The sequence below is a fragment of the Primulina eburnea genome, unplaced genomic scaffold (genome assembly GCF_022965805.1).
Source record: "Primulina eburnea isolate SZY01 unplaced genomic scaffold, ASM2296580v1 ctg328_ERROPOS900000+, whole genome shotgun sequence".
In the NCBI taxonomy this organism is placed as follows: Eukaryota; Viridiplantae; Streptophyta; class Magnoliopsida; order Lamiales; family Gesneriaceae; genus Primulina; species Primulina eburnea.
The window spans coordinates 304,784-376,872 of NW_027331150.1; the positions used below are offsets into that span (position 1 = coordinate 304,784).

The 72,089-nt window shown below is 36.7% G+C and overlaps 3 protein-coding genes and 1 pseudogene across 3 annotated transcripts; 2 read left to right on the plus strand and 2 right to left on the minus strand.

The window, feature by feature from the left end:
* Positions 1-7,120: 7,120 nt before the first annotated feature.
* LOC140820954 (uncharacterized) lies at positions 7,121-10,056 on the plus strand. The gene is made up of 4 exons (XM_073181341.1): positions 7,121-7,974; positions 8,035-8,165; positions 8,886-9,397; positions 9,916-10,056. Exons 1-4 carry the CDS (start codon positions 7,121-7,123, stop codon positions 10,054-10,056), a joined length of 1,638 nt encoding a protein of 545 aa, XP_073037442.1.
* Positions 10,057-21,336: 11,280 nt separating this feature from the next.
* Positions 21,337-37,756, minus strand: LOC140820956 (uncharacterized; annotated as a pseudogene).
* Positions 37,757-57,087: 19,331 nt separating this feature from the next.
* On the minus strand, positions 57,088-57,498 carry LOC140820957 (uncharacterized). Its single transcript, XM_073181342.1, has one exon. It carries the CDS (start codon positions 57,496-57,498, stop codon positions 57,088-57,090), a length of 411 nt encoding a protein of 136 aa, XP_073037443.1.
* A 9,431-nt stretch (positions 57,499-66,929) lies between these two features.
* On the plus strand, positions 66,930-68,511 carry LOC140820963 (geranylgeranyl pyrophosphate synthase, chloroplastic-like). The gene is made up of 2 exons (XM_073181347.1): positions 66,930-67,670; positions 67,887-68,511. Exons 1-2 carry the CDS (start codon positions 67,121-67,123, stop codon positions 68,435-68,437), a joined length of 1,101 nt encoding a protein of 366 aa, XP_073037448.1. The 5' UTR covers positions 66,930-67,120; the 3' UTR covers positions 68,438-68,511.
* Positions 68,512-72,089: the final 3,578 nt, after the last annotated feature.

The following is a 72,089-nucleotide window of genomic DNA, read 5'->3' on the forward strand; positions in this document are numbered from 1 at the left end:
TATGTTTGGATCGTTGATGAGACCTCAGTTCCTTTGCTTTTTCAATGACACAGGTGTTGTCGCAATGCACCGAGACTGGATCAACTTCTTGAGGAATGACACCCAACTCTTGAACGAAATTCATCATCCAAACAGCCTCCTTGGCTGCAGCTGATGCAGCTATGTATTTGGCCTCAGTAACATTCTTGTATACACATGGTTTCTCAAGGTTTTTAACTAAATCAAACTCTTTGATAGTGTTGTCAAATATGAGGTTTTAGCTCTCAGATGTCTATTTGAGTACATAGATGGATCTCTAAATTTTGCATATTTTATGCACACTTTTCTACTAATGTGAACCTTTCAGGTTGAGATATGTAAATCTCTTCATTAATGTCATACTCTATGCACACTTTTCTACTAATGTGAACTCTTCAGATTGAGGCATATGAATCTATTCATTAATGTCACCATTAAAGAACATTGTATCCACATCCATCTTCCATATTTCAAAGTCATACCATGCTGCTATGGTTATAAATATCTTAATGGACTTAAACATTGTGAATTGAGAATATTTCCTCATAGTAAATACCTTTCCTTTGAGTGTGTCTTTTTGCTACCATTCTTGTTTCGGATGTCATTATCTTCCCATCCACCCCAAGGTTTTTTTTTGTAAATCCATTTGTTTCCTATGAGAAAAATTCTCTCAGGTAGATCTACTAAGGACAATACTTGATTCGAATACATGTAGTGCATCTCGAACTGCGTGAATTCAAGTCATTTAGATGAATCGACATCGAACAATGCTTCTTTGAAGTTTCAATAACATACACGAATGGGCTCATCTTAGCCCTCTTCAGGAAGTAGGCTCGTCATTTTAGGTGGCCTTGAAACCATTTCAAATATTATAGGAGCTTGTGTTTCCTCAACTAGTTGTTGATGTGTGAGTTTTACTATTTAAGGAGTAGGTGTTTCTTGAATCTTCTCGAGTTCTATCATCCCACTTTTTCTATCTAATAAAATTCCTTCTCCAAGAAGTTAAAATTCCTTAAAACAAATACTTTTGTTTCATTGGGATCATAGAAATAATATCAAATAGAATTCTTTGGTTATCCCAAAGTAGCACAAATTGGTTCTACTATCTAATTTGTCTCTCACTGTTTGCTTCACATAAGTAGGACATACCCATATTCTTAAGAAAGAATATTTGGGAGACTTTTACATCCATATCTAATATTAAGTTTTATCCACTGTCTTTATATGAACTTGGTTTAACAACATTGCCGTAGTTTAAAGCACAAATCTCCAAAGGGATGGCGGCAACTCAGTGAATCCCATTATAAATCGAACCATGTCAATCAATGTTTAATTAAGTCGTTTTGACACACCATTCAACTAGGGTGTGGTATGTGGGGTCCAATATGAGAGAATCTGATTCACTTTAATATATTCTTGAAATTCAGTACTTAAGTATTCTCCACATCGATCAGATTGAAGAGTATTAACACTCTTTTCTAATGTTTCTCTACTGCAGCTACAACAATGAATTATTTGAAATTTTCAAAGGTTTCAAACTTGTATTTCATTAAATACACATACTTATATCTCCAGAAGTCCTCCGTAAAAGTACTGAAGTAGAACGAAACATATCTCGTGCTAATACTTAGATAGCCACACACATCTGTATGTATCAAATTCAATAGATCATTTGCATGTTCTATTTTTCGTAGGAAATGGGCTTTGGTCATCTTTTCTTTCAGATATGACTCACAATTTTTAAGAGAATTTATGTATGACGAGTCAAACATGCCCTAGCTCACTACTTGTGCATGTTTCGGGCTATCTTTTTTCCTTTTGTTTGTTATTGAAATCATTTGGACATTCACTTATCGTTGCCAAAATATTTCTAGCCCAGATATATTCTTATGTCCATAATTCTTGTAGAAACAAATAATTTCTACCTTATCGGGCTTGGTGGGATTTTTACGTATTCTTTGGAGCTTGCCTCTTATTGGGTTAGTTTTTCTCGTAAGGGAAAAAAATTTCCCCTTACCTTGCAGGCTATTTTTCGTCCCTGGCCAGAAGCTCACTAAAAAAACAAAACTTTCTTTTTTTATGGTGGCTTTATAAGTTGTAAATGTACTGACTAGCTCTTCAAGGCTAGCCTCTATCTTATTCATGTTGATGTTCACCATAAACCTGTCAAATGAGTAATAGATTGACAACGTGATGATGTCATCACGTAACTCGTTGGGAATCATCAATTCCAGGCACACCACATTCTCAATAAGCTCTATCATATGCACATCATGCTCATGGGCCGGAGACAATCTTGAACACTTATAGTCATGAGTTCTTTGAAATTAGTGTTCATCACTATATGAGTTTCAGCATTATATGTTCTGGGTCGAGTGTGGTGGATCCTGACCCACAACATTACATAACCCAACCCACACGAGTAAAAATAAAAATTTCAAATCTATACTACTTTATTAAGTTTGAGGCATTTAGAGTAACTAACTTTGGTGTCATGGTCTGTTTTATTAATTATATATATAAATAAAATGTTAAAATTTTAATGTAAATTATATGTAGTTCAATGATAGAATCATTGTCACTTGGTGTTTAGGTTATGGGTTCAATTCCTACTGAGGTAATTTTTTTATTTTTTATTATTTTTCAATTTATTTTTTAATTTATATATCGAAATTACAGTGTAATCCCTCACTATTTCTTATAATTATATTTTGATCCTCATTTAAATATAAATAAAATGAATTATAAAAAATATTATACAAGCACGCAACGCGTGCGTCGGTACACTAGTGTTTAAGATTTTACAACATGATTGTCCCTCACTTTCTCCTCTTGTAAACCAATCTCCAAAAAATTTCGTCTCATTATATTGGTCGTGGTTTATATCGGGACGAACCACGTGACTAAGGAAATTTGTGTGAACGGGGTGGGGGGGGGGGGGGGGGGGGGGGTAGTGTTTATTGAAGAAGAAAGAAAATTATCAAAACTTGGAGGGAATGGGGGACGCAACGTACAACACGGAGAGGGGGAAAACTACGAGGGGAGCCAAGCCACGAAGAAGATGAATCCCTTTGAACTTGAGAAACGGTTGACTTTAAATCCTTTATTTATTTATATTAGATAGGTTAAATAGTGAAAATTAAGAATTATTAATATTAATGGTGGTTTTAGTCATATGGACAAAAGAATAAAATACACTTACTCTGTTTTTCTCAATTAAATTAGAAAGAATACCGATCAGGGATTGGGCCAATAAAAAATATATGGTCCATTTGAAATTCAATTAAATGAACGGGAAATTTTTTATTTGCTGAAAGGGAGTTGAATTATTAATACATTAATTAAGACAGTTAGTAAGATTAGGTAATTTCATTTATGATTTTTATAATTTGGTTCCCTCCTCCACTTTAAGATCTCGATATCCGTTCCCTGATTTGTTGAAGCAAAAATCATTTGAAAAGCGTAAGTATAACTTTACAATGTAAGTGTTATTTATACCCAACTTTTTATAATGATCTCTTTGTTTACGATGAAAATGAAAATGATAACTGTAATTTACACTGTTGGGCCGATTCAAGGGTTTGGGTCGAGTTTTTTGGGGCTTCGTTTCAACATTATTAGAGGTTTTGGTCGAGTTGCATCAATTGGATCGAGTATTGTTTCGGTTTATTGGGTTGAGTTGTTGGTCAAGTGTCATAATTTTGGGTCGTGATTCATCATGTGGGTTCGTGTTTCATCATGTTGGGTCATGTTTTGTCATGCTAGGTTAAGTGATAGCATGTTTGGTTGAGTCGTGTTTTGTCATGCTGGGTCGAGTTGTGGGTCGAATTGTGGGTCGAGTGACATATGAGGTTCATCATTTTGGTTCTTGTTGCATCATGTTGAGTCGCATCTCATCATGTTCGGTCGGGTTTCATCATGTTGTGTCGCATATCATAATGTTTGGTCAAATTTCATCACGTTGGGTCGGTTTTTTTTTATTAAAATACATATTTTGAATTAATAATTTTTCTATTACACTAGATTGATTGTAGCATGTAACATATGTTTTATAATTTTGTAGGATATTTCAACAGTCAGCTGTCTTTGAATATGATGATGAATGGGAAAGTAATGAAGATTGTATGGTCCAAAATTAAGACAACGTAGTTCAACTGCATGCGAATCTAGGGAAAATGAAAAATAGCTAATTAAATGATTTTAATTGCTAAATTGATTATGTTTGATATGTTTATTTGATTTTAAAGTAGTTTTCTACTTGAATGCTTGAAAATGTATTTTTAAAGGTTATTCGAGTCGCGATCGAAGAACGGAGAGCGATGACTGAAAAATGAAAAATATTTTTATTAAATAATTGTTTTTAATTATATAAAATAAGGTTAATGCTTTTTGTTTTGAGAAAAATGAGTTTTGAGGTGATTTTATACGCCGAGACGTAATTTTTTTTGGTATTCGATTTGCAACAAAAATACGAACTTTTTGATAACTCGGCTAATAATTTCACGAGCTTTCCTAAACGAATAAAATTTTTAAATACACTATTGGGCTTATTGTGCCTATTGTGCCATGATAATGGGCCTAGGCTTGCAGACTTATTAATCAAGCAAATAAAAAAGCCTAAACCCCACCCATTAAGCTAAAAACTCATGCCTCCCTCACCCCTAACCTCAAAAGACTCCTAGCACCATCAAAACACACGCAGACACGATTATTTTCAAGGGCAAGGCTTCGGTTTTGTGGAGGAAAATTCAGCCTAGGGTTCTCGTCGTCGTTCTTCGCATCGTCAACGTATTTTCGTGTGTTATATATGGAAAGGCACGCCATAATGGTTCTTTTCTCATCTATCACTCCCTAATATGTATTTTTTTTATGATTTGAATGATAAACAATAACCCCTTTTCATTATTTTCGTTTTATAAATAAAACATGTGTTTAAAGTTTGATTTTTGTCCAAAACCATGATATATGTTTACACGAAGGGGCTGTCTTAGGGGTCCTAGGATGCACGTTGATATGCTGCACATGAATTTAAAACCAGCTGAAACCGAAATAATGCGTTTTGAAGTCTTAAGGCTCGTTTGAGGGAACCACGGTGCATGACTCGGATTTGGCTCGACCAGAGCTGAGTTGGGACGTGGTTGGGTCAGTAGAGGATTCCTATCCACGCTAGGACTCGAGCACAGTGGATGGGAAGGAGTCCTATCAAGCTAGGACTCTTCCCGAGGCCTATCGTGCGTTGCAGCTGTGCGCTTGGGCTTGTGGCTCGACCAGGGTGGTTAGGGCTGGGCTGGGCTAGGCTAGGCTATGCCTCTAGGGTCCTGATAGGGTTCACAAGGGGCGGGGCCCGGGGTTGGCTCGAGGTCAAGGGTCCTAGTCGAGTTGCCAGAGTCCTAGTGCTACAAGGGTTCTCGGTCGCAGCTTACTTGTAGTGTAGGTGGCTTCGACTCGGGATAGGGTCAAGTCCTATGGTCTAGTGGGTACATTAGGGTCCATATAGGGTCTGGGAAGGGCTTGGCTCGGGTGGGCTCGAGAGAAAAGGGAGATGGTTCGAGGGTTTGATTTATGGTTCGAACTTAGGGTTTAAATGGCTAAGGTTTGAAACGTGGTTCAGTGGTAGCCGAATCATGGTTCACGAGGGTAAATTAAATATAAAAAGTTTATGTTTAAAGTTTGATAATTTTATATTAAAGTTCGAATTTAATTCGGGATTAAAAAACATTCCGAATTTATAATTAAAGAATAAATAAAAAGTCATGGATTAAGCTAAATGAAAATATGATAAATTTAATTTAAGCTTAAATAATTATTTGGGGTGGTCTAGAGTCAACGAAATAAGAAAAGTCAAAATCGTAAAATTTTACGTCTAGGGGTAAAAAGATCATTTTATACCTGAAAAATAGTAAACATCATGGAAGTTTTCTGTAAGCTGTAAAATATGTTAATACGGTTATTTTAAATGTTTATGGAATATTATAATGAAATGTTAATGCTAAAAGATATGTTGCATGTTTGGTTTAAAAGAAAAACGATTCATGCATATTTAATTCTTATAAAGTGATGAGAATATGAAATGTTGAAGGAAGTGAAGTAATTGTGACTAATACGATGATACAATAATACGTAAGGCCAAGGCTCAGTTGACGGATGAGAGTGTCGCTGATGTCCTCGCCGCCCAGTATTGTGGTTACATGTAGATGGATCCATCAACCCCTAATACGAAAGTTAAAATTGACGATCTGAATTCAACGAAAGGAATACATATATGTGTATGATGAAAATGAATATGTTATGATGATATGAAAAATGTTAATGTTTATGCATGATTATGAAAATGTTATTTTACGTAAAAGTATTTTCACTGCTGCGTGTGATTGTATATGTATTCTTTGTTATCAAGATTATGGTTTGCTGAGAGACTCACTAGGTGTGATTGATGTAGGTGAGCATGATGTTGATGTTAGTGGAGGTCTTGATAGTTGATCTTGCTGGACTGAAGGTGCACATAACGCGAGGACCGACACTAGTTTTCCACATTTATGATTCTAAGTTTACGTGAAAGGTTTTACGATTTTTATTATACTTTTGAGTGGTTTTGAGAGGTTGTTAGTTTTAGCTTTATTGCTAAGTTAGGATTTTAAAACGTTTGACGATTTTATGTTGGAACTATTTCCTTTGGATTTTCAAATAATGTTGGATGTTATTTTAAAATGGTGTCAAGATGTTTTATATATATGTATTGCATTCGGCCGAAATTAATAGGATATAAAAAAAAATTCTAATGTATTTTAAAGAAAACTAGTAGTGAACATTTCAGTTGGTATCAGAGTAATGTTCCTGTAAAGGGTTTTGCCACCATCAGTGCCGGAAAGCTCAGTCTTCAAGTCTCAATCTGTAAGTTTAATTGCTTTATATGATTTTTATGATGATTCCTGCATTATTACACGAATTATATGTTTACGTCACATGTTTTATAGCTTTTTGGAAAACATATGTTTTATATGCTTAAATTGCTCAAAATGGATTAGAATACGTTGCATGATTAGAAAACTTAGATTTAAATGCATGTTGGTTACGTTTAGAAATTTAGAAACGTTCGGATATAATGTCTCCTAGACGCGCACCTAGTACTGATAAGCAAGCTGATAATGTGGAGGATCGTCATGTTAATGCACCCTCGCCTCCTAATGGGGATGTTGCTATGCGTGAACTGGAGGGTATGGCTCGTTTCTTTGAGCAGCAGTTTCAGCAGGCTCCTAGAACACAACACGATATCTATGATCAGTTCCAGAGGCTAGGGCCAAAGGAATTTTCTGGCACCACTGACTCATTTGCTGATGAGGCTTGGATTCGTGCATTTGAGGCGCACTTTCGCTATTTGAATATGTGGGATGATGATCACGTGAGGTGTGCCACTTATATGTTTAGGAATGATGCATCTCTATGGTGGGAAGAAGCTGAGCATGATATTAATCTCGCTACTCTTACTTGGGATCGATTCAAGGAAATGTTCTATGAGAAGTACTTTATTGCTAACGTCCGAGGACGATTGAAAAGGGAATTTATGACTCTCCGTCGAGGAGAAACTTTTGTGGCTGAGTTTGTAAGAAAGTTTGATAGAGGTTGTCACTTTGTACCCCTTATTGCGAGGGATGTTGCTGAGAATCTTAGACACTTTTTGGATGGTCTACAAACTACTATACATCATGACGTGATGATGATGTGTCCCTTGGATTATGATACTGCCACTGCCTATTCATTTCAAGCCGAGCAAGCTTTGAAAGATATTGATTTTGAGGTGCAACGCAAAAGACAGCAACACCAGCAGCACTCTCAGCCGAATAAGAAGTCATATATGGGACCTCATAGACCTCAAGGGCAGCAAAAGCCCCAATGTCAAGTTAAGAATCCAGGATCACCAAAGCCACCACAACCTGGAGCGCCAAAACCTGCAGCGAGGTTGCCATGCAAGGAGTGCAATCGCTTACATTATGGCAAGTGCATGTGAGGATCTTTTAGATACTTCATATGCAAGGAGGAAGGAAATAAGGCTGCGGATTGCCCAAAGAAGAATGCACCCACTGTGGGCAGAGCTTATGTTATGCATGTCGAGGAGGCTGAAGAGGAGCCAGACACGGCTCTCATTACCGGTAACCTAGTTATTTAAAGTTTTTATATTGCCTTTATTGCAAGAAATGTTAAATTGTTTATTAGAATTGATTTGGGAGTAAGGATAACCTAGTGAAAAATAGGTTGCATGCTCTACCTTAGTTGTAATTAAGGAATGATGATGGAAACCATATAAATTGGACATGATTTTTGAGCCTTAATTTATGTAAATGATGTAATAATTCCAAATAAAAGTTTTATGGCCAAAAACTGAGAAAAATCATAATCAAGGGCATGATTAGGAAGTTTCGAAAATTTTAAGGGACTAATAACCAATTTCCGAACTTTTAGGGCTGAAATGTAAACTTCCATAAATATGAGGACCGATTTGTAATTTTCGAAAATTAAAGAGGACAAAATTACAATTAACCAAAACTTAAGGGGCTAAATTGTAATTTCCAAATATTTAAGGACCAAAAGTGCAATTTCCAAAATCTAAAGGACCGAAATTGGAATTTACGAAAGTTTTAAGGGTCAATTTGCAATTTTTGAAAAAATTGGGGACAAAAATGAAAATTTTGAAAAATTGAAGGCTTAAAATGTATTTTTTCAAGAAATGCTAAGGTTCAACGCGTAATCTTCATATAACTTTGGGGAAATAATGATAGAAGTTCCTTAAGTTTCAACATGAGAAGATTTCAAAGACGTTTTCGCCGCAGAGAGGATAATCATTCTAGGTGTAACTACTTATGTACTGCTAGATTCGGGAGCTACACATTCTTTCATATTCGAGACTTTCGTTAAGCGACTGAATATTATTCCTGAGGATATGGTATTGGGTCTCAAAGTTTCTATTCCTTCCGTTGACCAAATGATCACATCTAGTATTGTGAAGAATCTGGAGTTTCGTTTATATAAAGATGTGGTTCGAGTAGATCTTATCGTGCTCCCTATGCCTAAATTTGATTTCATACTTCCTATGGATTGGTTATCAACGAATGGAGCTTCGATAGATTTTGGTCAGAGATCAGTGTCTATTCGACCGCCTAGTGGGAAATTTTTTGTTTTTGAGGAGGCTTGGAACAAGCAAATGCCGCACGTTATCTCTTGTCTGTGTGCGAGGAAGCTTATGAGACGAGGATGCCAAGCTTTTCTAGCATGTGTCAATATCACACATGCTCCTATCAGTCAGAAGTTGGAGGATGTTGAGACTGTCAGAGACTTTCCTAGTGTCTTTCCTGATGATGTTTCTGACATACCACCTGACCATGAGGTGGAATTTTCTATTGAGTTTATGCCGGATACAATACCCATTTCTAAAGCAACTTATAGTCCTGCACCCGCTGAAATCAAAGAATTAAAAGATCAAATTCAAGAATTGCTAGACAAGGGTTTTATTCATCCTAGTTATTCTCCGTGGGGTGCACCGATATTGTTTGTGAAGAAGAAAGATGGTAGTATGCGACTCTGTAATGATTATTGAGAGCTGAATAAAGTCACTATCAATAATAAGTACCCTCTACAAAGAATTGAAGATTTATTTGATCAATTGCAAGGAGCATCGATATTTTCGAAGATTGACCTTCGTTCTGGATACCATAAGTTGAAAGTGAAACAGTCTGATGTTCAGAAGACAGTGTTCAGACTAGATATGGACATTACGTTATGGTCATGCCATTTGGCTCGACCAATATGCCAACGATCTTCATGGATCTCATGAATCGCATATTTCAGCCATATCTGGATCAATTCGTCATAGTCTTCGTTGATGTTATTTTGATCTAATCAAAGATTAAAGAAGAGCATAGTCGTCATCTGAAAACAACATTGCAAGTACTGCAAGATAGGATGTTGTTTGCAAAAATCAGCAAATGCGAGTTTTGGCCTGATAGAGTGGCATTTTTGGGCCACATCATTTCTAGTGATGGCTGATCCGAGCAAAGTACAGGCAGTGAGAGAATGACCAGTACCAAAGAGCGTAACCGAGATTCGTAGTTTCTTGGGACTAGTTGGCTATTATCAAAAGTTTATTTAGGGATTCTCATCTATTGCGGTACCCATGACCGCCTTGACAAAAAAGAATGCAAAGTTTGTCTGGGGATCCGAGTGCCAAGACAGTTTTGACAAGTTGAAGCAAGCTCTGATTTCAGCGCCAGTGTTATCTATGCCATTGGGGCAAGGAGAGTATGTTCTTTATCCGGATGCTTAAAAATTGGTTTAGGTGCAGTTCTGATGCAAAATGACCGAGTTATAACCTACGCGTCGAGACAGTGGAAAGTTCACGAGAAAAATTACCCCACTCATGATCTTGAGCTTGTAGCGGTAGTTTTTGCATTGAAGATTTTGAAAAATCACTTGTATTGGGAGAATTGCAAGATTTTCGCCGACCATAAAAGTTTGAAATACTTCTTCACCCAAAAGAGTTGAATATGAGACAACGAAGATGGCTTGAATTAGTGAAATACTACGACTGTGACATTATCTACCATCCGGGAAAAACTAATGTAGTGGCAGACGCTTTGAATCGAAAGGCGGCAGTTATTACTCATTTATCACTTCAAAGACCACTGCAGTCCGAGATGCAGCGGTTTGAGCCTATAGTGTATGCTAGGGGCAAGGCCCCTAATCTTGCCACCTTGACAGCAAATTTGACTTTGAGAGATAGAATCCATGGGAGACAATTTACTGATAAGCAATTGCAAAAGTGGAGATTGAGAGATAAAGCCAAGGGCCGGAAGTTGTATTCTGAGGTAGATGGTATAGCACGGTATCGAGATCGTTTATGGGTTCCTAGTGACAACTCTGTGAGGGAGCTCATTATGAAGGAAGATCATGACTCGCCATACTCTATTTATCCTGGAAGCACGAATATGTACAAAGATCTTCAATTGTTATATTGGTGGCCGGGCATAAAGCGTGATATCCTGCGTTTTGTGACAAAGTGTTTGACGTGTCAACAAGTTAAAGCAGAGCATCAGAGTCCAGTGAGGAAGCTTAAGTCACTTCCTATTCCTAAGTGTAAACGAGAAAATATTACTATGGACTTTGTTAGGGGATTGACGAAGACTATCAAGGGGTTTAATGCTATATGGGTGATAGTGGATCGTCTTACAAAAATCAGCGCATTTTCTATCTATCAAGACGACATTCACCATGACGCAGTATGATGATCTGTATATTCGAGAGATAGTTTGTCTGCATGGGATTCCTGTATCTATTGTTTCCAACAAAGATCCGAGATTTACGTCATATTTCTGGAAGAGTCTGTATGCAGCAATGGGGACCGAACTTATTATTCAGCACATCATTCTATCCTCAAACCGATGGTCAGTCCAAAAGAGTTATTCAAATCTTAGAGGATCTACTTCGAGCTTGTGTGATCGATTTCCAAGGAAGTTGGGAACCGAAGTTACCTCTAATGGAGTTCACCTACAATAATAGCTATCAATCATCCATAGGGATGGCTCCTTATGAGGAGCTTTATGGAAGGAAATGTAGATCACATATTCATTGGGACGAGATTGGCGAAAGAAGAGAAATTGGTCCTGACTTGGTCGAACAAACAGCCGAGCTAGTAGTCAAAATTCGAGAGAGAATGAAGACTGCACAAAGCCAATAGAAAAGTTATGCCGACAAGCGTCGAAGAGAGCTAGAGTTTGCAGTGGAAGACCACGTATTTGTGAAAATAACACCTATGAAGGGTGTTATGCGATTTGGAAAGAAAGGCAAACTTAGTCCAAGATTCATAGGGTCATTTGAGATTTTGGAGAGGATTGAAACACTAGCCTATAGAGTGGCACTGCCACCGATGCTATCTAGAGTACACAATGTTTTTATATCTCAATGATGGGAAAGTACATGTCGAACCCTGCACATGTACTAAATCATGAACCTCTCACCTCTGCAATTGACTCCAAATATGACTTATGAAGAAAGGCCTATACAAATTTTGGCTAGACAAGAAAGAAAACTCCGAAACAAAAGTCATTCCAATGATCAAGGTCAAGTGGCTAAATCACCCAGAGGAAGAAGCTACTTGGGAAACCGAGAAGGACTTGGGGAGTCGCTACCCGGAGTTATTCGGTAAGTTCTAATTTCGAGGACGAAATTTTATTTAAGGGAGAGATGAATTGTAAGGTCCAAAATTAAGACGACGTAATCCAACTGCATGCGAATTTAGGGAAAATGAAAAATAGCTAATTAAATGTTTTAATAGCTAAATTGATAATGTTTTATATGTTTATATGATTTTAAAAAAGTTTTCTACTTGAATGCTTGAAAATGTATTTTTAAAGGTTATTCGAGTTGCGATCGAGGAACGGAGACCGATGGCTGAAAAATGGAAAATATTTTTATTAAATAATTTTTTTAAAAAAATATAAAATAAAGTTAATGCCTTTTGTTTTTGTTTTTTTTAAATAATGAGTTTTGAATTGATTTTATAAGCCGAGACGTAATTTTTATCAGTATTCAATTTTCAACAAAAAATATGAACTATTTGACAACTCGGGTAATAATTTCATGAACTTTCCTAAACAAAATAGTTTTTAAATGCATTATTGAGCTTATTGGGCCTATTGTACCATGTTAATGGGCCTAGGCTTGCATGCTTATTAATTAATCAAATAAATAAGCCTAAATCCCACCCATTAAGTTAAAAACTCACGCCTCCCTCACCCCTAACCTCACAAGACTCCTAGCACCATCAAAACACACGCATCGATTATTTTCCAGGGCAAGGCTTTAGTTTTGTGGAGAAAAATTCAGCCTAGGGTTCTCGTCGTCGTTCTTCACATCGTCAACGTACTTTCTTGCGTTATATACGCAAAGGCACGCCATAATTCTTATTTTCTCATCTATCACACCCTAATATGTGTTTGTTTATGATTTGCATGAAAAACAATAACCCTTTTTCATTATTTTCGTTTTATGCATAAAACATGTGTTTAAAATTTGATTTTTGTCCAAAAACATGATATATGTTTACACGAAGGGGCTGCCATGATTAAGCATCAATAGCGAACGTTTTTACACTAGTTAGGGGTCCTCGGATGCACGTGGATAGGCTGCACATGAATTTAAAACCAGCTGGAACCAAAATAATGTGTTTTGATGTCTTAAGGCTCGGTTGAGGGAACCACGATGCATGGCTCGGATTTGGGTCGAGCAGGGCTGAGTTGGGACGTGGTTGGGTAAGTAGAGTAGTCCTAGCGTTCACATTGGATGGGAATGAGTCCTAGCCCAAGGCCTATCGTGTGTTACAGTTGTGCGCTTAGGCTTGTGGCTCGGCCAGGGTGGTTAGGGCTAGGCTAGACTATGCCTCTAGGGTCTTGAGAGGGTTCACGAGGGGCGGGGCTCGGGGTTGGCTCGAGGTCAAGGGTCCTAGTAGAATTTCAAGAGTCCTAGTGCAACAAGGGTTCTCGGCCATAGCTTGCTTCTAGTGTAGGTGCCTTCAGCTCGGGCTAGGGTCGAGTACCTGGGGTGTAGCGTCCTTACCCGATCCACTACTAAACAGACTAATCAACATGCAACATTAAATTTAATAACAACAATTAAACAGCGTAAACATAATATTTAATCATCTTACAACCCAAACGAAAACAAAACAATAACAGCACTCTTAAACAATAATACAACCATAACGAAAACATAACTCTGAACGAGAAAACAATAAACCATATAAAACCTCCACTGGATCACCACCGAAAACCCAACTGCTCTAGCCACTGCCCTGGTCGTCCGAAGCGTCAAACCTAAGACCTACCCCATGGAATGGGGTGCCCAAGATGAAAACAAGGACGTAAGCGACAATCGCCCAATACGAGAATGTACGAGTATACAAACTAATATGATGCATGCGAAATACAATATGCTCGGATATCAAGGATCAAGTCAAGAATCTCATGCTCAGTCTAGAGGCGCCTGAGTGTGTAGTCTCTGATCTGCCCTAGGCATGTTTTGGCTCCTACACTCATAATCAAGACGTGGACATACAATGTCCAGGTCATCAGAGCCCGCGGGTCCTGTCGAACACTGTAGCTCTCGATGCTCCATTGTCCACAATACAGAATAGGGCTGAGCGGCCCCAAAAAATGAGGTATATCTCAAAAGATATCAGGCTCAAAATGATGTCATGCATAATATGCCAAAGTAGTAAAACATGTATCATGCAACAGATACATATGCAGCATATAAGTGTGTATACACTACGCTTGGATATCTCAGTCAGTACATCACGTAGCTCACTAAAACAATCTGACAGTAAGCCCTGAACCTAGACAATACTAACATAATGAAATGACTATCAAACCAGATCAAACAAGCTACAAGGTTCTCCCTAATGATCCTTAAATCACTATTTAAGGCTTTAGGATTATGCCTGCGTCCGTCTTCAGCCTACTGATGATGTCTCGATATCAGTTCACCAACCTTCCTTGAGTCGACACTAGCTCCGAAACTTCCCGAGACCAAAGTGCCCTAGAATCTGGCTCGAAAACATAAGATATAACTAGAACTCTCTCTGAAGAATGCGGTGTAGGAAACAAAAGAATCAGCTTCCATTTATAGACTGCATCCGAATATTTCTATTAATCCGAATCAATCTTATCTGCCACGTGTCATAATCTCATTTGTTTAATTGGATTTCTCGGGATAACGTAATTGAAGTAGATCGAGTTATCCCTTTTTAAATTCGGTGGATCCCAACAGCTTGATTCCGAATTATCAATTTTTTAATAATGCTTAATTAACAACTCATTAATTATCTCTTAATTAATAATTCTTTAAAAATAAAGATTCGGGTCATTACATTCTCCCTTCCTTACAAAGATTTCGTCCTCAAAATCTTTATCAGAACCGAAACACAGGACTAAAAGCGGCTGCTCCACATAATGATGCGACTTTGATTGTTGCACTCCCAAGAGGAGGTTGTCCACAAGTAGTATAATTCAGTGAGTCCGAATATCGTATCCACAGGGAAGCTAAGGTAAATTACAAGTCCACTACAATGTCTTTTTTTTCCGTTTAATTGTTTGAATATTTAATTGGTAATTTTTAATTGTTCAAAACTTTCACTTATAAGTAGGGTATAATAATGTTTAAACAAATAAATATAACATAAACAATAAATAATGATTAAATAATATAAAACATATATTCTTACCTTTTAATAACCTTATTATCATGCCAAAAGTTTCACTTTTTCATCTCAACTTTGGGAAGTTAGCTACTCATTATTCAAAGTGTAAAACTTTAAATATGAAATTAACATGCTAATTATATTTAAATGAAAAAATAAAAGAAAAACAAAGAGAGAAATATTATGAACTCAAAGGTTTGTTCATAAATGAGGGATATCTCAATTCATTACAATGATCCCCTATTTATAGCCAAATTTTGGGAGACAAACACAAATAAAATATTATTTTTTTACACATAAGTCTTCATTGGTATTCCAAGAAATAATATTTTCACTTTTGAAAATCTTCCCATCCGAATTTTTTTCACATAAAACAAAACATATAGATAATTGAATTGTTTGAATTGTTTTATTTTTTTTAACCATTTGACTAATTAATTTGAGAGATATGGTCAAAATGCTAGAGCTTGGTAAAACTATCACTTCTTTGGTAACTTTATTTGTTGCTTAATTTGATCCCACTTGTGAGACGATTTTTGATAAGTGCAAGATTTGCACTTAATTTACATTAGAATCCATTCTGAATCATGCTTGTTTCGAACGAAATTATGCGTTTTTGGTTTGTTTCTGTTGTCATTTCAGGAATGGAGAAAATAGTGGACACGAAACCAAGTGGACTAGGAAAACAGAGTAGTGCGCAGCCGAGAGCACACCCACGGATAGAGGTGCGCGCGCGGCCGCCACTTCACGCGCGACCGCACACGCACAGCAGAACATGAAATCCCGAGAAGCGCGCGCGGCAGCGCTACTTCTCACACGACCACGCGCACGCAGCAGCAAGCCACAGGGACAGAATGTCACGCGCAGCCGCGCGAGATCATGCGCCACCACGCGCGCCGTGCGTCCAGAATTGTATATATGCGCGACTTTTAGGTCAGAAAAAGGAAGCATCCGTCATTGGAGAAAAGCACGAGAAATCGGAGCGCATACACAAGACGAAGATTCAAAGTGCGAAGAACAGTCACAAATACGAAGAACAACGGATCCGGGGACGGAGAAGACACTTCGAATTTGTTATCTTTTCCTTCGCTTTCTATATTCTACTTTGTAGCGATGTCTAGAACTACGAATATGTCTTGTTTTCGCTTGGATTTCATGACGAACTAAATTTCCATTCTAGAGAATGATGTAGCTTTGTGGATACAATAATTTGACGTGGTTATTTTATATGATTGAATTCCATTTTATATTTAATTGTGTTTCTCTGTGTTTATTTCTCTGCAATTTACTGGCCATAAATTGTTTGTTATTTGATTAATTCTATAACTCGGGAGATGGACTAGGATTATAGATCATTAGAGACACATCGTTGAATATTTATATCGTTCGGAAGGCGTATAGAAGCTTAGGTAAGAACAAGCATATGCATTTATCAACTAAACTTAGATTTTATTAGGAATAATTGAATCGAAGTTTGATTGATATAATTTATTCGTCACTTGGGAAAGGGGGAATAAATAATTAAGTGTTCTTGGCCATTAAATATTTGGAATTCAGGAATATAAATTTAACAGAGAATAATTGTCATGGAAACTTGGTGAAATGATTTCTCTAAATATCTTCTCTAATTTTTATTCTTCAATTCGGTGATTAGATTAATCCTTTGTTTTCAAATAATTCGTTCAAACAAACCATTCTGGTTATTGATAATTCTAGATAAAATCTTGACTATATTAATTACAAGCATTGATATATATTTTTATACACACTCCTCGTGGAATCGATACTTGCACTCAAAATTACATTTAATATAACTTGACATCGTGCACTTGCGAGCATTCAAGAAAACACGCAACAATTTTTATCTCATGCTTGCCACCAATATTGTAGATATTAACATCAATTTTCTACAGGTCCAAGAATCATCTTAATCCCATTTGCAACGCCAAGTTTATTCTTGTTTTATCGAACATGTAAAAATAGTAAAAACTTATAATTACACAACAACTTATATTTTATACAAGTTATTATAAAACATATAATATTTAAACATTTAATAAAACAAAAACTATAAATATATATTATAAAAAATTTAATTTATATACAATTTTTTTATCTTTATAACACTCCCCAACCAGCTTATTGCTAGTCCCTAGCAATTTAAGCGTTAATAGGAACACAAAACATATTGATTAATTTAAATAGAAATGTAATCAGAACTATCCAAGTGTTTAAATTAAATTTGAAAAACTGTCAAATTTATATCAAGATCATTATAATTATATTTTATTAAATAATCTGAATTGATCAATTCAAAGCTTATTTTCAGGTAGTTAAATGTGTACGGCCTTCAGAAATTCCTAGTAAGAGTCTCAACTCCATATCCTCACAAGTTAATAAATGTTTCAATTTATGTGAACGATTTCTCTCATGGAGTTGGAATACAGATAAATGCTCAGGAAAATGGTTTACAGAATGCAGATAGACAAACGAGCCTAATCAAAATATAGGAAATCCATTGATTCAAAATCTAGTTGTTCTTATTATCTTTTTTTTTAACATCATAGAATCAGACTAAGTGTATGCTTCTTGACCACATATTTATTTAATTTGTATAATATATTTCTCTCTTTTTTTCTTTCTTTTTTTTTTTAATTTTTAAGAGAGATAAATGGGTGGTAGTATATAATTTAAAAATTACATAGATCTTTAACATATTACTTTATTTTTTTCTCTTTTTTTTTTCAAGAAATATAATTTTTTTTTTCAAAATAAGAACTTAAGTTCTAAACAATAGATAGTCTCTCTGATGATCAATAAAGGCTCACAAGTTATTTTCTCAATCCTCTCCATTCACTCACAAAATATGTGTGAGTTTAAAAATTTTAGCCACTCTTATCAGGTATATTTGGGCCATATACTTTAATAACTAATTTTATCACAATGGTTAATCATTCAAAAATATTTCATAAATCATATTTTTATAGTGATCATAATATTAAAATTGTTTTTATTTTCAAATAAAAATTTAAACATACTTAGATAAATTAATACATTTTCTAATTTAAATCTTTCAAACATGTAATGTAATGATATTTTTGGAAAAATTACTAAGTTACAAACAATAAACATAGTTTTATTTTAAAATAATATTTAAAAAAATTTGAGGTTTTTTTTTCAAATAAATTTGTTCTCCCCCCAATCAGAATATAACATTGTCCCTAATGTCAAAATAACTATTAATAAAGAGTACATAATGAAAGAGATATCACCTGGAATTTTATTGAAGATAACAAACTGAAACAAACGCAAACTAATCCAGGACTTTTGAATCAACGATCCAACTTTCTTTTCTTACTGTTTGGTCGTGACCAATTGATATTTGTTATGATCGGATCAGGCTTATAAACAAAATCTCTCAAATCATCAATTAATTGGTCAGCAGTTGATCGAGCAAAACTTGCACAGTAAAATCCCTAATAAAATATGATTTTGTATGCTCAAAATTAATCGCAAGTGCACGATGTCAAGTAATAATATAGTGTACAAGAGTACGAGTATCGTTCCATTGAAGACTGTGTTTAACAATTATTATTTTCAATTATTTAACATTTAGCAATGAAAATTGAGTTGTGTGATTATTCCTACTATACTCAAATAAATATGCAATTAAAATGATTCAACAAGTAATGAATGAGAATTTAATCTAAAATGTTGAGCTAAAATTCAATGAGAAAAGGATTTGTTGGGAATCTCGGTTCACCTACCCCTCGTTTATTAATTAATTCGTTCGATCGTGATCTACGCTTCCGAAAAGATTTCATAATCTATTGAACATACTCTCTCGAGCTATGCCAAACTAATTCTACTCAATGAAGTAATTAAATATCTTTAATTATTTATCAAGAGCAAATCGCATTTCGATCTATGAAATCCCCTAGTTTTCAACCCTAAGGACTATGACTATCGGCACGTATCCAATTTCATATATCTATGTAAATTGTAGATCCGCGGATTATACTACTCGATCCTATCACTCGTTATTCTCTCGAACTCACACGTGATATGAAAACGTCGTTAAAGTTAGCTACGCTTTAATGACACAGTAAAACAGTAGTAAAATCAAGAATAACGCACAATCGAAATATAGATTAATTCAAATCAACGTTCGGGGTAGGATCCCCTTTAATCCCAACAAATATTAAAGTTTAGCTACTAAAATTCATAATCACAATAAACAAAACAAAGTTTAAAAGATGCAAACAAAGTTAGAAATACGAGAATTGACGAAAGACGCGAAGAACGGTGCCCGGAAAATGTCGAATCTTCAATCCAAGCGCCCCGTGCTCTCCAAAACTCTTGACGGCTGAAGAATGAAGTCTGAATAGGTCCTACCATATCTTCCCTCTTCAGAATTAAGGGAAGAAATCGTCCATTATTTTTTCCAAAAATACGAATGCGCCCGGGCGGATAACTCTCGCAGATCTTGCCTTTTTATTTTTCTTTGGCGCGCCCGGGCGGATGTAAGTTTCCGCCCGGGCGGAGGGTCTTCGCAAATTCATCTTTTTTCTTTTCTTTGACGCGCCCAGGCGGACATAAATATCCGCCCGGGCGGATGTCTCTCGCAAAAATTCTTTCTCCAAGCTTGAACGCGCCCGAGCGGATGCAAATGTGCGCCCGGGCGGAGGTCTCTCGACTTTCTTCCTCTTTTTTTCAGTTTCTTCGCAAATCTCCTGCATGTTCGCCACTAAACACATGAGCGACACAAAGACATAGATTATGCTAAAACAACACAAAATGCACGAAATCTAAGTGATAAATGCAACACAATGCAACAAAACACGATATGAAAAACAAGTAAAATCCACCTCTATCAGCAGTCGAAGCAGAGATGAGCATCCTTCGTGAATTTTTTGAAATGAAATTCTGTTCCACAGCTTTATTAGGAATGTCAACAAACTTTCATAATAATTATTGATATTCAACAAGCCCACAGGTTTAATATGGATATTAAGTTGTGCCCAAGAAATAGTGTGAAAAATTTCTTCTAATATACCAAAACCACTTGGTATTGCGATAAAACATCAGAATTTTCCATCATTTTGGTGATTCTTTCATACATAAAATAAACTTTTAATTCCTCCCCAATCGTAACACCTGTAAAATTTCCTTCATCTAAAGCTGTAGGAATAATACCCAAAACCTGACTACCTCCAAGATCTGCAGATGTGGAAACCGATCCCATTAACCCAATATTACCTCCCCCATATACCAAGTGAATTTTTCTCTCAGCCAATATCTTTCCAAGATTATTCGCTGCTTCTACAAACACTTCATTTTTTACAGGACTCGACCTACAAAATACACAAATATTTTTCAATGTTTGTGCAGAGGATCCAGACATGTTTTACTTTCTTTTTTTTCTGCGAAAATAGAGAGAAAGATGAGATATTTTATCGGGGTAATATGTTATCATGGCAAAACTATGGGTCACAGCTGTAAGCAGAATAAATAGTAAAAATAATAATGACACACATGCATATAAACAGTAGTGTGATTGTGGCTCAAAAGTTTCCTCTGGTTTTACGTCCAGAAACGGCTTCAACGCCTTCTATGAGTCGAGGATATGCTTCCCATCCAATTTTCTTATAAATTGGCGACAGGGTATTTTTAGTCGGATTCCCATGACTATGACGCTCATCTTGGAACTGTTTCCATAAACGGAGAAGTTCAATATGCAGGTGTCCAATAGAATGCGTCTCAAGAGTCAATAAGATGTTATCTAAAGACTCCTTCCTCAGCCCATTTTTAATGAAACCAATTTTATCTCCTCTGTTATTGGAAACATATCCCAAAGATCTGCATTGTTTGTCACAAGTCCATCTTGCACACTTATGACAAACCCCTAACTTTTTGGCCCTTCGTATTTTTGCATAAGTGTTTTTTCTAATCCAGGCAAATAACGAATGAGCAATGACTGTGGAACTTCTCCTCCTAATCGGACTTTAGCTTCTATTACAAGACGAATATCTTCTGGAATTCTTTTTTGCAGTAGAAATCTCAATCTTTCACACCTACCTGCATAAATTTTTCTTAGAACATTTTCAGAAACAGAGGGAAAATATTTACAAATTTTGAGATAATTTCATCCATTTTGAAAAGAAAAGAAATGTTTTTTCTTATTTTTGTATCAGCAATTGTGGAAAACTGATTTAACCGACTATGAGAGTCACAGAGTATTGTTATCCGTCATTTAGCCGGGAAAATAAAAAGATTAAGGAAACCTGAAATAAAAACAAACAAAATTAAATGCAACATAAAAATTTAAGGACCAGAAAGGGAAATAAACTCTTCTTGAAAGATTTCATTTTCTAAAAATGGTTTAAGCCTTTGTCCATTTAATTTAAAAACATCACCAGTTTTAGGATTTTTAAATCCGCAGCTCCATAAGGATACACATGCTTTACAACACATGGGCATGTCCATCTTGATCGTAATTTTCCTGGGAATATGTGAAGTCGAGAATTATAAAGCAAAATTTTTTTACCAATCCCAAAAGATGAATTGTTTTATCATGAAATGATTTGATTTTTGCTTTATAAATCATTGAATTCTCATACGCATCATTTTTGAGTTCATCAAGTTCATTAAGTTGTAATTTTCACAATTTGGTGCAATCACCATGCTTGAATTAAAAGTTTTGATCGCCCAATAAGCTTTATATTCCAATTTCACAAGAAAATGAAATTTTTTTATGTAAACCAACCTATAGAGAGACATATTCAATGATGTTTTAAAAGATGTTCGATATGTCCAAAGTGCATCATTAAGTCGAAGAGATCAATATTTTCTACTTGGGTTAACAGTTTTTTTTTTTCAAAATTTGCTTTATCTCCCTATTAGCTAATTCAACTTGTCCATTTGTTTGAGGATGATAAGGAGTAGTTACTTTGTGAGTAATATCATATTTTTTCATTAATGAAGCAAATGTTTTATTAACAAAGTGAGTTAGTTCCCTTATCAGTTATCATGGCTCGAGGATTTTCAGATCTACTAAAAATATTTTCTTTCAAAAATTTGACGACGATTTTATGATCATTTGTTCGACATGGAATTGTCTCTATCCATTTGGAAACATAATTAAGTGCAGCTAAAATATACAAATATCCAAACGACTGTGGAAAAGGTCCCATAAAATCAATTCCTCAACAGTCAAAGATTTCAATTTCAATGATAGGATTCAAAGGCATCATGTTTCTTTTTGAAATTGCACCCAATTTTTGACAAATTTCACAGATCTTGCAGATTTCGTGGGTGTATTTAAACAAAGTGGACCAATAAAATCCACATTACAAGATTTTTGTAGCTGTTTTCTTTGAAGAAAAATGTCCTGCGCATGCTATTTAATGACACAACTTACCTCATTGTCAAGTATGCAATGTCGAAAAATTTGATCTGGACAATACTTGAACAGATACGAATTATCCCAATAAAAGTTTTTTACCTCATTCAAAAATTTTCTTTTATCTTGGGAACTCCATTGCGGTGACATTTTTCATGTCACAAGAAAATTTATTATGTTAACAAACCAAGGTGTAGTAGTAACTGAAAATAGATGTTCATCAGGAAAATTATCGTTAATTGGTGTCATTTTACAAAATGATCATGTTACTAGTCTCGATAAATGATCGGCTACGACATTCTCGCTTCCTTTTTTATCCTTGATCACAATGTCAAATTCTTGGAGCAACAAAATCCATCGTATCAGTCGTGGCTTTGCATCCTGTTTGATCAATAAATATCTAATAGCAGAATGATCAGTAAACACAATAGTTGTTGATCCAATCAAATAAGAACGAAATTTATCTAATGTAAATATTACCGCAAGTAGTTCTTTTTCAGTTGTGGAGTAATTAATTTGAGCATTGTTTAAAGTTCTACTTGCATAATATATCACATAAGGCTTGCCGTTTCTTCTTTGACCCAGTATAGCACCGACTGCATAATCACTCACGTCGCACATGATTTCAAATGGTAAAGACCAATCAGGAGGTTGCAGATAGGAGCCGATGTTAAATGTCGAATGATTTTATCAAAAGAATTTTGACATTCTTGAGTCCACTCAAATGCACTGTATTTTGTTAAGAGGTTACAAATGGGTTTAGAGATTGAACTAAAGTCTTTTATAAACTCTTATAAATTCCAGCATGTCCCAAAAATGAGCGAATTTATTTAATAGTTTTTGGAGGGGGTAAAGTGGCAATGACATCAACTTTGGCTTTATCAACTTCAATTCCATGAGATGACACAACATGTCCCAAAACAATCCGAGAAGTAATCATGTAATGATATTTTTCCCAATTAAAAATAAGACCTTTTTGCTCACATATTTTTAAAACTTTTTCCAAATTTTCAAGACAATTATCAAATGTATTCCCAAAAACAGTTAAATATCCATGAAAATTTCCAAATATTGTCAACCATGTCGCTAAAAATGCTTAGCATACATCTTTGAAATGTTGCTGTGACATTCATAATCCAAATGTCATTCTTCTGAATACAAATATTCCAAAAGAACATGTGAATGTAGTTTTATCTTGATATTCGAGTGCAATGAGAATTTGATAATAGCCTGAATATCCATCAAGAAAACTGTAGTAGGGATGACCTGCTACTCTTTCTAAAATTTGATCCAAAAATGGTAATGGAAAATGATCTTTTCTAGTGGCATAATTTACTTTTCTATAATCAATACACATCCGCCAACTATATGGGACTCGACTTGTTAACAATTCACCTTTTTTCATTTTTTACCACTGTGATGCCAGATTTTTTTGGAACTACTTGTGTTGGGCTTACCTACTTACTATCATAAATATGGTAGATAATCCCAACATCAAGTAGTTTGAGAATTTCAGTTTTCACAACATCTTTCATGTGTGTATTTAATCTTCTTTGTGGTTGTTGAGATGTTTTAGCATTTTCTTCTAAATGAATTTTGTGAGTGCAAATTAGTGGATTAATGCCATTGAGATCTTTTAGTGTCCAACCAATTGCATTTTATGTCTTTTAAGCATATCAACTAATTTACCTTCTTGATCACTTGCTAGTTTGGAAGAAATTACCACCGGATATTTTTCATCTTCTCCAAGAAATACATACTTCAATTCTTCTGGCAAGGATTTTAACTCCAGTATGGGTGGTTTGTCTTTGTTATCATATTTTGCCTCAAATTCTTTCTCTGATCTTGGTAACGAGTGATACCAGATAAAATCATCAAGATCAATTTCAATATTTTCTTTAACAGTTTCAATTGAACAAATATTTAATTGGTCACGATTACTCCCTTCTTGATTTTCTTCCATAAGAGTTTCAATAAGATTTTCATCTTCACTTTCATCTTCCTTGTCATGTGTTTGCTTACAAAGATTAAAAACATTAAGCTCCAAGGTCATGTTACCAAATGAAAAATTCATTATTCCATTTCTGTAATTTATAGGAGCATTAGAAGTTGCTAAAAATGGATGACCCAAAATTACAGAAATTTCATTACAAGCTTCGATAGGTTGTGTATCTAGAACTATAAATCGGCATGATATACTGTAGTGACCCGTTCCAGAATCACCTACTAATTGAGAACTAAGCATGCAATTAACTTAATTAATAAAAATCAGAGTTAAATGCGGAAAAGGCCAAAGAATCAAACGTTATACAACCCAATCGAAATCTAGAATAACCCAGAATAAAAATATTCGGTACAACCATATCGAATAAAATGGAAAACACTGAAAACTAAACCAACCAGCTACTCAACGTCCTCCTCCTGCTCCTCCTGAGCCATCCAACCTGAGGCCTGCCCCGTGGGAATGGGGTGTCCAAGAATAAACAAAACCGAGGACGTGAGCGATAAGAACGCCCAGTACAAAAGTATGAGTATACAAACCTATATGAAATGCACATGCTATGATATGATACCAGAGTAGTCAAGAAACAGGAATCACAAAGGATCTCAAAATGCTCAGTCTAGAGGCGCCAAGTGGATAGTGCCGCGCGGTACACCTCTGGGTCACTGCATCCACTACAAGACAGACGTGGACCTAAAATGTCCCGGACCACCGAAGCCCTCCCGACCCGTCGGCCACTGTGTACTCTCGGTGTCCATGCGTCCACAAAACAGGGCTGAGCGGCCCCAAGATATAGCTTATCTCGAAAGAGATACAGCTCAACAGTAAAGGCTATCTCGAAGGAGATACGGCTCAACATGATATGCAATATGCATCATAACTCGTGACATAATAGCATGCATCATATGACATATAACAATGCAGCAAATACTCATGCAACACATATATGAATGTATACTCAACCAGGATATCTCGGATAGTACTTTCGTACCTCTATCACAGCAAGCCTAGCCTTACGCAATACCGCTAATCAGGTCTAGCACAAGCCTACGCATCAAAAAGCATACTCAATCAATACTACCATGCTCGACTAGCAAAACCAGTACTCCCTAGTACTACCAAAGGTTTAGGGTTTACCTTCGTCCGTCGACAGCCCTTTGATGTCGATTGCCTCGTAACTCAGACGTCGCTACGCTACCACTCCTGGCAGCTCCTGGCTATCGCTCGACCAACAACTACCCTAGAACCTTCCAAATCTCTCACTAAAGACTCAATCTCAAGAAATGGCAATACCAAAATGAGGACTTCGAGCACTATTTATAGGCCATGATCGGATCCTCCGAACAACACTTCGGAACGTCCGAACGCTACGTGTCCATTGGCTCTTGACAGCTCATGATCGGATCCTCCGATCATACACTTCGGACCGTCCGAACGTGTATGCAAACTGACGTGTCGATCCACTCTTGACACCTCATGTTCGGATCCACCGAACCCACTTCGGATCGTCCGAACTCTTCGGTGCTTCCGAACCATCTTCAGACCTTCCGATCATGATTAATCATCATTAGTCCGTTGATTACCCAATTCGGCATTCGGGCTACTACATTCTCCCCCCCTTAAAAGATTTCGTCCTCGAAATCAGGCTTTAGAGAATGAACAAAACGAAATAACAACATCGTTATTACAGCTCAATGGTTGTTGAATACAACTGATTACAACTGAAAACACAACATACATCTGTAATACAACTACAGTACAATTCAAAAGAGCTCTGGATGTTCTGAACGCATACGACTCTCTAACTCCCAAGTGGCTTCCTCAGTGCCTCTGCGCTGCCACTGCACTAAGACAAGAGGAATGATCTTATTCCGCAACACCTTGTCTTTGCGATCTAGAATCCGAACTGGTCGCTCCACGTAAGACAAATCCGTATCAAGTTGAACTTCAGATGGATGTAAGATGTGCGACTCATCTGCTACATAACGTCTCAACAAGGATACGTGGAACACATCATGAATACTTGATAGGTACGGCGGCAACGCAAGTCTGTAAGCTAAATCTCCCACACATTCCAGTATCTCGAATGGACCAATAAATCTCGGAGACAGCTTACCCTTGAGACCAAATCTCAAAATCCTGCGAAAAGGCGAAACTCGGAGAAACACCTTCTCACCTGGCTGAAAATGAAGAGGTCGACGCTTTGTGTTCGCATAACTAGCCTGTCGATCCTGAGCAGTTTTAATCCGTTTCTTGATTACTGCAACCTTATCAATAGCCTGCTGGACTAACTCCGGTCCCTCCACCTGTCGTTCCCCAACTTCGTCCCAGAATAATGGAGTACGACAACGTCGCCCGTACAACGCCTCAAATGGTGCCATACCAATACTACGATGATAGCTGTTGTTGTACGCGAACTCAATCAAAGGCAAATGATCCTGCCAAGCGGGTCCGAAATCCATAACACAGGCTCGCAACATATCCTCAAGCGTACGGATAGTCCTCTCTGATTGACCGTCAGTCTCCGGATGATAAGCAGTACTCAGACTCAGTGTAGTACCCAAAGCTGACTGGAAACTACCCCAAAACCGTGAGGTAAAACGAGGATCTCTGTCACTAACAATACTGACAGGCACTCCATGCAAACGTACAATCTCCTGAATGTACAATCGAGCCATACGATCGAAAGTGAAATCACGATTATACGGCAGAAAATGAGCAGACTTGGTGAGTCGATCCACCACTACCCAGTTAGCATCGCTGTTCCTCGAAGATAATGGCAAGTGAGTAATAAAATCCATCGTAATATGCTCCCACTTCCATTCTGGAAGAGGTAAGTTCAACAATAATCCTCCCGGTCGACGGTGCTCTGCCTTAACCTGCTGGCAAACTAGACACTTGGAGACAAACTGATACACGCTGCGCTTCATCCCTTTCCACCAAAATCGAGTTCTCAAATCTTTATACATCTTGTTGCTTCCTGGATGAATACTCAGCTTGCTTCGATGAGCATGAGACAAAATCTCGTCCCTCAAAGTGTCATCCTCTGGTACTACAACCCGATTAGATAAGCACAGAAGACCATTGGACTGATAATGGAAGCCGCTATCTCCACCCGCTAACCGAGCTAATCTCTGAGTCTTCAGATCAGACATTTGAGCATCTCGAATCCGAGCGAACAAAGCTGGCTCAGATAAAATGGTAGCAACACGAATGCTCTCCATACCTTTCCGATGCTTGAAGTTAAACCCCAACGAGCAACTATCCTGGATGGCACTAGCCATAGCACAAGTCTGAAGTGCAGAGGCTCTCACCTTGCGACTAAGCGCATCAGCTGTGAGATTCGCAGAACCTGGATGGTACTTGATCTCGCAATCATAATCCTTCAGCAAATCCATCCAACGACGTTGCCTCATATTCAACTCAGCCTGAGTGAACAGATATTTCAGACTCTTATGATCAGTAAAGATCTCAAACTGAACACCGTACAAATAATGACGCCAGATCTTCAGCGCAAACACAATAGCTGCCAACTCTAGGTCATGAACTGGATACTTCTCCTCGTGAGGTTTTAGCTGTCTAGAAGCATAAGCTATCACATGACCATTCTGCGTCAACACACATCCTAAGCCTTGCGAGGAGGCATCGGTGTAAACACTGAAACCATTAGATCCTGACGGTAACGCCAAAACAGGTGCGGAAGTCAGAAGTCGACGAAGCTCTCTGAAACTATCTTCGCACTCGGATGACCACTCAAATGGAACATCCCTCCGAGTAAGTTGCGTCAATGGTCTGGCTATCTGAGAGAAATTCACGATGAAGCGACGATAATACCCTGCCAGACCTAGAAAACTACGGATCTCAGCCACCGTCGTCGGACGTGACCAATTCAGCACTGCTTCAATCTTGTTGGGATCCACAGAAACTCCTTCCTTGGAAATCACATGACCAAGGAATACCACACGATCAATCCAGAACTCGCACTTACTCAGCTTAGCATACAATTGCTTCTCGCGAAGAATCTGCAACACAATCCTCAAGTGTTGGGCATGCTCTTCCACACTGTGGGAATAGATCAAGATATCGTCGATGAAAACCACCACAAACTGATCCAGAAAATCCCGAAAGACTCGGTTCATCAGATCCATGAACACCGCTGGCGCATTCGTCAATCCGAATGGCATAACTAGAAACTCGTAATGCCCATAACGAGTACGAAATGCAGTCTTGGAAATATCATCATCTCTGACTCTCATCTGATGATAACCCGATCGCAAGCCGATCTTGGAGTAAACAGAAGTACCCTGAAGCTGATCGAACAAGTCATCAATACGGGGTAAAGGGTACTTGTTTTTGATCGTCACCCGATTCAGCTGGCGATAATCAATGCACAACCGCATCGATCCATCCTTCTTCTTGACAAACAAGACTGGAGCTCCCCAAGGTGAAACACTCGGGCGAATATAACCCTTATCAAGAAGATCCTGCAATTGCTGCTTCAGCTCTCTCATCTCTGACGGAGCAAGACGATAGGGGGCACGAGAAATCGGTGCAGTCCCTGGCATTAAATCTATGCCAAATTCCACCTCTCTAACCGGAGGAAAACCAGGAATCTCATCTGGGAAAACATCAGGAAATTCACAAACCACTGGAATATCCTCTAGACCAACACTACCTGTGGATGAATCAATCGCATAGATGAGGTAGCCTTCCCCGCCCGACTCTAAAGCACGACAGGCTTTCAGAGCAGATACCACTGGCATCGGAGGTCGCGCTCCCTCACCATAGAAAAACCAACTAGAGCTTTCAGTCGTACGAAACTGAACAAGCTTCTGGTAACAATCCACAGTAGCTCGGTAGGTAGTCAATAAGTCTATACCCAAGATACAATCAAAATCTTCCATCTCTAGGATCATAAGATTCGCAGTCAACTCGTTACCCTCAAAATCTAAGGGACAACCCATCACTAGACGCTTCGCTAACACCGAATGACCCATCGGAGTAGAAACAGAAAGAATGACGTCTAGAGAAACATAGGGTAACCTATGACGCTTAACAAATCGTGCAGAAATGAAGGAATGAGAGGCTCCTGTATCAATAAGAACAAAAGCAGGAATACCGCATAAATGAAAAGTACCTGCTATGACTCTCTCCGTCTCATCTGCAGCCTGATCCTGGTTCAGCGCAAAAACCTGACCTTGGGCACGAGGTCGAAGATTCGAACTACCCACTGCCTGACCCTGCCTCCTCTGCTGAACAGTCGTCTGAGATCCCGAACCGGATTCTGCTCCACCTCGCAACTGAGGACAATTCTTCTTAATATGACCCATCTCTCCGCACTGAAAACAAGTTCCTGCGGCTAATCGGCACTGCTCCGACGGATGGTTCTTCCCACAATGCGCACAAGACTCCTTCTTCTTACCAAAACGGAAAACACCGCTAGATCGAGATCCAGATCCAGAAGAAGAACCAGACTTCTTGAAAGACTGAGATCGAGGCCTCAAAGTACTCGGAGGTCTAGAAGAAGAAAGAATAGCCCTACCACGCTGGAGACTGATCTCTGCCTGGCGACACCGGTTCACTAACCCATCGTAAGAAGTAGGATTATCACAGACAGTGACTCGATCAAAGATCTCCTGATTAAGGCCCTGGAGGAAATGATCATACTTGGCCTCAGAACTGCCACTGATATGAGGAGCGAAGGGTAACAACTCAAAGAATTTCTGCTGATACTCATCAACAGACATACTCCCCTGCTTAAGGTTCAGGAGCTCAATCGTCTTGGCCTGGCGAAGGGCTGGAGGAAAGTACAGCTGCATGAACGCTGCACGGAAATCGACCCAAGTCGCTCTACCCTGGGACTGGACTATCGGCGCAGAAGTCGATCGCCACCACCTGCGAGCACGGCCCTCGAGAAGAAAACTAAGAGTCTCCATCTTCTGCTCCTCGGTGCACTGGAATGCGCGGAAACAACTCTCCATGCGCTCTAACCAATCCTCCGCATCATCGGGAGTCTCACCGCCGACTAAAGGCTTAGGCCCCATCTGCATGAAACGATGCATATCGAAACGCCTAGGACCATCCCGACGATGACGATGCTCACGATGACGTCTATGATCGTCCTGGTCACCCCATCGACCTACACTCCCCTGACTACTCCAGTCATCAAAATGGTCAGCCATCGCTACAAGATAGAATAGGGAAAATGGTAAAATGGTCAACGGAAATCCCAAAACAGAATCTATATCCCAAAATCATACGCATGCTCTGATACCATAAATGTAGTGACCCGTTCCAGAATCACCTACTAATTGAGAACTAAGCATGCAATTAACTTAATTAATAAAAATCAGAGTTAAATGCGGAAAAGGCAAAAGAATCAAACGTTATACAACCCAATCGAAATCTAGAATAACCCAGAATAAAAATATTCGGTACAACCATATCGAATAAAATGGAAAACACTGAAAACTAAACCAACCAGCTACTCAACGTCCTCCTCCTGCTCCTCCTGAGCCATCCAACCTGAGGCCTGCCCCGTGGGAATGGGGTGTCCAAGAATAAACAAAACCGAGGACGTGAGCGATAAGAACGCCCAGTACAAAAGTATGAGTATACAAACCTATATGAAATGCACATGCTATGATATGATACCAGAGTAGTCAAGAAACAGGAATCACAAAGGATCTCAAAATGCTCAGTCTAGAGGCGCCAAGTGGATAGTGCCGCGCGGTACACCTCTGGGTCACTGCATCCACTACAAGACAGACGTGGACCTAAAATGTCCCGGACCACCGAAGCCCTCCCGACCCGTCGGCCACTGTGTACTCTCGGTGTCCATGCGTCCACAAAACAGGGCTGAGCGGCCCCAAGATATAGCTTATCTCGAAAGAGATACAGCTCAACAGTAAAGGCTATCTCGAAGGAGATACGGCTCAACATGATATGCAATATGCATCATAACTCGTGACATAATAGCATGCATCATATGACATATAACAATGCAGCAAATACTCATGCAACACATATATGAATGTATACTCAACCAGGATATCTCGGATAGTACTTTCGTACCTCTATCACAGCAAGCCTAGCCTTACGCAATACCGCTAATCAGGTCTAGCACAAGCCTACGCATCAAAAAGCATACTCAATCAATACTACCATGCTCGACTAGCAAAACCAGTACTCCCTAGTACTACCAAAGGTTTAGGGTTTACCTTCGTCCGTCGACAGCCCTTTGATGTCGATTGCCTCGTAACTCAGACGTCGCTACGCTACCACTCCTGGCAGCTCCTGGCTATCGCTCGACCAACAACTACCCTAGAACCTTCCAAATCTCTCACTAAAGACTCAATCTCAAGAAATGGCAATACCAAAATGAGGACTTCGAGCACTATTTATAGGCCATGATCGGATCCTCCGAACAACACTTCGGAACGTCCGAACGCTACGTGTCCATTGGCTCTTGACAGCTCATGATCGGATCCTCCGATCATACACTTCGGACCGTCCGAACGTGTATGCAAACTGACGTGTCGATCCACTCTTGACACCTCATGTTCGGATCCACCGAACCCACTTCGGATCGTCCGAACTCTTCGGTGCTTCCGAACCATCTTCAGACCTTCCGATCATGATTAATCATCATTAGTCCGTTGATTACCCAATTCGGCATTCGGGCTACTACATATACAAAGTTATCAACTTGGACCAACACGTCTTTTACCATACCTCTTGGCACTTTAACAGATCTATCGGCAAGTAAAAGTGTTACCGAAGTAGATTTTAACTCGCCTAGATTGAGTTCTTGATAAACTGAATATAGAAGTAAATCCACACTAGCTCCAACATCAAACAAGGATTTTTTAATCTTTCGTTCTCCAATAATACATGAAATAGTAGGACAACCAGGGTCTTTGTAATTCAAAGTATTATTATTTTGAATGATTGCACTTACTTGTTCGGCTAAAAATGCTTTCTCTTTCACATTCAATTTTCTTTTCACATTGCACAAGTCTTTCAAAAATTTGGCATATGATGGTACCTCCTTTATTGCATCTAATAAAAGAATATTAACTTTTACTTGTTTAAAAATATCATATATATCAGAATTCAAATTTGATTTTTTTTGTATTTTTCAATGCATGAGGGAATGGTGGTGACATTGTCTGTTGATCCTCCTCTTCGCAAGTTATGGGTTCCACTTCCTTACCTTTTGGAGTTGATTTATCATCATCTTCACAATGTTCAAAAATAGATTTTTCTACAACCTTACCACTGCGAAGGGTAATAACAAATTTTACCCGATCCATCTGTTGAGTTCCAGAAGTTCTAGTTTGTGCATTTTCAGCTAATGAATCGAGATACTCAATTGCCTCGTTTAGATCTTTATCTTCAAATGTTCCATTACACATAAATTCAACCATTTGCCTATCTTTAGGTGTTAAGCCTTCATAAAATTGAGAAACAACTCTCCAAATTTCAAAACCATGATGTGGACAAATATTAAGCAATTCTTTGTATCTATCCCAACACTGATAAAAAATTTCTCTTTGTTTTTAAGTGAAAGTGATTATTTGACTTTTGAAAGAATTTGTTTTATGAGATGGAAAAAACTTTTTCAAAAATTTTTGTTGCAATTCATCCCAAGTTCGAATGGATCCCGGTTTTTGGAGCGGAACAAGTGCCTTAGATACGAAGTCCAATCAAATCAGGATACACGTTACACTCTGATTTTGAATCAGAAGAGAGTAAAGTAAAGGCTCTTAGAGGCCTACCCACTACCTTTTTACCTTTAAAGGCATCCGGGGGGTATACAATCGGTTTACGCACTAATGAAGATCTTTATACTGGAGCTCTTTTTATATTATTTATTTCTGCCATATCTTTAATAGGGGGTTGTCCTAGTAGGAAGATGGAAAGAATATACTATGCGTTATAGGAGAGTTAAAGACTAGGCCTGTTGGAACTATATCAAGATTAGAGTCGCGAGCTTGTTGTAGTCGGTCCTAAAGGGAGAATGCGCGGCGAACCCGCCCGGGGATTCCTAAGGGGAGGAATCCTATCTGTATGAGGTTCTTTCCTCTTTTGTCTCGGTCAATTGAATCTGACTGAGCTTTACAGGCTTGATCACGCTTAAGTACCCCCCCTCTTGCAAGAGCTTTATCTTTTAAAGAAAAATGAAAAAGCTTAAGTCGAATGTTGTTCATGTTACAATTTAGATCATTATATGTGTTGCACACTTCTTCAAACTCTCGTAAATGTATATATATGGATTTCAGAATCTAAGCCATGAAATTTGGGTAAAGGTTGAATAGTATCAGGCTTAAAATTGAAATGAGATGCAGCAGGGGGAAAAACTAGACATGAAGGTGCACTAGTACGTGTAGGATTCATGTGATCTCTAAGTATTTTTCGTCTATCATGATCATGTTGAGATTGAATTTCATCTTCATTTTCTTGGATGGGTTCTTCCGCCATGTTTTGCAAAAATAAAGGTTATTTCGAATGAGTCGACCACTAATTGTACGTGACCAAATGCTCATGCAATTGCAAAAGAAAAAGAATAAAAACACACAAAAGCAATAAAAATTCAAATAAAGAAAAATAAATTATAAACAAAATTAAATAGACTTGAAATTAAATTATACTTCCCCGGCAACGGCGTCAAAAACTTGATGCGACTTTGATTGTTGCATTCCCAAGAGCAGGTTGTCCACAAGTAGTATAATTCATTGAGTCCAAATATCGTATCCACATGGAAGCTAAGATAATTAAAAATCCACTATAATGTCTTTTTGTTTTTGTTTTTTTTTCGTTTAATTGTTTGGTTCCTTAATTGGTAATTTTTAATTGTTCAAATTTTAATTTAAGTAGTTGAGATTAAAGATCCACTCTTGTTATTTTAATAAAGTTAACATTAATGAAAATTATTGAAATCCACTTAATAAAATGGTTTCAATATATTAAATAATTATATTTATATTATGTTATATATTATTATCTTATAAGTATATATACTAAAACTTATAAATTTTGTCAAGTATTTATTGTAATATATATATATATATATATATATATATATATATATATATATATATATATATATATATTTGTAAACACTAAATCAAGGATCTCACTTTAAATGGTTGGTAAAATCAAACTAACATTTAAATGGTACTAAGAAATTAATATTATGATATATTGATATATAATAAATCAAGGCATCTACTTTAAATGGTTGGTAATACCAAACAAATATTTAAATGATACTAAGAAATTAATATTATGATATATTCATATATAATAAATCAAGGCATCCACTTTAAATGATTGTAAATACCAAACTAACATTTAAATGGTTCCAAAAATTTAGTGTAACATATAGCAACAATAAATCAAAACTCTCACTTATAAGTAGGGTATAATAATGCTTAAACAAATAAATATAACATAAACAATAAATAATGATTAATAATATAAAACATAGATTCTGACATTTTAATAACCTTATTATCATGCCAAGAGTTTCACATTTTCATCTCAACTTTGAAAAGTTAGCTACTCATTATTCAAAGTGTAAAACTTTGAATATGAAATTAATATGCTAATTATATTTAAATGAAGAAATAAATGAAAAACAAAGAGAGAAAATATTATGAAATCAAAGGTTTGTTCATAAAATGAGGGATATCTCAAATCATTACGAGTGAGTCTCATGTGAGACCGTCTCACGGATCATAATTCGTGAAACGGGTCAACCCTACTCATATTCACAATAAAAAGTAATACTCGTAGCATGAAAAGTAATACTTTTTCATGGGTAACCCAAATAAAAGATCCGTCTCACAAATAGGACCCGTGAGACCGTCTCACACAAGTTTTTGCCAATCATTACAATGCACCCTATCTATAGCCAAATTTGAGGAGATAACTACAAATAAAATATTATTTTTTACACATAAATCTTCATTGGTGTTCCAAGAAATTATATTTTAATACACTTCACTTTTTAAAATCTTCTCATCCGAATTTTCTTTTCCACATAAAACAAAACATGTAGATAATTGAGTTGTTTGAATTGAGGTATTTTTTTTAACCATTTACCAAGTAATTTGAGAGATATGGTCAAAATGCTAGAGCATGATAAAACTGCCACTTCTTTGTTAACTTTATTTTTTGCCTAATTTGATCTCACTTGTGAGAAGATTTTTATCTCATGCTTGCCACCAATATTGTAGATATCAACTTTCTACAGGTCCAAGAATAATCTTAATCTCATTTGCAACGCTATAAGTCAATTTATGATTACACAACAAATTATATTTTATACAACTTAACGCCATAAGTCAACTTTCTAGAGCATGGTAAAACTACCACTTCTTATTTATCGAACCTGTAAAAATAGTAAAAACTTATAATTACACAACAAATTATATTGTATACAATTTATTATAAAACATATAATATTTAAACATTTAATAAAACAAAAATTATAAATTTATATTATAAAAAATTAATTAATATACAATTTTTTATCTTTATCACATAAGTCAAGTCTTCTTCAAGTTGAACATCTGTCGGACCAAGAACGTGCGAATCATCTGCTACATACAATCGTAGCAACGATACATGAAAGACGTTATGAATGCTGGACAGATACGGCGGTAAAGCCAATCGATACGCCAAATTTCCAACACATTTCAAGATCTCAAAAGGTCCGATGAATCTTGGGGCTAAATTTCCCTTGAGTCCAAATCTCATCACCCTGCGGAATGGTGAAACTTTAAGGAAAACTTTTTCCCTTGACTGAAACTGTAGAGGTCTAAGCTTGGTATTCGCGTAACTCGATTGACGATCTTGTGCAGTTTTAATTCTCTTCTTGATCAATTCCACTACGTCAATCGCTTGTTGCACTAATTAAGGTCCTTGCACTTGTCGTTCTCCTACTTCGTCCCAAAACATTGGAATACGACAACGTCTACCATATAATGCTTCAAACGGAGCCATACCAATGCTGTTGTGCCTTTACAGCAGACACTACTGGCATTGGAGGTCGAGCTCCCTCACCAAAGAAGAACCAATTCTTGTCTCCTTCTGGACAAAACTGAACGAGACGTTGATAACAATCTACAGTCGCTCTATACTTAGTCAATAGGTCGATTCCCATAATACAATCAAAATTTTCCATAGCCAATATCATCAAATTGGCAGACAAGTATTTTCCCTCGAACTCTAACAAACAGTCTACTACAGCCTCTTGTCTCATCATTGTAGACACCGACATCAAAACATCTAATGACACGTAGGGTAGTTTATGCTTCTTAATAAACATTGATGCTATGAATGAATGCAATGCTCCAGTGTCAGTTAATACATATACAGGAATACCACATAAAATAAAATTACCTGCAATGATTCTCTCGTTTCGCTCCTCAGATTTTTCTTGGTTTAGGGAAAACACTTGCCCCTGAACTCGTGGGCATTGCTGAGATCCTTGTGATATTCCACCACAACGAGAAACTTGAGCAGGAAAACCTTTCTTTTGCACAGTGGCCTCAGACTATTTTCCACCGTACGACCTTGTCATAGAACCTCCGCCTCCACTCCGATTCTCCAAATAAGGGCAATTTCTCTTCATGTGACCAAAATCACCACAATTGAAAGAAGTACATGTTACTCTTCGACAATTCTCCGTCTGGTGATTGCCTCCGCAGTGGCCACATCGCAGCTTTTTCCTGCCAAAGTTGTGTACCCCTCCAGAACCAGAAGAAGAAAAAGATACAGAATTCTTGAAAGACTGATCCCTTGGTCCCAATGAAATAGAACTTTTGCTAGCTTGCATAGCCTTCTTCCTAGAAATACTGATCTCTGCTTGACGACAATGATTCACTAATCCTTCATACGAACTAGGATCGTCACACACAGAAACTCGATCAAAAATCTCCTGGTTCAAACCATTCAAAAAGTGAGAATATTTTGCTGCAGAATTCTCACTGATGTGAGGAGCGTACGACAACAGATCCGTAAAATGCTTCTGATAATCCTCAATGCTCCAATATCTTTGCTTAATGGTCAACAGTTCCATATCCTTCGCCTGGTGAAGAGCTGGCGGAAAGTGATGATTGATGAAGGCCTGACGAAAATGTTTCCAACGAATCCGTCCATGCTGCTAAACTAGAATGGCAGAAACAGGTTTCCACCATTTCCGATCTTTTCCTCTGATCATGAAATCGGCTACCTCCATCTTCTCATCCTCGTCATAGTGCAGCACTCAAAAACACTGCTCCATGATATCGATCAGAGCTTCAGAAACATCGGCATTCTCATCTCCGGTCAATGGTGGAGGTCCAATCTTCATAAAATCCATAATGTTGACACGGTTCCTACGTCTCATTTCATCATGATCTCGGTGACGCCTTCCGTCATGATCTCTACGATGATGTTCTCGGCCAGCCTCATCGTCTTCATAAAAGCCATGTCCCACACTTCCGAGACTTATTCCATCTCCTGACATCTGAAAAGAAACCAAAATCAACATCTAAATCCTCAAAACAGGATTACTAATGTCCAAAAAATCTTTGCATGCTCTGATACCACCAATGTAGCGCCCTTACCCGAGCCACTACTAAACAGACTAATAAACATGCAACATTAAACTTAATAACAACAATTAAACAGCAGAGACCAAATATTTAATCATTTTACAACCCAAACGAAAACAAAACATTAACAGCAGTCTTAAAAATTAATACCACCATAACGAAAACGTAACTCTGAACATAAAAACGATAAACCACATAAAACCTCCACTGGATCACCACCGAAAACCCAACTGCTCTAGCCACTGCCTGGTCGTCCGTACCGTCCAACCTAAGACCTGTCCCGTGGAATGGGGTGCCCAAGATGAAAACAAGGACGTGAGCGACAATCACCCGTTACGAGAATGTACGAGTATAAAAACTAATATGATGCATGTGAAATGCAATATGCTCGGATATCAAGGATCAAGCCAAGAATCTCATGCACAGTCTAGAGGCGTCTGAGTGTGTAGTCTCTGATCTGCCCTAGGCATGTTTTGGCTCCCACACTCATCATCAAGAAGTGGACCTACAATGTCCAGGTCATCAGAGCCCGCGGGTCCCGTCGGACACTGTAGCTCTCGATGCCCCATTGTCCACAATACAGAATTGGGCTGAGCGGCCCCAACAAACGAGGTGTATCTCAAAAGATATCAGGCTCAAAATGATATGTCATGCATAATATGCCAAAGCAGTAAAACATGTATCATGCAACAGATAAATATGTAGCATATAAGTGTGTATACACTACGCTTGGATATCTCAATCAGTACATCACGTACTTCACTAAAACAATCTGACAGAAATCTCTAAACCTAGACAATACCAACATAATGAAATCACTATCAAACCAGATCAAACATGCTACAAGGTTCTCCTTGATGATCCTTAAATCACTATTTAAGGCTTTAGGATTATACATGCGTTCGTCGTCAGCCCGCTGATGATGTCTCGATCTCAGTTCACCGACCCTCCTCGAGTCGACACTAGCTCCGAAACTTCCCTACACCAAAGTGCCCTAGAAACTGGCTAGAAAACCTAAGATATACCTAGAACTCTCTCTGAAGAATGCGATGTAGGAAACAAAAAATCAGCTTCCATTTATAGGCTGCATCCGGAGTATTTCAGAAAATCCGAATCAATCTTATATGCCACGTGTTAAAATCTCATTTGTCTAATTGGATTTCTCGGGATAATGTAATCTGAAGTAGATCGGGTTATCTCTTTTTAAATTCGCTGCATTCCAACAGCTTGATCCCGACTGATCAATTCCTTAATAATACTTAATTAACAACTCGTTAATTATCTCTTAATTAATATTTCATTCAAAATAAAGATTTGGACCATTACAAGGGGTCCAGTGGGTCTAGTAAGGTCCATAGAAGGTCTGGGAAGGGCTTGGCTCGGGGTGGCTCGAGAGAAAAGAGAGATGGTTCGAGGTTTGGTTTATGGTTAGAACTTAGGGTTTAAATGGCTAAGGTTTGAGACATGATTCAACGGGGGCCGAATCATGGTTCACGAGGGTAAGTTAAATATAAAAAATTTATGTTTAAAGTTTGAGAATTTTTTCTTAAAGTTCGAATTTAATTCGGGATTAAAAAAATTACGAATTTATTATTAAAGAATAAATAAAAAGCCATGGATTTGAGCTAAATGAAAATATGAGAAATTTAATTTAAGCTTAAATAATTATTTGGGATGGTCTAGAGTCAACGAAAATTAGAAAAGTCAAAATCGTGAAATTTTACGTCTAGAGGTAAAACGATCATTTTACACCTGAAAAATATTAAACTTCATGGCAGTGTCCTGAATGCTGTAAAATATGTTAATATGATTATTTAAAATTTTTATGAAATTTTATGATGAAACGTTAACGCTAAAAGATATGTTACATGTTTGGTTTTTAAAAAAAACGATTTGTGCATGTTTAAATTTTATAAAATCATGAGAATATGTAATGTTGAAGGAAGTGAAGTAATTTTGACTAATACGATAATACGTAAGGACAAGGCTCAGCTGACGGGTGAGAGTAACGTTGATGTCCCCGCCGCCCGATACTGTGGTTACTTGTAGATGGATCCATCGACTCCTAAAACGAAAGTCGCAATTGACGATCTGAATTCAGTGAAAGGAATATGTATATGTGTATGATGAAAATGAATATGTTATGATGATATGAAAAATGTTTATGTTTATGCATGATTATTAAAATGTTATTTTACGTAAAAGTATTTTCACTGCTGCATGTGATTGTATGCGTATTATTTGTTATCAAGATTATGGTTTGCTGAGTATTTAGATTAACTAGGTTTGATCGATGCATGTGATCATGATGTTAATGTTAGTGTAGGTCTTGATTTTTGATCTTGTTGGACTGAAGGTGCACATAACCCGAGGACCAGCGCTAAATTTCCACATTTATGATTCTAAGTTTACGTTAAAGATTTTTACGACGTTTATTATGCTTTTGAGTGGTTTTGAGAGGTTATTAGTTTTAGATGTATTTCTATGTTAGGATTTGAAAACGTTTGACGATTTTATATTGGAACTATTTCCTTTTGATTTTCAAATGTGGTTAGATGTTTTATCTTAAAATTGTGTCAAGATATTTTATATGTATGTATTGCATTCGGCCGAATTTAATAGGATATATAAAATAAAATAAAAAATTCTAGTGTATTTTAAAGAAAACGAGTAGTGGACGTTTCAAAGATAATATATTTAATCGGAGTCAATGGTTTACTTGTAAGTGGGTAGCTATTCCTGTGGATTCCGAAATTTGTTCGATGGAATATTTACGATGTGAGATATACAGAGTTATGAATCTAGGTGGCACATAACAATTGAGATTGAGTTATCTATCGGATGTGAAGCATTGCAATATTCGTCCTATGTATATTGAGAATGATAATGATTTGAAGGCACACTTATATTTTGGTTGTGCAAGAAACAGACATGTGCTTTATGTCGAAGTTGAACGCACTATTGTTGCTACTTTGGATGTTGTTGAAACGGATAGAACTTTTGATACTATTAGAACTGATGCATTGTGGTCGTTGATCTAAATGTAAGTTATTTGAATGATGGACATGTGGATAATGAATACAATAAGGTAATGAAAATGATTTATATGATGACTATTTTGATCAAACTTTTGTCTCTCAGGATCACTGTTGCAACAATGAGGTATTTGAAGATGTGGATCATGTTTGTTCAAATCAGAATATAAAAATAAATAATGTGCTCAGTCGGGAAAATGATGTGGAGCACATGGCTGAGATGTATGTGGATGATAATATCTTCATTCAAAAAAATTATATCGAGCACATTGTTATGCATTCAAATGATACTGAGATTCATGTGCAGGCTAGTAATGATGCATATTCATTCTCTTGGTTCCAACCTCTATATTGGTCAGGTATTTTCAAACAAGGCTGTCGTGAAAAAAAAATTATCCAAAATTGCGTTGAATTTTTCTTTTTAGTTTGAAAGTGTGAAATCTTCCCCAAATGTATAGTAAAAGTGCAAATGGAGAATTTGGACTTCAAAACATGACAACGAAACACATTTTGAGATTCATACATACTGCAACACACACACTTGTGACTTGACAAGAAGGCGTAAAAAACCGACAAGCAAGCTCATTTGTCGTTTGTGACATGTTGGTAGAGAACTTTCGAGGGCAACAAGTGACACCTTAACAGAAATCTATTATGATAATGATGCAAAATCAGGGTGTTGAAGTAACATATTACAAAGCGTGGAAAGGCAAAAAACTTGCCCATGATATATTTAGAGGTTATTCAGAAAAAAAAGTTTTGTTATTCTTCCTTCTTATTTGAAGATGGTAGAGAAAATTAATCTAGGTAGCATAACAGATTTAGTAATAGATGAGCACAGTAGATTCAAGTATATGTTCTTAGCATACGATGCTTCTACAAGGGGATATATATATATATGAGAAAAGTCGTAACTATCAATGGTACATGGTTGAAAGGAAAATATGATGACACTTTACACGTGGCTTCGGCACAAGATGTAGATTTTTACCAGTATCCATTGGCTTGGGGCGTTGTTGATGCAAAATCCACTGCTTCATTGAGCTGGTTTTGTATGAAGCTCTTGGAAATAGTACCTGACGAGGAAGAGCTGATGATTATCTCAGACAGACATCCGGGGATCATTGTTGCAGTTTTTGTTGCTTACAAAGATGTGCATCATGGTCATTGTATATAGAACTTGTCTCAAAATATGAAAAATCGTTGAAAAAAAAAAGGTTGTATAGAAATGTTTATGCGCTTAGCAAAAATTTATAAGCAATTTGATTTTGATGCGGAGTATGAAAAATTTAAGAAAATATATCTTGACGGCGCAATGTTTTTGGATGAAAGTGATTCCCTGGATCGATGGACTCGAGCATACAACCCAAGACATCGTTATAACATTATGACAACAAATGTTGTAGAGTCAATAAATGCGAGAGGCGAGGAAAGACAGCTTCCAATCATTGCACTGTTAGATTCTTTGCGGAGATTGACTAAATCTTGGTTTTTGAGATATCACAATTCATCTGTAGCATCTACAACAATTTTTACTCCAACCGTTGAGTCAATTATTCGTGAAAAGTTTAATAGTGCTCGGGGCTATCGAGTTTACGATTTGGGTCGCCCTGAGTTTGATGTCTAAAGTACTATACATAGTGCTATCGTGGATTTGGAGTCCAAAAGATGCTCCTGTTGAGAATTTGATATTGATGGGATTCCATGTTCTCATTCAATTGCAGCAAGTTGCTTCTCTAATGTTGATTTTTATTCGTGGTTCTCAGAATATTTTTCCATTATGATATGGTCGTTAGCATATTTTGAGACAATTTATCCTGTTTCGGATCAGAACGAATGGCCACATATTGACATGTTAGTATTACCCTCTGATATCAAGAGAAGACGTGGAAGGAAAAAACAAAACATATTTCCTTCTTTGGGTGAATATGGTAGAAGATAATATATACGAATAATATGCAATTTTCTTGTATTGGTTGTATTTGTGGATTTTTATCAATTAAAATATGTAATTTGTTTGATTAGAAAATAATTGGTTGAATTACTGGAGTTTTACAATTTAAAATTGATATATTTGTATGAACATTTTCTATAGATGGGTCGAGTTTGATGTGGAGTTTTGTAGGTAGAATTTTGGGTCGTTCGTTACAGAGTTTTTAGGTAAGGTTGCGGGTCGAGTTTGAGATGTTTTTTTAGATGGATCGAATTTGAGGTGGAGTTTTTAGAAGTGGGTCGAGTTTAGGGTTTCGGGTTTTGGGTGGAGTCTGGGTCGGGTCTAGGTTGAGTTTGAGGCGATTTTTTTATGTGGGTCGAGTTTAGGGTTTCGGTGGAGTCTAGGTTGAGTCTGGGATGAGTTTTACCATTGGGTCGACATTGGGTCGAATCTAGGTTGGTTCTAAGTCGAGATTTAAAAATGAGTCATTTTTTGGGTCAGGTTAGTGATATATATCGTATACGAGGGATGTATATAAGATCATATCATATCTAATTATGTAATATCATTATATGATATGAGTGAATTAAATGAACATATGTATTATATGATATGAATTTATAATACATAAGTTATATTGTACGATATGTAATTATAATATCATCATATGTTATAACATTAATTGTATAAATGATATCATATTATATGTATACAAGTGATACATATAAGATCATATCATAAACCATTATGTCATATAATTTTATGTTTGATTGAATTGAATGTTAATATATGTATTATATGATATGTCTTTATAATACATATGTGATATTGTATCATATATAATTACCATATCATATATTATCATATGTTATAACATTTAATTGGGTCGAGATTTTGAGAGACGACCCGATATTGTGAACTATTGGGTCAGTGTTTGAGATACTCGACCAAAGGATGGTCTTGTTGGGTCGAGTATGGTATTGTTGAGTCATTTTTTAGAACATAAGTATTGGGTAAGTGTTTGAGGGACTCGACCTAAGGATTCATTTTTTAGAACATAAGTATTGGGTAAGTGTTTGAGGGACTCGACCTAAGGATGGTATTGAAGGATGGTGTTTGAGAGTGTCGACCCATGGATGGTCTTGTTGGGTCGAGTACGGTCTTGTTGAGTCGTTTCTTAGAACAAAAGTATTGGGTCGAGTATTTGAGAGACTGGAGCCAAGATGTTTTTGTTGGGTTGTTTTTTAAACATATATGGCTTCTTGGGTCGAGCGTTTGAGAGACTCGACCCCAGGATGTTTTTGAGAGCTTGATGGATCGTTTTATACAATATGTATTGGTTTGAGAGTACAAAACATAATGAATCAATAAACACACAATTTGCATAACTATAATTAAAAACAATACATTTTTTTCTTAAATAAAAAAAAGTCAATCAAATGACCAAATTTTGTCCCAGACACAACTAAAAAATCTCCTACATTCTGCAACTCACTCATCATTCAACCAATAAGCATTTTCTCCGACAATGGTAAGAGTTGCAACCGCGATAGAATGCATCCACACTCACTACTGCAGTAAAAATAGAAAAATATTTTTTTATCATAAAACATAAGTTACATAAAATTATTAAAAAAAATAATAAATTTAAACATGATGTTTTGCTGGGAACTCATTTGGCTGAATCATGTTCCATTAGTAGCCAAAATCTTTAGTAATAGCAAACACAACTATAATGTGTGGGATCATATGAGCAATCGGCTTAATATGCTCAAAAAATGTGTTGACACTCCGGTCCGCACTGCGAACAACATCCATAACAATGAACCTCCTTATTTTAGGCATGCATTTCAACAAAACTCAATGACGGGAACGTGATAGGCGGTCAAAATAATCTTCTCCTTTACCCATGAATTGTGGGTCACTCACTATATTATGCTCTTGTATATTGCATCAAATTTTCTATATTGTTTCGTCCGCTCTCGTTGAAAACACTCAAAACAAGCTGGTGGAAATTGGGGTCCATCAATTACATATCCTATGAAAAGAAAAACGTGTATGTTAATTTTTAACTTGATGCATAAAAAACCAAAACCAAAAAAAAAATAAAAATAAAAAACTTGCATCATCGTACGACCAACTACCAGGTGTTGCCAAGTTAAGGAATAATTTCTTATCTTAAGATGACAACAACCCAGTTTCATCATTATTTCTATCGCATGATCAATCTCAGCCTCACATCATGCCCATGATCTATTAATGAATCGTCTTATTCTTTTTTCCAAGGACAATAAACACATATATCTCAAAACAATCTCATGTGCCTGCCTCTGCGACACTTCCCAAGCTTTTTCGTGTAGAGTAAATAATGTCTCATCTCCACCAGCTGCTTCTGCACCTTTATCTTTCACTGTCGTATCCACCTCCTCCTCTACTCTCTCAACCCTCTCAAACTGCCTCTCCCTTTCAAACGGCTCTTCCCCTGCTTCTTCCTGTATATTAAATAACAACTCATCTCCAAAAGTTGCTTCTACATCTCTATTTCTCACTGTCGTATTTACTTCCTCCTCTACTCTCTCAGCCCTCTCAAATGGCCTCTGCCTCTCAAACAGCTTTTCCCCAGCTTCTTTGTGTATATTAAATAATGTCTAATCTCCACCAACTGCTTCTGCACCTCTATCTTTTCTTGTCGTATCCATCTCCTCCTCGAATCTCTCATCCCTCTCAAACAGCCTCTCCTCGTGTACTCCAAACGATGTCTTTTCACCATATGATAATCACAATTGTTACATAATTAAACATATACAATATAGACTGCAACAATATTGGTAAAATATTTTATGCCTAAACATATAGTTAATGATGTCAATATTGATAAAAACATACCACCAGCAACAGTCTCCACCAGCAGTCTCCCCATCATCTGTTTCAAGCTCGATATATCTATTTGGATGTGTCTCAGTACATCAATTGTAACGTCCGAAAAACCAACCTACGTAAACCACATGCATGCAAAATTATTTTAATTGCTTAATTGTTTTATTTAATTGATTTTAAATGCTAGAATAATGATTATTATATGATTAAATGTATGATTGCATGATTAAATGATAGTATGAAACGATTGCATGAAATTAAGGATTTTACCCTAATATTCGATAATAGGCAGGGAAAAGGAGACTAGGGACGACCAAGACAAGAATATGTATTTTTATTTAATTAATGGCAAGGCTTCCTAATATGATTTAAAAATGATTTCATTTTACTAAAAATTTTGGAATTCGAATTATTTTACGAGTCGAGCTCGATTTTTCTCGGGAAGCCGATTTTGGGCAAACAAGGAGTTTTAAAAGATCAAAAATTATTTTATGGAAACTGATTTTATAAAATTTTATTATTTAATAAACAAGTTTTATTGGGCCCAATTTAATTAATTTAAGTAGACCCAATTACCTTTAAGTTTGCAAGCCCAAAACCAAAGCCCATTAATATGTTACTTTATTTATAAATAAGTGTCCTAGGTCTTTTAAATCTCACAATTCATATCATATCAGCCGAAAAATACACCCACCAGCACACACAATTTTTGTGAGTTTCAAGGAAGAGAAAGCGTGTGTTCTTCGTCGTCCGATCGTCCAACGTCACACCCTCACCAACGATCGTCTATTCGAGCATTATAAACGCAAAGGAATGTTTCCTAAACCCTTTTAAACATCATACAAATCATAATAACTATGTTTAATTGTTTATGCATGAAAATATATTATTGTTGGATTATTTTTACGGTAGACCGTATATTTTAAAAAATACGCGACGATTTTACGTTATTATGAAAAACATTTTTGAATCCGATGGACACGCTGTCAATACATGATAAAAATATGAATGAAACATGATCAAGACATGAAAATTATTGAAAGAATAGAAAGCTGGAAACTGCAGGCATTAATCAAGAAGGAACCGTGGGTATTTTGGTTGCATTTGAGTCATGTGGCTCGTTTCTTTGCATGGGGGCTCACGGGTTGGCCATGGCTTGGATAAGGGCCTGGGCTAGACATGGGTTAGGCTCAGGAAGGGTCCTAGCCCCCTCGCTTGCAGCTTTGGAGGAATCTCGTGGAGCAGGGACTCCTCGCGTGTTCTGGTGAGGGTGACATCAGCCAAGGGGGCTCGCTGCTGGCGTTGGGTGGCTCAGGGTAGGTCCATCAGGGTCCAAGGGTGATGGGAAGAGGTCGGGACAGGGGATGGAGTGGCTGGGTTCGCTGTGGCTCGAGCCAAAAGCGGAAACCGTGACAGAACAAGATGGCGTGCAGGGTGTGATTCTAAATTCAAGTGGCTCGCTATTTGGGTTCAGGGGCTTGGGCTGGTCTAGGTTGGGACTGGGCGTGGTCCAGGGATGGTTATGGTCATGAGGGGTCAAGTGGTTCAGGGCTGGAAGGGTCCTAGTCTAGATAGGAGTCCTAAGGCCCCTAGGATACTCATGCACACACACATGAAGATTTGGTCTCGGTTCCAAGAGGGTTTGATCCAGCTAGGGCTAGGTTATTTGGTCTGGGCTTAGTCAGGAGGGTGTCTAGGTGGGTTGGCTCGGGTTTGGCTTGAGGTGGCTCGACCCTGGCTCAAACAAATAATGAGTTGGCTCGGGTGGTTCGATCAAGGGTCAATTTCGAATTATTAAGAAGAAAAAATACAACTATGGGTCCACGGGTGTGGTTCATGTGAAATTGGCTTGAGGTGGCTCGACCTTGGCTCAAACAAATAATGAGTTGGATCTGGTGGTTCGATCAAGGGTCAATTTCGAATTATTAAGAAGAAAAAATACAACTATGGGTCCACATGTGTGGTTCATGTGAAATTACAAAGATCATTATATGGATTAAAGCAATCCGGTCGAATGTGGTATAATCGACTAAGTGATCACTTGATGAAAAAGGGATATGTAAATTGTAACGCACCAGATTCGACGACTGTCCTCACTTTATCAAGACGAATCTTCCAACGTGCTTATGTCCTCACTCACACGCACCCTGGGAAACTTCCCAGGAGGTCACCCATCCCAAAATTGTCCCAAGTCAAGCACGCTTAACTTTGGAGTTCTTATGTGATGAGCTACTGAAAAGAAGATGCATCTTCGTGATATGAGTAGTACCAATCAAATCTTTTAAGCACTCTTCAACTGTACAGTCCATTACATTGAACAGTCTCGGAATCCCTCTCATTCCTGTGTGGGCCGGTTCATTCATGTTCCCTCCACCTAGAAGCCTGCCAGGAGCCGCTCATTGTCCGTGCAACTGATGGCACCGGCGATCACCCCCCGCCCTCTTCGGCCCCGGGCCTCACATGCCCACCAGCTTCCGCTTGGTTCGTCCCCGAACCACACCATACTAAGAGAGAACCTGGCTCTGATACCACTTGTAACGCCCCAGATTCGACGACTGTCCTCACTGTATCAAGACGAGTCTTTCCAGCGTGCTTATGTTCTCACTCACACGCACCCTGGGAAACTTCCCAGGAGGTCAACAATCCCAAAATTGCCCCAAGTCAAGCACGCTTAACTTTGGAGTTCTTATGTGATGAGCTACCGAAAAGAAGATGCACCTTCGTGATATAAGTAGTACCAATCAAATCTTTTAAGCCATCTTCAACTATACAGTCAATTACATTGAACAGTCTCGGAATCCCTCTCATTCCCGTGTGGGCCGGTTCATTCATGTTCCCTCCACCTAGAAGCCTGCCAGGAGCCGCTCATTGTCCGTGCAACTGATTGCACCGGCAATCACCCCCCGCCCTCTTCGGCCCCGGGTCTCACATAAATAATTCAATATGCCCTTGTGTTTTCATTAAGGAAACAACATCCGGATACGTAATTATTGTTGTATATGTTGATGAATTAAACATCATTGGAACGAATAAGGAAATTCAAGAAGTTGTATCATACTTGAAGGAGGAATTTGAAATGAATGATCTTGGAAAAACCAAGTATTGTCTGGGTTTACAAATTGAACAAAAAGAATGTGGAATGTTTGTTCACCAGACAAATTATACAGAAAAGATCCTTAAATATTTTAATATGGATAAATCAAATCCTTTAAGTACTCCAATGATTGTTAGATCATTAAACATAGAAAAGGATCCATTCCGTCCATGTGAAGATGATGAAGATATTTTTGGTCCAGATGTACCATATCTTAGTGCTATCGGTGCCCTTATGTATCTTACATATTGTACAAGGTCTGATATATCTTTTGCTGTAAATTTGTGGGCAAGATTAAGCACACATCCAACAAAGAGACATAATTAAACATATATTCCGTTATCTACGAGTAACAATAGACTTGAGACTTTTGTATTCAAAATATGCTAATCTAAGTATAATTGGTTATGCCGATGCTGGATACTTATCTGATCAACACAAGGCACGTTCCCAAACTGGATATGTATTTACTCGTGGAGGCACTGCAATTTCTTGGCATTCACAGAAACAAATGCTCGTAACAACTTCATCAAATCATGCCGAGATTATTGCACTACATGAAGCAAGTCGTGAATGTGTGTGGTTAAAATCAATGATCCAACATATCCAAATCTCATGCCGATTATCATTCGACGAGAAGCCTGTTATACTATATGAAGATAATGATGCATGTGTTGCTCAAATGAAAGAAGGATACATAAAAAGCGATAGAACTAAACATATTCCTCCTAAGTTCTTTACATTCACCAAAGAGCTTGAGAAGAATAAATGTATTGATGTTCGTCACATTCAATCAAGTGAAAACTCATCAGATCTCTTCACAAAGACACTTCCTATGTCAATATTCAGAAAGCACATATATAATATTGGGATGCACAATCTACGAAATTTGTGAGGAATTGTTCGTGTCAACATGTGGGGGAGTTTACGTGACTGCACTCTTTTTTCCTTACTATGGTTTTTATCCTAATGAGTTTTTCGTAGTGAGGTTTTTAACGAGTCAGTATAAAAACACGTAATGAAGACAATCATTATGATCATCATCACAAGGGGAAGTGTCGAAAAATAATATTTAAAATATGTGTATGGAATATTTGAATGTTGAAAATAAGTGTTGTAAATGTTGAAAATTAATGTGTGATGATGTATTTTATTTTTGGATTATTTGTAAAGAAGTTCTATAAATAGGCCACCATTGAGTAGAGAGAAAAATATTATAAAGTGTTTAGTTTGGTAAATTTTGAAAGTTTGATATTTTTACTTTTTACCATAAATTTTTACTTTTTTACAACAATTTATAATTAAAAAAAACAAAAAAAATTATAAAAAAAGGAAATATAGCTTGGCGCAGACGGGAAATGGAGCTACGCCATTTTAAAATAGCGCAGCTCCGTTGGAGAGATGCCCCAAATAATGGCTTTATGTTGAAGTGTCAACAAAAAGGGGAATGAGGCCTCGCTAAAATTTGAAAAAAATGCCTCGAATGCTATTTTAGTGTGCTTTTATTTTACAGGTTAATCGTTGATTACTCATAGATGCATCGCTATTTATCTTGGAATTTAGTATTTTACTTGTGATGGGTTATCGCAGTGACTTGGATATTTGCTAAGGACTATATTAGTTTGGGGTTTTGCATGATATTTTCTATGGATTTCCATGGGTAGCATCGAATTTCTTGTTAAATTTACATTTTTCGAATGTTGGTTGATGCCCGGGCAAAACTTCCAAGTGCACAACAGGTGTTTGAGGAAAGTTCTACGGGAATTTTTCTGTTGTGTTTTCATTTTCAAACCAGTGCTTGAGTTTTGTGATGATGGGAACTGGGAAGCTTCTCATGCATAATTAGAAGATGCTCTCTACTCTCTAGAGCTTTATGTCGCTGGGTCACGCTCAGGACTCAAAATTAGGGGTAGAAAAAATGAAGAAAAGAAGTCCTCGTTGAGTTTGAGGTGTAATTCAAGAGATGAGAGGGACATTTGCTGCATTGATAAGAGTTTTTGTCTCTGAGAGTAAATTGAGTGAAGAGTTAGCGGCAAGGTATTTGATGGAACTGACAAAATTTTAGACAATGCAAGCTCTGTTATTGCGCTTAGTGAAGAATATACCTAATCAAGAATTTGTGATAATAATATGACAAAAACTTGTGTGAGACGGTCTCACGGGTCGTATTTGTGAGACGGATCTTTTATTTGGGTTATCAATGAAAAAATATTATTTTTTATGCTAAGAGTATTACTTTTTATTATGAACATGGGTAGGGTCGACCCGTCTCACATATTAAGATCCGTGAGACGGTCTCACATGAGACTCACTCTAATAATATATGAATTGGTGTGTAGGGGTTTTGAAAAAAATTCTTTTGGGTTGAAGAAATTAAGAAATCTATTGTAGATTTATCACTCATAGAGCTAAATCAATTTGGAAATCATTAGTTTGGTGGAATTCTTGGATTCGTGCATTGATTGGATTCCAAATCATGGAGCAAAATGGAGACGTGGGCGGTGTTCGAATTATGCTGGCAAAATGGTAAATTTTCAGACAACTTTGTCAATCTTGTTTCTATAAATTTCGTCCCAGTAGTGTTTTCTAGCTTTTGATTTCGATAATTTAATTCCTATTTTCGATTCCAGTGCTAAAAATGTTAAATTTCATTTGATGCGACAGAATTAGTTTCGTGTCATTTGCGAATTTTGCTTCTTCAGTTACTTTTATAAATTTTTGGTATCACCGAAATTCGTATAGACTATAGATTATATCTAACGGTCAAATTGAATAACTAATTCGCTTGGTTAGAAGTCAGATATTAATTTCTTTCCCAAATTCGTGACAAGCAGGCTGTTATTAGATTAATTGGTTTGTCATCACCATCAATTTTTACGTTCATCGTTAAGCATGAAAAAATGTTAATAAACGTCAATTTAATGCATATCAAATATATAACTTTTTATAGAAAAATTATTTGTATTTGATATGGTATAATTGAATTATGATGGTCGATTATACTATCGGCTATTTGTTTCGAGAATAATCGTCAGTCTTCGATCCTCGTGTTAGGAAAATATTATTGAGTTAAATAATAAAAAGTGTTTTAGATTGAAACAAATTAAATCATTCATAGGATGTTATTGATTATACATTTTGTGAATTAATCATTTGACATCATCTATTTCGAGATTAATGGATATAGCTCTTGTATTATTTCCTACTAACAATTTCTTGAAACTTTTATTCAATTCTTCTATCAAGTACACAACTAGAATGTTTACTCCTTTTTTAAATTACACTAGAAAATTTAGAAGAGATTTAATCTTTGAGATCAAAAAATTATTTGACGACTCAAACCCTAAAACAAAAAGGAGGTGACCTAAATTTGTAGTGTTTTGAGAGTCAATTTTCGAATTTTGCATGTAGTGGAGGGCAGGGTTTGTGTCTCCTATTTAAATCATAAGCCCTTAATCTAGTTTCTTTAATTATTGGTTTATGATTTTTTAATTAAACTTAATGGTCTTAGTTAATTAATTTGATCAGTTCAACTAGTTTAATTAATTGTTATATCAAAGTTCATTAAAAACTTTAATTATTTAATATGTTGGATTGTACTCCTACAAGTCCATTACACATACTTCTAACTACATTTAATTTAATCTTTTATAAATTTCACATTTGAGTTTTATATTTTAAACTCTCAATTTTCATAAATTCATCTCCTTGAATTCATTATATCCAAATTTTAGTTATTATAAATTCAACTCCTTAAATTTAATATCTCATAATTTTATATAAATTCAAATCATTGAATTCATTGTCTCTGCGAGAACAAATGATCAAGTGTTTATGTGACCCTCAATGGTTCAAGGATACCGCTAGCCATGGATTCAAACTCTTTGTGATCCAGAACATTTTTTTTTATTCGGCCTTACCCTAATTTGTCCTATTCCATATACCAACATTTGAATGAGAATGACATAAATTATTTTCTGATTAAATCCGTGGAATCATCGTAAGAGCATCTAGTAGCATCGTCTCATGATTCTCTAGATATGCCTGCAAGAACCAATCGGTTATAATTAACGTACAATATGATCCATTTATCTCATATATCATGATCGAATCTGGAACCATTGGTTAATCGAGGGTTGTATATTAGATTTGATAGTTATGTGATACATTCATGAAATATTCATAGTGTCATCGGATGCACAACTAGAAAAACCTTGTCCCTAATATACATCTTACGCTCTGGTCAGATATTTCATGCAATACTATTTCGTTAGATCACATAGGATATCCACACCCGTAGGTGAGTCGTGAATTCCAGACTATAATGCGCTGGCTCCTACACATGTCGCAATTGCACCCAATCTCTCTACCTTCTGACCCTCGTAGAATCGGTATACGAGCCAAAGCACAATCCTAGTATTTAGAGCCTCGGTGTTGCCCCGGGTTGTAAGGAATAATGATGTATAGTCATAACCACGAACTTTTCCTCTCGATGAATGATAACCACTTAGAAAGTCATGTGATGGTTGTTAGGTACAATCATCATATGATTATCAATCTGCATAATTGGACATCCTATGCACTTACCATGAACACGGTACACAACATCACATATGATAGTCTCAAGCCCAAGCGTCATTTATCCTTATTCTTAGGCTGCTGAATCAATTAGTAACAAATTTAGAATTTACAGTGTTAAAAATGAGTTTCAAGATTGAATTACAATTCATTTGTATTAAAGTATAATCAAGGTCTTTATCTATGTCTTTTGTATGGGTATACAGATAAAGCAAAACGAAACCGTAAAATGTAAATCACATCAAAATAAATATTGTTTATTACAACTTAGTCAGTAAATTTCTTAGCCAACTTTTGGCTTACAAGGTATCTACTGTAACAATCTCTCACTTGCCCTAAAGTCAACTATCTATAAATTTTAATCTCATTGTCTCGTGATGTTTCTCAAACAATGGTCCTGGCAAGAGCTTTGTAAGTGAATCAGCCACGTTATCTGCAGAGACGACTCTATCGACTGAAATATATCATTTTCTCACAATCACCCGGATGATGTGAAATTTTCTCAGTTTATATTTGGATCGCTGATGAGACCTTGGTTACTTTTCTTGTGCGCAACGGCACCCGTGTTGTCGCAGTACATCGGGACTGGATCAACTCCATTAGGAATAACATCCAACTCTTGGACGAAATTCCTCATCAAAACAGCCTATTTGGATGCAGCAGATGCAACAATATATTCAGCTTTAGTGGTGGAATCTGCAACGGTGTCTTGCTTGGAACTCTTCCAAGAGAAAGCCATTTCCAAGAAACAGCTACACCATTAAGCACGAATACAAAACCAGAGGTCGATTTCGAATCATCTACGTCATTTCGGAAGCTAGAATCAGTGTAACCTTCCAATTTTAATTCTCCAACCCAATAGACCATGAACAAGTTCTTAGTCCTCCTTAAGTACTTAAGAATATCTTCCATAGCCTTTCAATGCTTTGGACCAGGGTTCGCCTGATATCTGCTTGTAACACTCGGAGCGTAAGAAACATCAGGGCATGTTGACATCATACCATACATGATGCTACCAATGGATGATGCATATGGAATACGTGTCATCATCTCTATCTCTTCGTCAGTTTGGGGCACATTGCTTTAGATAGAGTAACACTGTGACACATTGATAAGTATCATCTCTTGGACTCTTCCATAGATAATCTTTTCAGAATGGTATCGATATAAGTCGCTTAGGTGAGCCCCAACATCCTCTTTGATCTATCTCTATATATTTGTATTCATAATACACATATACTTCACACATGTCTTTCATGGAGAATTTACTTGCTAACTATACTTTAATTGATTGCAGCAATCATATATTATTCCCGATGAGTAGTATATCATCAACATAAAGTACTATGAATGTCACTGCACTCCCACTAACTTTCTTGTACACACATGGTTCCTCACAATTTTTAGCAAAACCAAATTCCCTGATAGTGTTGTCAAATCTGATGTTCCAACTTCTTGACGCCTACTTGAGACCATAGATTGATATTTGAAGTTTGCATACTTTTATGCTCACTTCCTACTGATGTGTATCCATCAGGTTGAGACATATAAATATCTTCTTTAATTTATCCACTGAGAAATGTTGCATTTACATTCATTTGTCATATTTCATATTCATACCATGCTACTATGGTTAGTAGTATTCTAATGAACTTAAACATTACATCCATCACAAAGCTCATCATGGCCTTGTTGATGAAGAAGCGTGTATCTAGCAGGTGGTCTAATAATCCTATCAAACATTCTAGGTTTGTGTACTTCAACTGCTGGCTATTGAGGATTAGGTTCAACTTCTACTGTTGAGGGAGTATCTTGAATTTTTTCAAATTCTATCATCTCACATTTTCTATCTAATAGAATTTCTTTCTCTAGAAAGGTGACATTTCTTGAAACAAATAATTTTGCTTCCTTAAGAAGATAGAAATAGTATCCAACAGAATTCTTTGAATATCCAACAAAGTGGCACAAACTGAATCTACTATCTCATTTGTCTCCCACTGTCTGCTTTACGTAAGCAAGACATCCCTATATTCTTAAATAATAATATTTGAGAGTTTTTCCCATCCATATCTCATATGGTGTTTTATATACTTATTTTACATGGACATTATTCAACAACATTGCCACAGTTTCAAGTGTAAAACCCCAAAACGATGTAGTCAATTCAGTGAATCTCATCATAGATCGAACCATGTCCTTCAAAGTTCAATTAATAAGTTCAGAACACCATTCAATTATGGTGTCGCTGGTGGAGTCCACTATGAGAGAATCTCATTCTCTTTTAGATAATCCAAGAATTCAGTACTCAAATATTCTTCATCTCAATCAGATCGAAGTGTCTTAATACTCCTTTCTAATTGTTTTTCTATTCTGATATGAATTCTTTAAATTTTTCAAATGCTTCAGATTTGTGTCTCATCATATATACATACCCATACCACGAAAAATCATCAGTAAAGGTAATGAAGTAGGATTACCTATATTTTTTGCTAACATTTAGCGTGCCACAAACATCTGTATGGATCAGATTCAGTAGACCATGTGCATGTTCCACATTTCTATTAAATGGAGTCTTGGTCATTTTTTTCTTTTAGACATGATTCACAAGTAGGTGGAGAATTTATGTCTAACAAGTCAAACATATCTTCTCTCACTAGTTAGTGCATATTTCTTTGAGAAATATGATCTAGTCTAGCGTGACATATTTGTGCGAGATTTGGATCATATAATTTTCTTTTGTTTGTTGTGGTTTTCATAAATACTTGGATATTGTTCAACAAAATATCTTTATTTTTAAGTTATAGACATCTTCATTAATTCTCTGGTTCCTATCAAACATTCGATCTTGTAAATATTATACAAACACCTTTAGCAAAAACACAAGAATAATAATCCATCAAGTATAGAAATAGAAATAATGTTTTAACCAACTCAAGAACATATAAAACGTATCTCAAAAGTAAATTAAAATTATTGTTTAAAATTAAAGTAACGTCTGCAATAGTAGTTGCAGCAACCCTTGCTCCATCACCTAATCTTAGAAATGTCTCGCCATCTCTAAGTCTCCTATTTCTTGACATCACCTGCAAATTATTGCATAGATGAGAACCACAATCGGTATCCAATATCCAAGAAGATGAATTAATTGAGACATTTACTTATATGTAAAACACACCATGGCCAGAACGCTTATGGGCAAGATACTTCGTGCAGTTGCGCCTCCAATGTCCAAGCTTGTTGCAGTGGAAATAGATATGTTCTGACTTGTCGGGCTTCATGGGCCTCGGAGTGGGTTTCTTAGATGATTCGATATAATCCCTCTATTTTAGGCTCCTTTTTCGTACAGGACGAAGAGCCCACTAGAAGAACAAGCTTTTCTTTCTTGATTGTGGCCTCATAAGTAGTGAGTATATTGACCAACTCTTCAAGGGTGGCCTCAAGCTTGTTCATATTAAAATTTACCACAAATCCATTGAACGACGAAGGCAGTGCCAACAAGAGAATATCAGTCGATAACTCACTAGGAATAACCACGTCGAGTCCCATCAACTTTCCAACGAAACCAATCATCTTAACACCATGCTCATGGACTGAAGTCACATCTCGCAGGCGTGTAGTCATGAGTTCTTTAACAGTAGCATGTCTCTCTAAGTGAGTTTGTACACCATAGATCTCTTTCAGATGAAGGTGAATGTCAGCAGCACTCATCGCCTACTCGAACCTCCTTTTATGTTCATTCAACATAGAAGATAACATGTAGATTTTAGCTTGAAGATCATGGCCCCATCATTTCTTCAACTTAGCCAATTCAGTTTCACTAGAGTTTGAAGGCGTTTCCCTGGTGTTTCTTATCAATCAAATACGCAATCCTTTCTGAGTTCAGAACATACTTAAATTTTAAAACCAGTCAATATAGTCAGGGTCAGTCAACTTGTTTTGAACGAGAATGATTGAAAACGGATTACGAGACATCATCGTAAATATACTGAAAACGAAAACAGATTATGGATATTGATTATTTTAAAATAATATGATGTCGTTTATTTTCACATGTCAAACTCATATGTCAAACAGACTATGCAACCTCTCCGTGTTTCGCCTCAAATTTAAGAAGGATCCAATAATATGATGTCGTTTATTTTCACATGTCAAACTGACACATCAATATTGAATTGTAGTGGACGGTCGTCATGAGTTCCCTCGGTAATATGAGCCAATTCATAGGAGTTTCACTTAATTCACATCATATGTCCAGTGAAAGTCACAGCTTTGGCATCCAGGCATCCCCAATAATATGAGCTATACACTAACCGTGCGTAGCGTTCATCATCCAACCACGGTTGATGAAAGACAATACTAAATTAAACTCTCTTAATTTTAATTTTGCGGTTTGATATAAATTTTGAATCTTATTCAAAATGAGAGATTTTAACTTTTGAAATTGTCTCATCATTTTGATTTTAAATCATGTGCCTAGAGTTTGTATGTTTGCCTGATTCATGCAATTATATTATTTAATAATAATAATAATAATAATAATAATATATACATGCATACTACTATATATTGCATATAACCTAGGTGAATCGGTCACCAACACTATTAGATTCTATGTGAATCGATCACCAACACAATAAGGATGATCAATCACCAATACTATTAGATCCATATGAGTCATACATGGATCCAATCCCATAACCTTGGTAAATTCAGGGATACAAATGCAACTTATTACAACAGCTTCCAATATTTTACACGTCTTCATCTTATGCATCGGGCCCACCATCTTCCAATCTTGATCTCCCACTATTTCTAATAATTACGTTTAAATAGCCATGAAACAATGTACACAATATCACAGAAGTTAGTCTCAAGCTCAAGCGGCCTTTAACCTTGTTTTTAGGAGGCTGAATCAACTAGGAACAAATTAAGAATATACAGTGTTTACAAATGAGTTTAAAGATAAAATTACGATTTATTTATATTAAAGTACAATCAATGTCTTTATCTATGTCGATTGCATTGATATATAGATAAAGCAAAACAAACCATGAATTGTAAGTTATATCAAAATAAAAAATGTTTATTACAACTGAGTCAATAAATTTCTTAGTCAACAATTGACTTACAGGACATCTACGCTCATATTTGAGAGGTGCACACCTATTATTCGCATTAACTTTATATTACAGTGAGCACATTTTATCAGATATATAAAAATAAAATTTTTCATTCTACATACACATTTCCACATAAATTGTAAAGCCCCGAAAAATCGAAAGTTCACGCGAACCATATGCATACGAGTTAATAAATTCCTGGTTTATTTCAATTAATTGTTTTAGTTGTATTAATTAATTATGTTATGCTTATATTTAAAAATATATTTTTCTATATGGTTGCATTAAAGTATATTTTTAAAGGTTATTCAAGTTGCGATCGAGGAACAGAGACCGATGGCTAAAAAAATAGAAAATGTTTTTATTTGATAATTGTTTTTAATTATTTAAAATATGATTGATGCTTTTTATTATTTTTGAAAATAAGGAGTTTGGAAGTGATTTTTTACGTCGGGATGTAAATTTTATCGGTGTTGGTTTTTCAACAAAAATATGAATGTTTTGACAACCCAGCTAATAAATTCACAAATTTTATTAAACAAAATAATTTTTATATTTTTAATTAACCACTAATGGGCCTAATTAAATTAATTATTGGGCCTAAGCCTTATTAGTAGATTAATTAAGTATATAATATGTAAATTATTAAACCCCAAACCAAATCACAAACCCTTCCCCACTCTCATAAACACACGGCCCCCTTCCCCAAAAAATATCAACCCCTTTGTTCCCCAAGTACACGGCACACACAATATTTTGGAAGGGTAAAGTTCGGAAATTACAAGGGTCTTCAAGCCACCGTCTTCGTCGCCGTTCTTTGCAATCGTCAAAGTAAATTCGTTCATAAAATAAGAAAAGGCACGCCATATTATCCTTTTACTCATCATAACACCATATTATGTAATTATGTTTGAATTTTCATGAAAACAAGTTGCAACTTTGAAGATTTTCGGATATGCATATTGTGTGATTTTTAAAACATGTATTTTGATCCAAAAACCATGAATTTCATCTACTTAAGGGGCTGCCATGATTAGGATATATTAGGGCCATGTTTTACACAAGTTTAAGGGGTCCTAAAACACCCCAAAAGGCTGCACAATCAAGAAACGATCAACTGGAACCAGTTTCTGTTATATAGATCATAGGGGCTCGGTTGATGGGGAATTGTGGCTTGACTTGGTCAGGGCTTGGGGCTAGGGTGAGCTAGGGTCTAATATGGGTCAAGGTAAGAGTCCTAGCCATGCTAGGACTCGAGACCAGGAGCTGGGAAGGAGTCCTAGCAAGCTAGGACTCCACCCGAGAAGCATGGGAGAGATGCGCAGGTACAACAACTGGTGCATGGTGAAGGAGCTCGGCCAGAGGGCTTGGGCTGGGCGAGGCCCTTAGGGTACTATAAGGGTGCTAGAGGGGATGGTTCAGGGCCTGGTCGGGTTGGATAGGTCCTAGCAACAGCACGAGAGTCCTTGGCAAGGGGGGCGGGTGGGTTTTCACGGCTGCTGCTTGCACCTACTGCTGTAGCTTCGGTTTCAGGGGCTGGGGTCGAGTCCTTAGGTTCTAAGGGTCCACTAGGGTCCATAGGGAGTCTGGGTTGAGGTTGGCTAAAGAGGGTTCGAACTTGGCTCAGGGAAAAAACGAGTTTGATGGGTTTTTGGGGCTGTTGTTGCAGTTCATGTGTTGCTTCGATTTTTGAGCTTAGGTTCAGGTCCAATATATTCTAATAGTTCAGGAGGGTTCCTAGGTGGGTTGGCTCGGGTTTGGCTCAAGGTGGCTCGGGCGTGGCTTGAGTAAATTGGGAGATGGCTTGGTGGGTTCGTTAGTGTGTCAAAAACGAGATTTAAGAACTAAAAATGGAACCATGGCTCCACGGGGTTGGTCCATGTCTCAAAAGGTATGATAAATCATAAAAATGATATGTTTAAAATTTGGGATCAAAATAATGAGTTTTGGATTTATCCGGGATTTTATCACCGCACGAAACGTTAATTAAAGAATTAACCGAAAAGCATAGTTTTAAGTTTTATAAAATTATGGAAAATTAAATTTAAGCTCAAATAATTATTAAAGTCTAGGTTTTTAATTTGAGAATTTTATATTAAGGTTTGGTTTAATTCGGGATTAAAACGAAGTAATACGACGTATTTAAAGATTAATTTAAAAGTCCTCGATTAAAGCTAAATAAAAAAATGAGAAAATTCATGTAAGCTTAAATAATTATTTGGGACATGTTAGAGTCAAGAAATTAAGAAAAATTCAAAAACATGAAATTTTACATCTAGGGGTATAACGGTCATTTTACACCAGAAATTAGTAAACGTCATGGTAGTGTCCTGAATGCTGTTCTTTATGCTAATATGATTATTTGAAATTTTTATGAACTTTTATATGATAAAATAGGTATTTTAAATGTTTAAAGATTTTTATATGTCAAAAATGCTTATTTTATATGTAAGTACCGTACTTTTTGCTACTTAAAATTTGCGAAAAAATTTAAGATTTTCTTAAATACCAATAAACTCTCCACTTGCGTTCATAAGTAACTGTCCAACCAAAAGTATTTGCAAAAGAAAATTTCTTGTTTAAACATTGTAATCAAATCAAGATATCAGAGTATTTGACATTGCATAAAAACTTAAAAACTTGGGCGGTCCTCGGTCTAGGCTCCTGCTCAGTCCAAGCCAGCTCCTTGGTCTGCACCCTTAGTCTCCTTAAAATCATGCTCACCTGCATCGATCAGGTCTAGTGAGTCTAAAGACTTAACACGTATAAACTGGAAGTAACGAGTAATACGTAATAAAAAAATCACATGCAACTTCAAAATAGAGAGAACATACTTGAAACATGAACTTGTAATTAAACTTGAACATAAATACATAACATAGACGTGCCATAACGTGAACTTCTCTTAAACATGCTTGCATACTTGTACATACTTGAACATACATAAACTTCATAATTTTTTCGTAGAGGCATGTTTCAAAGCAAGTGACCCATAACATAAAATGTCTGATCAGACTAAACCACAGTACTGGGCTGATAGGGAAGTTCCACTGTCACATACATGAGATCCCCGTTCATGCTTTAACGGGTGGATTGGTCTCCGTTCATGCTTTAACGCTTTCCAATCCTAATCTAAACTCGTTCATGCTTTAACGGGTTGGAGAGTTCCTCGGCCACATTCACTGACTTCCAAATCTATTCAAAAATTGGTCACAAGATATTTAGCATACCTCAAAAACTTTAAAATGTTTTCTTTGCACGTCGAACATACTTACTTGAAGTTGAGGGATTCGTTGGATCTCGCTTGGGGCCGCTGCTACAATATACTAACATGAATTAAACACTTAACTTGCATAACTTAGACGTATTACTCGTACTCAACCACGAAGTGTATAAATAGCTTATGACGCTCTAGATCACTCGGGACTTGACCTCGTTAAATCATCGTAGTAACCCATGACATCGAATCACGAAAAATCTCTAAAATGATGTGTGAAAATTTCCCCAAAATAAAAGACATGAACTTACTATTTGAACTTGAAAAGAGGTGTAAACCAAACACTCCTCACAGAAGGGTCCGCGCTCGGGCGGTAATAATTACTGCTCGAGCGCCAGGTCTCTGGAAACCTACCCTCGGACAGAAAGAGCGGCGCTCGGGCGGTAAAAAGTTACCGCTCGGGCGCCGAGTAAACTGGACTCCGCGACTCAGAAACTTACACTCTCCAATTTTGATTACACAGACTGTGAACAACTCCTCGAGACTCATCCTGGGACGCTATGGCACTGACTCGACTCCACAAACGTCCCAAACGATGACGCACACCACACAAGCAACAAATCCGTAAACTCAAATTTTGACACCAATACAGTTTCTTACGACTACTCCTTCTCCCAAGTGTCATCCCAACATTATTAACAATATACCTATATGTAGCAACGATCACCCATCGATCCCCAACGAAGCCTGCAACCATAAAACTTCAAGAACCCATCAATAGCATATATTTTCAGAAAACGCAGTTTGAGCAGTCCCACAAAAAATGTCATAACTCACTCAATTTTTATCCAAATATTTCAAATTTTATATCAAATTGGAGATATCAAAAAGTTTTACGATTCATATGTTGAAAGATTTCTCAAAATCACGACCGAAAAATCGCAGTTTATAAATACAATGAAAAACGAAATATCAGATCTAAAAATTATTTCAAAACTTATCTAAACACTTTTTTGCTCAGACAATGAACATTATACATGAATTTTTACGCATAATAAACAATACAACGCATAATATGACGAGATCGATGCATAAACGAAAGAATATACATGCCTTTGAATTAAAATTTACCGAACCGACGATATCGAAGCGGAAACGGAGCGAAGTTTGATCCGGGACCGCCCAAGTTTTTAAGTTTTTATGAAATGTCAAATACTCTAATCTCTTGATTTGATTACAATGTTTAAACAAGAAATTTTCTTTTGCAAATACTTTTGGTTGGACAGTTACTTATGAACGCAAGTTAAGAGTTTATTGGTATTTAAGAAAATCTTAAATTTTTCCGCAAATTTTAAGTAGCATAAAGTACGGTACGTTACATTATATGTTTAAGGATATGTATATGTCAAATGTTATTTTAAATGTGATGATTTTATACTTTAAAATGATTATTTTAAATGTTTATGGAATTTTATATGTTTAATGATTTTTATGTCAAAAGGTTTATTTAAAATATTAATGATTTAAAATATCAAAATTTTATTTTAAATGTTTATGATGTTGAAAGGTTTATTTAAAAATTTTATGGATTTTTATATGTAAAAGGTTTATTTTAAAACGTTTATGGATTTTTATGAGGAAACGATAACATTAAAAAATATGTTGCATGCTTGTGTTTTAAAAGGAAAATGATATTAAATGCATGATTTTTATAAAGTGATGAAAATGTGAAACATTGGAGGAGGTGAAGTAATTGTGACGATTGAGAATATGAGTATAAGAATAGGGATGTCGCGAGGGAAAAAGACTCCAGAGGGAGCCCATTTTCTGGAGAAGGCCCCAGAGGGAACCTGTGTGTGGGAAAATGCACCAGAAGGAGCCCGTCTATGGGAGAAGGCCCCCGAGGGAGCTCCGACGATCGTATTTCCATTCGATGAGGATAGGCCAAGGTTTAGTGGACGACAGATCATCGTTGATGTCTCCACCACCCAGTACTATGGTTACATGTAGATGGATCCATCGACTTCTTGAGGATGAGGAAAGTCACAATTAACGATCTGAATTCAAAAAAAAAAAATGTTTATGCTCATGATGAAATAATATACGTTATGAAATGAGCAAAAGGAAGAGGTTGAGGTTTAAGCTTGGCATGTTCATATGAATATGTTTATGAGGATATGAAAAGATTTATGAAATCGTTTATGAAAATATTTATGTTTCAAGTTGATGCATCATTATGAAATTTTTTTTTATTTAAAGTTTATGCATCATGAAAATATTTATGAAAATGGTTATGTTTAAAGTTTATGCATCTTCATGAAAAAGTTATTTTAAGTACAAATATTTTTCACTGTTGCATGTGATCTGTATATGTTATACAACCGTTGTCTTTTTGGAATCAAAGACAACGGTTTTTAGGCTCAATGACAACGGTTCTGTAAAACCGTTGTCTTTGAATGTTTATGACAACGGTTTCATGAACCGTTGTCTATTAGCGTGTTTTTTTAGACAATCGACAACGTTTTTAAAAAAATCGTTGTCTTTTGGGGGTCAAACACAACGGTTTTTAGGGTCAATGACAACGGTTACAGAACCGTTGTCTTTGAACGTTTATGACAACGGTTTCATAAACCGTTGTCTATTAGCGTGTTTTTTGGACAATCGACAATGGTTTTAGAAAAACCGTTGTCTTTTGTGTGTCAAAGACAACGGTTTTTAGGGTCGATGACAACGGTTACAGAACAGTTGTCTTTGAACGTTTATGACAACGGTTTCACAAACCGTTGTCTATTAACGTGTTTTTTGGACAATCGACAACGGTTTTAGAAAAACCGTCGTCGATTGGCGTGGGTTAAAAATAGAACACAATGGTATTAGCGACGGTTTACGTAAAACCGTCGCTAAAGTAAGCAACAGAATCAAGTACACCCGTCGCGAATTTGAAATTAGCGACACATTATCTATACCCGTCGCAAATATTAGCAACGGTTTTACAAATACTGTCGCGCATATTAGCGACAGTTTTACGAACACCGTCGCCAATTTCAAAAATTCCATCCCGCCTAGCTTTCCCTCCCTTTTCTTCCACCACTATCTATAAATACATGCAAATTCGCTCCATTTTCATCACTTACACGATTTTACAACTTCACAAGACTTAAAATTTTATCTCTTACACGATTTTACCACTTCACAACACTTAAAATTTTTATCTCTTACACGATTTTATCACTTCAAAACAATTAAAATTTTTATTTCTTACACGATATTATCACTTCACGACACTTAAATTTTTTTATCTCTTACACAATTGTACCAATTAACAAAACAGATTTATTAAATTATTAATTTTTTTTATTTTCCCGAAAATATTAGCGACGGAATTCATATATAAACCGTCGCTATGTAGCGACGGTATTTTACATGAATGCCGATAGTTTTGGTAACCGTCGCTAGGTTTAGCGACGGTAAAAAAACGGTCGCTAATGGCAACGGATTTTTGTATGGAGTCCGTCGCAAATATCATTTTACAACCGTTTTCCACCGTTGTCGTTGACGTCTACTACAACGGTTTTCCACCGATGTCTTTGAGCGCATCTTTTAACCACAGGAGCTTTAACAACGGTTTTTTAAGACATACGACAACGGTTTTTCACCGTTGTATTTGACGTCTACGACAACGGTTTTTCACCGTTGTGTTTGAGCGTATCCTTTAACCACAGGGGCTTTAACAACGGTTTTTCAAGACATACCGGTTTTTCACCGTTGTCTTTGAACGTACCCTTTAACCACAGGGGCTTTTGCAACGGTTTTTCAAGACATACAACAACGGTTTTTCACCGTTGTCTTTAGTCTTTTTTTTTGTAGTGTTGGTTGTTTTACTTTTAAAATGGTTCCAAAATATTTTATGTATGTGATTATGCATCTCGGCTGATTTATTGAGGTTTTAAAAAAATTAAAAAAAATTAGCACGTTTTTAGAAAACGAAAATGGCAAACGTTTCATAAATTGTAGGCGAGTCTTCTATGAGACGGTCTTCTGAATTTATATCCGTGAAACAGTTTGATCGGCCCATGTTTACAAAGAAAAATGATATTTTTGATATAAAAATTAATATTTTTTAATAAATCGACTTATCTGTGAGATGGTTTTGTGTAAATTTTTGTGTGTGTGTATATATATATATATATATCTATAAATGTTATATATATTGTACCTATATTCACCCCTTTGTCCAAGGCATCGTAAGTGTCTTCTAATGTCAACAATTAGACCTAAAAGCTAAAAAGAAGATGCTTGTTAATTTAATGACGATGAGATGTCAAACACAAGGGTATTTGTTTAATTAGATTGTGTATTATGTCACATAGGAAAAAAAAATTTATTGTTATTATTATAATAAACTATGAGTAATACAACAAATAAATTTATTTTAACATGAAATGTTATAAATAAAGGCAAAAAATTTGTGTGAGACGGTTTCTCGTGTCGTATTTTGTGAGACTTATCTTTTATTTGAGTAATTCATGAAAAAATATTATTTTTTATGCTAAGAGTATTATTTTTTATTGTGAATATCGATAATGTTGACTCGTCTCACAAAAAAGATTTGTGAGATCGTCTCACAAAAGACATGCTCATAACTAAATAACTTTTCGACGAGAATATTTAAATAATTTAGTTGACATGATTTAGTGGAGCCGACGCACATATTCGACCTAAACACAAATTAGAGTCCAGGCAATCCTCCATTTATGATTTTGTTTTGTGTGGAAGCTTGTCATCATGCCATTTTATCTGCAGTATCCACTCTCATCCAAAACCCTATCTCTTCTCACCTAGAGCATCTGTTTCCCCAATGTTGCCTTATTACCCTTTTCGTATTTGTCCTATTTAGAGCCGTTCGTATAAAATTCACCTACACTTGCACGAAAAACGCACTAAATTCTTAAATCCCAGAAGAAAAAACTTTGATTTCGAAATCAAGAAAAAGATGAGATCTTTAAATCTTGTGGATCCATTGGTTCAATCTGGCTCGATTTTGAAGAGACCATTGCCGTGTGGATCCTTAATTGGACTCGTTTACAATCCCAGAATCGTTTGCAAGCCCGATTTTTCCAAATCGAGGGAGGCCATTTCTTCTTTGAGCGTGTCCGCTATTGTTACGGAACAGGAAGCAAAAGTCTGGACCTTGGAAGAGGAATCCCCTTTCGATTTCAAAGCTTACGTTTTAGAAAAGGCCAATTTTGTGAACAAAGCTTTAGACGAGGCGGTCTCGGTGAAGAATCCGGTGGTGATTCACGATTCGATGAGGTACTCTTTGTTGGCTGGTGGAAAAAGGGTCCGCCCTATGTTGTGCATTGCCGCCTGTCAGGTTGTCGGCGGCCAGCAGTCCGCCGCTGTGCCCGCTGCCTGCGCGGTGGAGATGATTCACACTATGACCCTTATTCATGATGATTTGCCGTGTATGGACAATGACGACCTCCGCCGTGGAAAGCCCACTAATCACAAAGTGTTCGGCGAGGATGTGGCCGTTTTGGCCGGTAAGATTTGGAAGGCTGTTTTTGGATTTATTATTAGTTGAATTAAATTTCTTGGTAACACACACACACACACACATATATATATATATATATAAATCGATGTAATTTCTCTTCATACCAATCTAATTTCTTTTTGTTTGAACTGGGTTTCATTACTCCGTTCTTAATTGACTTTTTAGTTAATCTAAAGTCTTGATATTACATTCTCATTTGCAGGCGATTCGTTGCTGGCCTTTGCATTTGAATTTCTGGCGACTGGCACTATCGGAGTGGCCCCGGACAGGGTTTTGGCGGTTATTGGGGAATTAGCAAAGTCAATTGGGACGGAGGGGCTGGTGGCAGGGCAGGTGGTGGATCTGAGCTGCACGGGGAACACAAGTGTAGGATTGGATACTTTAGAGTTCATACACTTACATAAAACTGCTGCATTACTCGAGGCTTCTGTGGTTTTGGGAGCAATTTTGGGCGGAGGGAATGACGTTGAAGTTGAGAAATTAAGGATATTTGCTAGGAAAATAGGGCTGCTGTTTCAGGTGGTGGATGATATATTAGATGTTACAAAATCATCAGCTGAGCTGGGGAAAACTGCTGGTAAAGATTTGGCGACGGATAAAACGACGTATCCGAAGTTACTTGGATTGGAAAAGGCTAGGGAGTTTGCTCTGAAGTTGAATGAGGAGGCTAAGGAGCAGCTGGTTGGTTTTGATCCCTGTAAGGCGGCACCGCTGGTTGCGTTGGCTGATTACATTGCTTATAGGCAGAACTAGAATTGGGGATTTGGGGTTTGTTGTAACAAGTTCTTGGATGTTTTATGATATAAATGATATGGTTGTATAGATGATATGGTTGTATAGAGGGGAATCGTAGTGCGTAAGTTTAGGAAGTATGGAATGTTACATGATTATGAATACTTATTGAAACATCCACCACTTTTTAACTTAAGAATCCTACTAATTTTTTTATAAGCGTCGAAACTTGCATACTAAAATAATTCAACACTGTCAAAATCCAAAAATTGATTTAACATTTAAAAATCTTAGGGGCATAAAAATTCTTAAGTCGTCAATTAACAAAAATCTTACTTTAATCTTTAACATGATCAAAACTAAATTTCAAAATAAAGCAAAAATATCTCTAAATAACTCATTATAAAAATCTTTATTTCAAAACTTCAACTATCAAGCTAATACGGAAATAAGTGTCCCACGGGAGTGTATTGTCGGACTCGATCACTCCAGCGTCAGCGTCTCCCTCAACATCATCCTCACCTGCAACCATCCAAACCTAGCGAGTCTAATGACTCAACACGTTGTAACCATGATTAACAAATAATACATATACAAACACATATACGAAAATCATATTTTTATTGAAAATAAGCTTTTAATCAATAAAACATTTAATCGTAAAGCTTTCCATCATCATATATCATTTTTGGGTGAAATTTGGTTTTTGAAAGTGATTAGCTGTAATCTTATCATGTGGTCGACTGGTCAGTCTTAGCTCACCATTATCGTTAGGTTTCCTCTAGGGTCTTTTCCCGTAAAAATGCCGCCTCTGGGGCTTCTCTCTCACGATATTTCGAATCATATCATATAACATTTGTCACAGTCAATTCACATCCTTCAAAATATTTTTCTTTCCTTTTTATTCATAAAATATCGTGTCCTTTCCAAATTCGTAAAATAGCATGTTAACAGGAAAAATCGTACAGCTTTAAAATTCATCATAAAATTTCATATCTTCATCATAAATGTTTTAAAATATCATTTAGCATGTATTATGATTCTTTGAGACACTGCAAGACATTTCGTACTAACTAGAACACAAAATGACCATTTTACCCCTGGACTCTAAAATTCTCGATTTTGACGTTTTCTTACACTTATCAACTCGAGCCTATCTCAAATCATCATATAAGCTTAAATTTATTTTTAATATTTTTCTTAGACGTAAACCCGAGCCTTTCGATTTATTTCCCTAATTACTAAACAGTTAAGCGTTTTAATCTCGAATTAATTCAAAATTTAATATTTTCTTCCCAAACTTTAAACATAAACTTTTCATACTTAAACTACCCCCGTGAGCCATGAACCACACACTGTGAACCATGGTTCGAGCCACTTTCCTTGCCTAGGCTATAACCGAACCCCAGCCAATAAACCGATCCCTTATTTTCCCCAAATACCGAACCGCCCTCGAGCCACCTAGGACCAGACCTAACCCTGACCCTCCTGCTATCGTCTTGTGCCTTATTCTTCGAAAAATAATCCCTTATTCTTCGAGAATAACCCCTTGATCGCGCCTCCTTCCTTGTGGTCCAAGAGTCCAGCCATGCTAGGACTCCTTCTAGCCCTCACACGCAGCCAGCACAAGAATGTGACCAAGCCTGGTAGAGACTCTCCCTCATGGCCGAGCCCTTGAGTCCCAAGGAAAACCCCTAAAACCCTAGGTTCTACTCTTCACCATGAACGACTCCTTTAGCTCTTGTCCAGCTATCGTCTTGTGCCTAAACGACACTCTTTCCATCCCTTAAACATCCTATGTTGGTAGCATACCCGTTGGAAATCATAATGCGATCATATAAGCATAAAATCATCAAAACTTTGGAATTATCATCAAAACATTAAGCGATTTGTAAAATAAATTAGGCACTTCAATCATTGGTAAATTAGGCCCAAATATCTATTTATTGTAAAATAAAAGTTTGCAATTTTTTTTAAAAATAATTTTTTGGGCCTTTTAAATTCTTTCGTTTGACCAAAATCTGCTTCCTGGATAAAATCGACCTCGTCTCATAAAATAATTTGGGCTCAAGAATTTTTAAAATTTTTTAATCATATTTAATCAAATTATTAAGCCTAAAAAATATTTAGCGAAAAATATTTTATCCTGATGGTCCTCGATCTCCTTTCCCCAGCCTATTATCAGGTATTCAGATAAGATCTTCAGTTTTCATGAAGTCATGCAATTAAACCTTAAATTATATAATACGTATCATTTTAGCATTTAAAATCAATTAAATATAGCAACTAAGTAATTTAAATCATTTGCATGCATGCAGTTTACGTGGACTGATTTTTGGATATTAGAATTCCTCATCCCCTTAAATAAAATTTTGTCCTCGAAATTAAGACTCATCGAATAATTTCGAGTAACGACTCCTCATATCTGACTCGGTCTCCCAAGTAAATTCTTCCTCCCAGTGATTTTGCCATTTTACCTTGACCATCTTTATCACATTGTTCCGCCGCCTACTCTCTTGTCTACCAGAGATTCGAGTAGGCCTCTCTTCATAGGACAGGTTTGGCATAAGTTGCAGTGGCTCAAAGTTCAGTACATGGGAAGGGTTTGACATGTACTTGCGGAGCATTGATATACGTGGAAGACATCGTGGACTCCTACGAGATTGAGTGGCAACGCCACTCGATATGCTAATGCTCTCACTCTTTTGAGTATCTCGAATGGTCCGATGAACCTCGGACTAAGTTTTTCTTTCTTGCCAAATCTCATAACATTTTTTATAGGTGCTATCTTTATAAATACGGGATCACCGACTCCAAACTTGAGATCTCTTCTTCTTTTGTCTGCATAGATCTTCTGTCAACTCTAAGAAGTTTTCATTCTGTCTCGGATCTTGGCGACTATTTTTGCGGTGTGCTGAACTATCTCGGGTCCCATCGTAGCTCTTTCCCCTACCTCGTCCCAATGGACAGGTGATCTACATTTTCTTGCGTAGAGTGCCTCATAAAGAGCCATTCCTATAGATGACAGATAACTGTTATTTAAGTGAACTCCACTAGATGTAGGTTGGGTTCCCAACTCCCTCCGAAATCGATCACTCAGGCTCGGAGTAGATCCTATAAAATTTGTAGGACTTTCTTAGACTGACCGTTTTTCTAAGGATGAAATGTGGTGCTGAATAGTAGTTTGGTTCCCAAGGCAGCATGTAAACTCTTCCAAAATGATGAAGTGAATTTCGCGTCTCTGGCTAAAATCATAGAGACGAGAATTCTATGCAGTCTGACTATTTCTCGAATATATAGCTCCACACACTGTGTTATTATAAAATTTGTCTTTACTGGTAGGAAATGTGCCGACTTAGTAAGACGGTCCACTATCACCCAAATGGTGTTGAATCCTTTCACCGTCTTTGTAATCCAACCACGAAATCCATAGTAATGTTCTCCCAATTCACTCGGGAATGGGAAGTGGTCGGAGCATTCCCGCTGATCTTTGATGCTCTGCCTTTACTTGTTGACACATCAAGCATTCAGATACGAAGCGCATAATATCTCATTTCATTCCCGGCCACCAATATAAAAGTTGCAAGTCCTTGTACATATTGTACTTCTGAAATGAATAGAATAAGGGGTACTGTGGGCTTCAATCATAATGTCAACTCTTAAGTGAATCTTC

Excerpts from the sequence above, each read along its gene's own strand:
- LOC140820954 (XM_073181341.1), top strand. The coding sequence starts at position 7,121 with ATGTCTCCTAGACGCGCACCTAGTACTGATAAGCAAGCTGATAATGTG. Across the intron at positions 8,166-8,885 it reads AGACACGGCTCTCATTACCG|ATTCGGGAGCTACACATTCT; the intron begins GTAACCTAGTTA and ends ATGTACTGCTAG. Across the intron at positions 9,398-9,915 it reads ACATACCACCTGACCATGAG|ATTAAAGAAGAGCATAGTCG; the intron begins GTGGAATTTTCT and ends ATCTAATCAAAG.
- LOC140820957 (XM_073181342.1), bottom strand. The coding sequence starts at position 57,498 with ATGAGTGCTGCTGACATTCACCTTCATCTGAAAGAGATCTATGGTGTA.
- LOC140820963 (XM_073181347.1), top strand. The coding sequence starts at position 67,121 with ATGAGATCTTTAAATCTTGTGGATCCATTGGTTCAATCTGGCTCGATT. Across the intron at positions 67,671-67,886 it reads GGATGTGGCCGTTTTGGCCG|GCGATTCGTTGCTGGCCTTT; the intron begins GTAAGATTTGGA and ends TCTCATTTGCAG.